Source organism: Lycium ferocissimum, chromosome 6 (assembly GCF_029784015.1).
Source record: "Lycium ferocissimum isolate CSIRO_LF1 chromosome 6, AGI_CSIRO_Lferr_CH_V1, whole genome shotgun sequence".
NCBI classification, from domain to species: domain Eukaryota; kingdom Viridiplantae; phylum Streptophyta; class Magnoliopsida; order Solanales; family Solanaceae; genus Lycium; species Lycium ferocissimum.
In genome coordinates this window covers 48,061,508-48,133,596 of record NC_081347.1, presented here as the reverse complement: position 1 = coordinate 48,133,596, position 72,089 = coordinate 48,061,508, and the positions used below count along the sequence as shown (strand labels likewise).

Here is a 72,089-nt window from a genome sequence, read left to right as displayed (position 1 = left end):
TCTTTTATTTGGCATATTCGCGATAATTGGTTTTGGTATGACAAGGTCAGCTAATTACATGAACAACCAAATCATTGTAAAACACGGTATTGATTTTGATTCCATGATCATATACAACTTACAACCTTCAATAAATTCCACAATCACAGCTGGATGCAATGTGACATTCAAGGTGACAAACAAGAGAGACGTAGAATATTTCTACGATAAGGGTATGATATGGGTATTTTTTGATGAGAAAGTTCTATGGACGTTACCTACTAGAGAATTTTATCAAGCAGTTAGCGAGAAAACGTTGTTGAACGTGTCAGCAGCCCCCTCGAAAATGGAGACGGATATATACGTGCCACGGGCACTTGTTAGCAGCCAGAAATTACATCGATCAGAGATGTTCAAGATTAGGTTTGACATATTTTATCGTGGAGGAGTTGGACATAATGGGTTCAATTTGGGTGGGTTGAAGTATTTTTGCGATGTTAATATGACTTTTCGAGATCAAAATACTCTTGTGAGCGGGCCAAACAAATGTGTTGGGAGATTTGAGGATTTCTCCACTTGTTCTTCTTTATTCTTTTGTACGTAGTCCATAAAATGGTGCGTTGATGATATTTTTACCATCGTTAGTTAGTATACCTTCATTCTATCTGCGTTATCGTTTTTGATGTTGATAGAGGTATTAGTAATGGATTTTTTTTTTTGCCGTACATTGTCGTTGGATTAGAAAACATTATTTTAGTTGTCTAAACATTATTTTAGTTGTCTTTGTTATTGTTCCTGTTTGGCGTTTTATTGTATTTCTGGAAGTATTTCAATTGGATTATAAGATAATTACTTCTTAGGTGGTGGATTTTGTGTTTAACAGATATATTTTGGACACAAACAAAATAACGGTACTGAGATTGGTTTGCTTGACCAAAATGGTATTAATTGTGTTTCCCCAACTTATTGCTTCAGATGTTGTTACTAGAGCCGTCAATATAGGATAGGCTGGTTCGGCCAATTCATCTCAATTCGTGATTTGATAGAATTGGGCTTAAATTTTTAAGCTCGTTTAAGAACAAGGCTTTTTAGTCCGGCCCAAGTAAGCCCGCCGGCCCATGGGCTTGAGCGAGGCGGGTTGGGCCGGTCCGTGGGCCAAATAAAAAATTGATTAAAAAATAAAAAGAAAATGAAGCACTAAAAATAACAAGAGGAGTCCAAACTCAAAGTATATTGGAAGTTTGGAACAAAACTAGGTTAATTTTCCTATTTATCTATTTGCATTGCTACTCATTAACTGTTTAGTTTGCTTATTAATAGCTCTATTTGATTTGAGTGATATCAGTTAATAATATGTTAACAATATCAAAAGTTATTCAGTTTCGCAGAAGCTTTATGTCCAATAAGATCGTTTTCTTGTGCAGTTGCACCAAAGATATTTGCATAGAATGATAAAGAATTCATATTGAAGTCACCCAACCAAGTCTTTACTTGAAGCCAAACTTAATAAGTATTATTAGAATATTTGTTTGCAAATTTGAGATTTCGTTAGCAAATAGTAACACCATGTAATATTGTCTTGTAAATATTCATGTTAGTATTTTTAAATTAGGATTTAATTAAAAGAATTATGAATTTTTTTATTTTTTTTTAAAAAAAGGCATGCTGGCCCTGCCAGACTCGCAACCCACATAGTGATGAGTTGGATTTGTTGTTTTGGCATCTATCAAATGTTGACACAAACCCTGCCCTAAGAAATTCCGGAGGGCCACATGGGGAGTTAGCTCGATAAGAGGCTAAAGTAATTTCATTTTGACAAATTTCCTAGTTGTCACCTTACGAATATAAGACCTGACGACAACTATTAATTCTACTAAAAACTAATTAAACATTAACGGCTATTAGTTTCTTTATTTCTCTATTTTTTGCAACGACGATTTCACTACTTTCTACAATCGATTCAATACGTAAGTTTGGATCGAAAGTTGGTTGTAATGATTTCTATAATTTCTAATTTACTTTCTTCTCCTATTAAGTTTATTTTTTCTATTATGGAGTAGTTTACCTTAGGTTTTTTTTGACGGACATGGTGTTTTAAATTGATGTATGGATTAACATTGTTCTTTTTCTAGAATTCTCGTATGGAGTTTATGTTATGTATATGTATCTATTACTTTAGTTTAGGAAGATAATTATTTTATTGAATATCTACGTGAGTATATTGTGGTTGAAGTGCAATTCTTTTTAATAATCGTAAGGGCTTCTTGAATTTGTTCTTGAATCGAGATAGAAAAATATTCGAGAGATGTTTTGCTTCTGTTAAATCCATTCGATTATTGCTTGCATATGTTCTTAAGTTTAATTAGTTTATTTTAAAGATATTAAGTTCATTCGAAAGAAGAGTGTGAGTATCACAATTAGACTAATCACTTGTTAAAATCGAAAGAGAACAGAACTTCGGAAAAAACCTTGAATGATTGTAAAATCCTGATCACTTCTCTTGCACCTATCTTGTCATTACGCCGTATCTTCTCCCATTGATAGTTAATCCGTGATTCACAACTCTGAGCTCTCATTACTATTTTGGTTTGAAAGTTAAAATTTGTTACTCGTGGTTTACATCATAACATTCTAAAGATTTGATTTCCTGAATAATACTTAATAAGGCTTTGTTTGAGTTATTAATTTCACAAATTCCTGTGGAAACGATCTAATATTACACTATTTTTGACTAACAAAGCGTTCAAAAAATATACTGTATTATGCACTAGTCACTGTTCGGCTAAAACTTGATAGCCAGTGTTCCTGACCAAATAACACAGTGTGAATCAATTTTAAATTAATTTTTTTTAGTAATCTAACTCTTTTATATTGTTAACATATTTAAGAATATTTTAGTTGTTTAAAAGAACAAGTATTTTTTTCAACAAACGCGTTGACTACTTATATTTAGCTCAAACATTTTTTTCACTTAACTTGCTTACTCATAAAATCAGTTCAAGCATTTATAAAAAGTACTTTGGTCATGAAAATTATTCACTTTTTCCTGAAATAATTTTTCGCTTTATTTCAAAATCTATTTTTGGTTATAAAATTTTCAAATTCAACTTAGAGTTGAATTTCAAATTCAGAAAAGTACTTCAAACTTATTTGCCAACTTCATCTTCATAAATTTCAAATAAAGTTCTCTCTTCTTTTCTTTAGAAAGCATATAACTCCAACTTCATAAATTTCAAATAAAGTGAAAAGTATTTGAAATATACGGTGAACGCCTACTTAAAACACATAAAATTACTTTTCATGAACTTAGTGTCCGTTTGACCATGGATAGTTTTCATTTTTTTCGGAGTATTATTTTCGAAAACTGTTTAAACATAGAATTGTTATAATTTTAAAAAAAAAAAAATCACAATTTCACTCTAATGTACTCACTAAAATTGAAAAGTAAATTCAATTTGTATTCGTTTTCCAACACATCTCCAATTTTCAAAAATTCACCTTTAAACCAAATACTACATTTTTCCGAATTTCACAACTCTTATGACCAAACGTGCACTTAACATCTCCTATGAACCATCAAAGGATGTAGTGCAGTGGATGGAGCTGCTCCTCCCTTAATTGTCTCGGGTTCGAATCTTGGGTATGAAAAAATCTTCGGTAGGGAGCGCTCCGCTCTCCAGAAATGGGCCCTATGCGGCATGAACCCTAATATAATCGAGTTCCAATGCGGATAGCGGACATTGGGTGGGAAACCCAAAAAAAGAAAACAAACATCTCCGTATGAGAAGCGAGTGTAGAGAATATACCATTCGCCAGAATCTAAGGGGGCATTCCCGTCATTTGCACACATCGGAAACTTGTCATGGGGGTTTTAATTATAGGTGACAAATGGGTTTTAAAATTGAGTTGGGGTAACTCTAGTTTTTTTAATTGAGTAAAGGTGATAAACTTTGGATTAGTGATTAGAGAAATTTGACTCACCCCAAAGTTATATTTTTAACATTTTAACCCCAAGCTTTATTTTTTACACTCTGCCCCCAAGTTTTATTTTTAACACTTTGACCCAACCCATATAACCCTACAGCCAAAATAACGCGCCAAATATTCGTTTGTCTCGCGCCGTTTCCACCATTTTGGGCTCTTCTTTTTTGCTTCGTTACGATCTTCTTCTTCTTGCTTCTTCTTCTTATTCTGATGCTCGTTTCTTCTTCTTCTTCTTCTTCTTCTTCTTCTTCTTCTTCTTCTTCTTCTTCTTCTTCTTCTTCTTCTTCTTCTTGACTGGATTTTGCTCAAGAAAGAAAAAAACAAGACCACTTGATTTTGCAATTTTTTGACCGGATTTCATTCTTGAAGCACCGAAATTACTTCATAACTCATTCCATTGTTTTGCTTTCTTCTTCTTCTTCTTCGTCCGCCATTGTTGCTCAAGAAAGAAAAACTCGTGACCACCCGATTTTTGCAATTTTTTGACTGAATTTTGTTGGTGTAGCACTGGCAATTACTTCATAAGTGTTTTCCGCTCATTTGGTAAGTACAACAACGTTGTTTTATTTCAATTTTTCACCTGGGTATAAATCTACTGATTTTTCAACAACTTACAGTAGCTGTTGTAGTTGTTGCAACATATAATGTGGTTGTTGAAACTTCTACAATGATTATGAAGTTGTTGTAATTGTTAAATAAATAACCAATAACCGAGTGAGTTGTTGCAACAGTATTCCACTTGTTGCAACAACCAACGATCCGTCAGAGTCGCCTTCGCTTTTTGTCCGAAATAACCCAAAAAACTCGAAGCCTTCAACAACATTATTGACTTGCCACAACAAGTTGTATAGTTGTTGCAACAGGTGTTCAACTTGTTGCAACAACTCAACTATCTATTGGAGTCAGCTTCAGTTTTTGTCTGAAACAGAACCCAAAAAAAGTAGCATTGCCTTCCAACATTATTGACTTGTCGCAACAATTTGTATAGTTGTTGCAACAGTGTTCCACTTGTTGTAACAACTCAACTATCTCTGGTTGGAGTCGGCCGCTTTTTGTCCGAAATGAACCCAAAAACCGAAGCCGCTTCCAACAGCATTATTGACTTGCCGCAACAAGTTGTATAGTTGTTGCAACAGCGTGTTCCACTTGTTGCAACAACTCAACTATCCGTCGGGAGTCGACCTTCGTTTTTGTCCGAAACAACCCAAAAAACCGAAGCCGCTTTCAACGCCATTATTGACTTGCCGCAACAAGTTGTATAGTTGTTGCAATGTGTGTTCCACTTGTTGCAACAACTCAACTATCGTCGGAGCCGCAATTTTTTTTTTTTGAAACAGAACCCAAAAAACTGAAGCTGACTCCAACAGATTAGTGACTTGTTGCAACAATTTTATTACTTGTTGCAACAAGTAGTCCACTTGTTCCAACAAGTCAATAATCATTGGAACAAGCGTCACAAATGTTTCATTTTGTTATAGATTGATATGTACTCTCATGACCAATTTTTTGTTAAACAAAATATCTTCAGGTACTTGGAACACCACTAATGGGGACTCAATAACAATAGAGGTTGATTGCCATGGTGAATGGATCGAGAAGAACAATTGATATATTTGGCGATGGAAGGGTAGTGACACATTAGAGACGATAATAGCGACGATCGTCCAAAGAGATGTTATGTTCGATGATTTTGTGAACCTAATCATCACCTATTGCGAATTAACTTCGTGAACCAAAAGATCTTGCCATCACTTACATGCACAGCCTTTTTTGAAAATCGAGGGTCTTGCCATTTAAGATAACCGATCGTGTTCGTTTGCGTGCTTATTTGAATGATGTAGCTAGGCCCATTTTAAGGGTATACGTTGTTGGAAGCCCGATGTAGAGAACCACAATTTATCTCAAGACCAACAAGATGTGTTAAATGATGAATTAGACGGGGTGGATGTGCATATCCCGTATAATGGAAGTGGGGGTCGACCCCCTATACCCGAAGTTGCGAGCAATACATTGGGCACTACACAATCAATACAATCTAGCCATGTTCAAGATGATGAAACGAAGTTTTTATAAAGGAATGTCATTCAAGAACAAGGAAGAACTAGCCACTTGTTGAAACTTGCTTGCTTGAAGAAAGATTTTAGAATCAAGAAGGTGATTAATTCGCGATCATCGCGTATTGCTTCGTACGTGTACATCCGGAGTGCAAGTGGTGGCTTAGGGTCGTGAAGCTTTTAAGTTCTAACCGATTTTGTATCGTAACTTACATAAAGCATCACACACGTGGTTCTCGAGCACATTACGAGCCATAATCCACACGCTATCGCGAAAGTCATTGGTGAATACTTAAAGATAAGTTTCCTTACGGTAAAGGCCCATCTACAAAAGATACGAGTCAATCAATCCGTACGCATTTGGGTTGTAAGGTAAGTTATTGGAAGGTCCGGAAGGTACGGAGATTGCAAAGGCTTCTGACAAGGGGGGTACACATGAGCACGGGTATGCAAAGGTTTCGACGCGTACCGTTATATGCTTCGTTCGCAAATCCGTGAAGTAAGACTCGCATTGAAAGTTGATGAAAATGGGAAGTTCAAGTACTTTTTGTAGCCTATAAGGCTTGGATGCTTGGTTTTGCGCAAATGAAAAAAGTCATACTCAATTCGATGGGACATTCTTGAGGAGCAAGTACGAAGGAGTGTTGTTGTCGCAGCTGCACAAGATGCGGAGAATCATATTTTTCCAAAGTGGCATTTTGTGTGGTGGACAAGGAGTGTGATGCTTCGTACAAATATTTTTTTGAACAAACGAGAAGCTATATAGAGGATACCCCCGAGTGTGCATAATTTCTGATAGACATCCAAGTATCAAAAAGGCGGTTTCAATTGTCTTCCCTACATGTCATTATGGTTTTTGCATGAGGCACCTAGGGGAAAATCTGAGAACCACCTTTCACAATGGGGCGGTCGTATCTCAATTTTATAAAGCAAAGAAAAGCGTACAATATTGATGTCTTCAATGACCATTTCAATCAAATCGAGATTTGGTTCCGGGGCCGCCGAACATCTTGAACGTGCCGGATTCCACAGATGGAGCAGGCATTCGCCCCGGAAATAGGTATTTTCACATTTTCGTTTCCAACAAGTAACGTATCCGCCGCAACTAATAGGTAACTTGTCGGCAGTATATTGTACTTGTTGTGATTTTTGACACAAACCGAGCCTCACCACATGTTCTAACACTAATATGTTTGTTTTGTCGTGTATGATTTTATGACGACAAACGCCGCCGAGTCGATAAACTCAATGTTCAATGTTGAAAGAGAATTTCCATTACTCGCTCTATTTGATTCCATAAACATGTGAGGTTTACCGAGAAATTTCACGAGAGGCGTATGGAGTTCATCGACTCACCAACCATCTTTGTTCCCTTAATGGAAAAAAAAATATCAAAATTTATCAACTTGGGTAATAAGTTATTGGCCCATCAAATTGCTAACTACAAGTTCAAATCGTCATCGGCCACGGTTCGGTCAAGCCGATCCGATCAAAGAAGATCTTGTACTTGTAGAGTTTTTGACTCCGGACAAAATACCTTGCCCACATGCTATGGCAGGCGACTTCGAGTCCAATATGGTGAAGATTTTGGAAGGCGGATTTATGACTACTCATCTCCATATTATAGGGTGGAGAATTACATAATTGCACCTTTGTGAGGAAATGAATCGTGCCTTCTGAAGAATCTTGGGAAGTTCCTATGGAGATTTTAGAGAGAGAAATACCTCCTCCACATGTTGATCCGAGCAAACCGGGAAGAAGACGGACAAAGAGGAGGCGTGGAATCGGGGAATCACTTGCAACGAGGAAAAACAAATGCTCCATATGTAAAACAACCGGCCATAAAAAAAATACATGCCCGAACCGAATTGTTCCCTAGTTGTTAAATTTGCAATGTCTTGTAATAATAATTACTATTTTTTGTGTTTGTGAAATTAGACTTTATGACATTTTTATGTCGTTTCTGTTAGTAAAATTGGTTTAAATGATATGTTGATCTTGCTCAAATCACCAATGTATATTCTGTGGTTTTGAAATTTCTGAACAGTTTTCACCAAGTAAAAATTCTGTTGCAATGTACGTGTAACTTGTTGGGATTTTGCTAACCGATTATGTACTTGTTGCGGCAACTAACTTAATTTGGTTTTCCAACAAGTGACATGACTTGTTCCAACAAGTGACATGACTTGTTACGATAGAATGAGTTGTTTCATCCAACAAGTGATATGACTTGTTCAACAAATGTTTATGTTACCCGGGCTGCAACAGATTATATACTTGTTGCAACAGGTTAAATAATTGCTGCAACAGATTATGTACTTGTTGCAACAGGTTATGCAACTGCTGCAACAGATTATGCAATTATTGCAGCAGATTATGTAATTGTTGCAACAGATTATGCAATTGTTGCAACAGATTATGTAATTGCTGCAACAGATCATGAAATTGCTGCAACAACTAGGATATAAGTCACATATGTTTAGTTATTAACAGAGGGAACCAATGATATTTAGTGTTAAACAAAGGGATTCAATGATATTTCGTGATCAATATATATATCTACTAACATCCTTAATGGATTAGACGGTAATTTCATTGATTTGATGGGAAATTCTAAGCGTATACTTCCCAAATCGAGCGATCGTTGGTGTAATTTGATAAGAACTACTTGATTCACCCATATTTAGGTGTAAACAACGAAAACCAATGATATTGATTGTTTACTAAATGTTCCTAACCAATTTGATGGTATCCTGAGTCGTGACATATGATCAACTAAGCGTATACTTCCCAAATCGAGCGATCGTTGGTGTAATTTGATGAGAACTACTTGATTCACCCATATTTAGGTGTAAACAACGAAAACCAATGATATTGATTGTTTACTAAATGTTCCTAACCAATTTGATGGTATCCTGAGTCAGGACATATGATCAACTAAGCGTATACTTCCCAAATCGAGCGATCGTTGGTGTAATTTGATGAGAACTAATTGATTCACTCATATTTAGGTGTAAACATCGAAAATCCAATGATATTTATTATTTATTAAATGTTCCTAACCAATTTGATGGTATTCTGAGTCAGGACATATGATCAACTAAGCGTATACTTCCCAAATCGAGCGATCGTTGGTGTAATTTGATGAGAACTACTTGATTCACCCATATTTAGGTGTAAACAACGAAAACCAATGATACTTATTGTTTACTAAATGTGAAACTTTTAAACAGGTTACTCATCCGTTACAACAGATAATGCACTTGTTGCAACATATTAGTAACTTGTTGCAACAACTAACCAATCTGTTGCAACATATTAGTAACTTGTTGCAACAACTAACAAATCTTAAAACAAGCATTAAAAACTTGTTGCAAAATGACTCATGGGTTAGTTGTTGCAATTTCTTCAACAATTGATAGATTTATTGCAACAATCGACTCATCCGTTGTAACCGACTCATCTTCAACATCGCTAGATTTGTCGCAACGATCACCCATATGTTGCAACAATCGAACCATCCGTTGCAACAATTTACAAACTTGTTGCAACAACTTACTCATCGTTGCAACAGATGACAAACTTGTTGCAAATGATTATCAACTTGTTGCAACTTCTTCAACATCGCTTAGATTTGTCGCAACGACTGACCCATATGTTGCAACAACTGAACCATCTGTTGCAACAATTTACAAACTTGTTGCAACAACTTACTCATCTGTTGCAACAGATGACAAACTTGTTGCAACAGCATTATCAACTTGTTGCAACTTCTTCAACATCGTTAGATCCGTTGCAATGGATAGGCCGCCGTTAGCCTTCTTCAAATGTACCGTTAGATTTTGTGACTTGTTTAAAACTACTGAAACCACTGAACATAATGTATTGAACACAACTTAAATAATGAACACCTAATATATACTTAACAAAATGTCTTAGAAAAGTACTGACCACCTAATATATACTTAAATTACACAATGTCATAAAAAAACTCCTAATATATACTTAAATTGTTCAATGTGCCACATTTTGGCTCCAAAAAATGCAAAATCAATGAATTGTTTAGCAACCCATCTTAGGGCTCCAACACCTTTTCAATGACACCTAATGCCCATCTCCATTGCATCCTCCCTACAGAGTTGTCGCTGATTAGACTTTCGGGTTTTGTCACAGTTGTGCCGGTAAGCAAAGCCTCCATAAAAGCAATTGACCACGAACCACATGCCCTACTAAAGGATATCATGGGGAGATTCTCGTAGCCTATTGAATTCCCAAGATTCATCGAGTAACTTTGCGGGCAAGTTGTGCGAACATTCCACTCGTTGCAATAACTTGGGCCACAATTCCATTACCGGCTCCATGAAACAAAAGAAATTAGATTCTTCATAGACAGAACGTCATAGCCATACACATTTACCACTCCCTCTTCAATCATGAACTCGAGAGTGACAAAATGTGTGGCATCAATATTCATCACCGTTAAAACCCTCTTTGCACCCCAAGAGGAAACCTCCGGTAGTGGTCCGACACCCCTACAATAATCGACCATATCATCATCCCACTTGAATTCAGCAAGTCTAACCTTGAGAGACACGCATTTGGAACCGTACTCTCTTTTGTCAATTCCGCGTACCTCTTCGGGACATGTTGTTATAAAAGTTCGAGGTCCAGGATTATGTCAAGAGAATCATAGTACTCGGGAAATTGATTTGCCTCATACGCATTAGAAAGGACTTCATCTACATACTAAAGTAAAAGTAGTAAAACAAGCTTAGTTATTTGGTGCAACAGATTCAATAAAATAAAGGAATCACAGAACAGCCTAGTTAACTTGTTGCAACAGATTATCTACTTGTTGCAACAACTAGTTAACTTGTTGCAACAGATTATCTACTTGTTGCAAAGCTAGTTAACTTGTTGCAACAGATTATCTACTTGTTGCACCAACTAGTTAACTTGGTGTATCAGATTCAACAAAATAAAGGAACAGATTATCTACTTTTTGCAACAACATACTGAATTAGATAGATATATACAAGTGTTGAAACTTACCCAATCCTCCCACCATATTTCCATGCTTGTCAGAGCCTTGAAGTCTGCTGCTCCAAATTCATGCATGAGTACATGGTTCTCCCACTCTTTTTGGACTTGATTGTTAGCCTCAACCTTTTTCTTTCTTTGGGCATGTACATGTGCTTGAAAATGTCCACCTTTTTTAGCACTTTTGGCCCAACATCAAGAAGAGGAGTCTCAATTGACTTACTAGGAGTAGCAATGCATCTTCTTGATCTAACCGATGCAAGTGCCTTGGCAATTGCTTTGCCCCTCCTCCGAGCATGAAATGTGAGTATAAGGCGAGGAAAGATTCTTTGACGGTTTGATACCCTCTTGGATATCAACCTCTCGCATAGAAGTGTTTGTGGCTTCGGGTCCGCACCAATTCCTCCACCTTTCTAATCAAATTATCCATCGTGTCCTCGCAAGTGGTGCACTCACAAGCACATGAAGCGGACCTTAGAAGTACCGACACCAACATCAACAAATCTTCTACCACTCAATCCACCACTACTAAAATTACCACCAAATCCGGAAAAATCACTCAATCCAGGAACTGGGGTAAATCCACCAATATTAGCATCATCATCTCTTAATTTTTCCCCAGCAATACTTGCTGGGACATCATCACTAAGTCCACCACCACCACCACCACCAACAACATCAACAGGCTGAACAACACCACCAACAGCATCAGCACCACCAACAGCAACATCACCACCAACACCAACAACAACATGACCACCACCACCAGCTACAACATCATCAACCCTAGTGATGGTCATCACTCAGCCCAATTCCCTTTGAACCCATCAATCAACTGCCAGTGCACGCATTCTTCGGGGCACAAAGGTGACAAGGCACGGCATCTCCAACTCTCTTATTGTTGGGACAAGCCACGGGTTCACAACCTCGCAACAAGAAAGTAGATATATCATAATGGTGCTAAATCATAAAAAACAAATCCTATTTAAAATAAATTATCAAAGTTGTTGCAAAAGGTTACACATCTTGGACAATTGGACAATGTCCAACAAATAGGTAACTTGTTAGTTAGGTATCTTATCTCATTGAAAATTTTCCAACGGATGGGTAACTTGTTGCAAAGAAAGTTGATCATCTCGTTGGATATTTTCCAATAGATGGGTAACTTGTTGCAAAGAAAGTTACTCATCCGTTGTAAAAAACTAGTTGCATGTTATAACATGATTCATCTATTGGGTAACTTGTTGCAACGAGTTAATTATACTGTTGGACAATGTCCAACGGATGGGTAACTTGTTGCAAAGCAGTTACTCATCCGTTGTAAAAAACTAGTTTCATGTTATAACATTCATCTGGGTAACTTGTTGCAACAGTTAATTATCCGTTGGACATTTTCCAAATGTACGGGTAACTTGTTAGCAAAGAAAGTTACTCATTTGTTGTAAAAAACTAGTTTCATGTTATAATGATTCATCCGTCTGGGTAACTTGTTGCAACAAAGTTAATTATCTCATTGGACATTTTCCAATGTATGGGTAACTTGTTCATGTTACAGTTACTCATCCGTTGTAAAAAACTTGTTTCATGTTATAACGCATTCATCCGTTGGGTAACTTGTCGCAACAGTTAATTATCTCCGGACATGTTCCAACAGACGGGTAACTTTTGCGCAAAGAAGGTTACTCACCTGTTGTAAAAAATTAGTTGCATGTTATAACAGATTTATCTGTTGGGTAACTTGTTGCAACAGGTTAATTATCTGTTGGACATTTTTCAACAGATAGGTAACTTGCTGCAACAGATGCATGTGTTGTTGCAGCAGATTATAAAAGCTGTTGCAACACCTAGTCATCTGTTGTGTTCTAATGCTTATGCCTTCCTTGTGGGGTTGAAAAGGTCAACACTCAATTTTGTGTTGTTCGGCAATGAGCCATCTAAGAATTCTTGGATAGGTAACTTCTTCTGAGTATTCCTTGACTTGATGCCGAGGCGAGGAATGGCTTCAAATGCCCAAGCCTAGAAAAAAAGATGCCATCAAAAATTAAAATAGTGATTGAAATAATTAAAAAAAAAAGGTAAAACGTTGAAGAAAATTTACCATGAAAGCCCAAGGGAAGCCATATAGGTTTTGTGTCTTCCCCGTTGGCTTCAAATGCTTTATCAAATATTCACAAATGCCAAGCTAAAGCTTTGAAAACCCTGCATAGTTGTTGAAGGCATCATAGTCCTCAAAGCAAGTTTAATCAATCCAAGCGGTATGTTGTAGTTTACGTCTCTTGCCCAAAGAACACCGTGCACAAACCAAACTAAGCACGTTGCCTCCTTGTGCTTTTTTGAGAATGTTTTGGACTCCAAATCTTGCAACAATTTCTTTTCGAGCGTAGCTCTTTCCCACTAAGTTTACCAAAGAGACATCATTCTTAGCTTTGGAACCCTTTGCTTTCGGGTCGCCTGGGTGTCCGGCCGGCTTGGTTAATACAACAAGAGGAAGAGGCTCACAAGGATAACATCTCAATCCGTAACTATGGCAAACTCCTTCATGCCAAAGCAACCCGCATGCCACAAGAATTGATCCAAATCTCATCCTTTCTATCACAAATAATCTTACGCTTCAAAAGCTCGTAAACCATTGTCATTTGAAATCGGCACCGTATCTTCAGCAAATCTAAATAGGGCCCAAAAAGCCTAGTCCTAAAGAAATTCTCCAACCCCGCCGCCGAGAATGCCCCCGAAGGTGTCAAAGCCCTTGCCCATGGTTGATCTAACCACAAAATCACCGTATAAATCCTTATTTCCATTCGGCGCATCGTCACGCCGTACTTTTCAATGCCGAAACTCTTGACGACCTCCTCAATCGAAGGTCTATTAGATCCGTGGCAATACTAAAAGACTCAACAAGATTGGCATCCATATTATGTTTCCTTTTTCTTCTTAACTCGCCAAGGTCCGATCTCGTTGATTCTTCTTCTTCATTATCATTTTCGCTTCTCGCATCTTCTTCACCTCCTTCATCCCCTTTAGCTCCTTCATCCCCTTCATCTCCTTCTTCTTCACCTACTTCTTCTTCATCTCCTTCTTCTTCATCTCCTTCGGCATTTTCTTCATTTTCTTCATCTCCTTGACAGATTTTTCATCATCTTTTTCACTTTCTTCTCTAGTTTCTTCACTTTGTTCATTTTTATCACTTTCTTCTTCATGCCCAACAGAGGTTTCGTGGGTTTCCTCTCTTTCTGAAGCCCCGCTTCACTAACTCTTTCCTCATTTGTTGATTGACAAATAGCAGTCACAAGTTTATCTAATGGTGTTTGCACCTTAGCTCTTTTACTACTATCTCCCTCAGTTGGTTTCTCTCCTTTTCTTTTAACTGGAGCCATTTTATCTACACACAGAGATAGAAAAACAGCTTTTAATTGGTTAGTGCAACATTCAAAGTAAAAAGGGAAAAGGAATATGTTGCAACAAGTAATAAGTTGTTGCAACATTAAGAATATGTTGCAACAACTTATTACTTGTTGCGGCTATAATCTTAATTTGTTGGAAATAGAAAAACAAGAGCAAATCATTAGCAATCGTTTTGATTTTTTACAACAACTTGTTAATATGCTACAACAATCGCTTCGCTTGCCGCAAAAACCTCAACAATTGTTTTGATTTTATCCAAGAAACCGTTGGATAAAATCAAACCTTTTCCTAAACCATAGCACGACAAAGAACAACAACAAAAAAACATCTAAATTTAACTACAAAACATCTACATTTCACTACAAATACACAACCATCACAAATCTCACTCACAACTTAAACAAAATACACCAAAACCATACAACCTCAAAAGAGATGTTTGCAGAATCGTCAAACAAGTGCCGAATTTGCCGCACAACAAGTAACCTCGCTTGTTGGAAAATATCAACAAAATTGCAAGCCTTTTTTTTTTCGAAATAACAAATAGAAAAAGAACAAAAACAAGCACCAAATATCATAATTTCACAACTACAAGCACTATTTACAAACTCACAAACCCCAACAAGTGCAACAAATACACGAAACTACAATAAAACAAACAACATTCAAGAAAAATCCATGCTCTTCTTCATCTTCTCTAACCAAAATCATCATTTTCATACTCTGATTTCAAAACCCTAACTTTTGAACCAAGTGAAAAAAAAAGTTTACTCGAGAATGAATAGACAAGCAACAACAATGGAAAGAGAGAAAAATGAGCAACAAGAAGAATGGAGAGAGAGAGGAACGAGCAACAACAATGGTGATCACCGGTTTTGGAACAAGAAGAACGGAGAGAGAGAGAGACGAGATGAACCGAAGAATGAATCGCTCTTTTTTTTTTTTTTGAAATAAAACGAAGTGGGTCGTGGGGGAAGTGGGTTGGGGTTGGAAGGAGTTTTTGTATAATGTGTGTGGGTTGGAAGAAGTTTTTGTATAATGTGTATGGGTTTTTGTGTATTTTGTAAAAGATTATAAGTTTTAAAAATTATAATTGAGTCCCAATTTAAGTTAATCACATTTTTAAGACAAGTTTGACCTTGGCTGGTCAAACTTGTCACCATTTCTAATTATCACACTTTTTTGTCACCACAACTTAAATCTTCCAACTTGTCATTCCCTTTATATATAATATAGCCTCTACTAGTCATCTGATTATTTTATATAATATATGTTAATCCTCTCGCGTTAATCTCAGGCTTAAATTTGCGCTTTCTCGTTCTTTCTTCCTTAGATCCCTCTTCTTAAAAGCACCTTTCAGGTAAAGCTTAATGTTTTTACATTCATAAATTCAAATTCGTCTTTGATTTCATATAAAAAAAAAAAAAGGTTATGTTATTAGAGTTTTGGCTACATTTGCCGTTTTCGGTGATTTTGCATTTGATTTGAGGTTATTAGCTGGCGATGCATTTTTTGTTTAATTTATGATTTGAATTTTGTGTTGTTGTGTTATGATATGAAGATCGAATCACATTAACCTTCGATCTATTGGATTTTATCGTACAGAGCTTTGAATTGTGAAATTTAAATCTCTAATAATTTTTCGCTTTCATTCAGATCCATTTCCTGGTATACTGTATTTTGAAACAAATGCACACGATTCATTCCGTTTTATATGAGGACATTTGACAGGACACAGAGTTTAAGATGTTATTTTGAGTTATATATTATGTCACTGATAATCGAAGAAAACTATTATAATCCCTGCGTTTCAATTTGTTTGTCTAATTTTGACTTGACACGGAGTTTAAGAAAGTAAAGAAAACTTTTGACTCTCGTGATCTTAAATTAAAGCTATGTAGAATGTACAAAAATGCCTTTTAATCTTGTGGTCTTAAACATGCCATCTGGATAGTTGGAATTAAAGAGTGGTCAAAGAAAGAAAGAGGCATTCTTTTTTAAACGGATTAAAAAAGAAAGTGAGGCAAACAAACTGAAACAGAGGGAGTATATATTATGTCAGTGATAATGGAAGAAGACTATTATAATAATAGTTGAAGATTTAGTTGTATTGAAGAACATCATATCAAAGTTTAAAGTATGAATATCAGACAGTGACTTTATCATGCTGGATGTGGAAGTTGTAAAGAATAGAATGTTGTTGAACATTTTAAAATATAAAGTTGTGATATAAATTGGGGAGGGAAGTATATACTTTTTTATCACTTGATTTTTTAATCAAATTATATATTTGTTAATATATTTGATTTAGGCTAGCACTATCTTATTCTTCAATTTTATTACTACTGTTGTTTCTTTTACTTTCGTTGTCTTTACTATATTTGCTATTAGTACTTTTCTTTATTCAATATTTTTATCATAGCTTTTTTACTCTTGCATTTCTTTCAAACATGTTGTGGGAACCGTTTTTCTTTAGCCGAGGGTCTTTCGGAAACAACCTCTCTACCCCACAAAGCTGCGTACACCCCACCCTCCCCAGACCCCACTTGTGGAACCACCTTTGGGTATGTTGTTGTTGTTTATATAATCTAGTGCTTTTTTAACGCAGGGATCATCAACAAGAAGGAGAAATGGGGCTGACATTCACCAAGCTTTTCAGTCGGCTTTTTGCCAAGAAAGAAATGCGAATTCTCATGGTTGGTCTCGACGCAGCTGGTAAGACCACCATATTGTACAAGCTCAAGCTGGGAGAGATTGTCACTACTATTCCTACCATTGGTATGTACTTCACTTACTTGTAGATCTGTGATTACAAAATTAACAGTTTAAATGTAGTGTATAACTTTCAAAAATTGCATCTACAGTACCTCTGCTGCATAAAGTATTGAAAGAATAACTTTACAAATTCTTAAATGTAAGCTATGGTTTGGTTTTTCTTTCCTCGAAAGAGAATCCGTTATAGGTGAACTAATGATTCTGCTGAAACTCCAGAATTTAGATAAAGAAGTGTATCAATTTTTTGAAGCTTAATTTGAATGTTAGCTCATTTATGACTTGTCACAAATGGCATTATAGAAGTCAAATTTGAATCAAAATTATTCGGCATTAGCATCTTTTATCATAATCTGTTGATGTATATCACAAAAGGCTATGTATGGGCATTTGGTGCATAGAGTAGGGGTATGCATTTAAGTTTATAGCCTAAAATTCTTTTGGGATCAATTCTACAGCTTGATTTTCTATGATTAAAAAACTAGAGAACACTTCATGCTCTGTTTGGAGCACTGACATACAACAACAACAACAACAACAACATACCCAGTGAATCCCACAACGTGGGGTCTGGGGAGGGTAGAGTGTACGCAGACCTTACCCCTACCTTAGGTAGGGAGGCTGTTTCCGGAAGACCCTCGGCTCAAGAAAAGGCATATGAAAGGTCAGATACGGGCAAACAAATCAAAGCAATTAAATCTGATGTTTGGAGCACTGACATGAAAGATTAAATCTGATTATGCTAATTAAGCTCTATTGTCTACAGGGTCAACATTTCATAATAGAATGAGATTTAATTTTGTGTGTTTTGGGGATAACTTAAAAGGAGGAAATTATTTATGCTTCTAGTACTTTCTTTCTTTCTTTTTTTTTTAAGATGAACAAATTGTTTGTTCTTAGATAAACTTTTCTGTAAATGCACCCAAAAGAGAGCCTTCTTTATGAACGAAAAACAGGAAGTATGTTCTGTTTCTTCTATGCTCTTGTTTTCACAACCTTGTTGAAAGTGTTGCTGTGAATGTATAATCAGCCCTGTTGTTAGCATAATCTAAACTCGTAATTGTATGCTTATAATAATACTGCTTGGACGTGCTATCAATAGTAATTGATAATTTGCAGGTTTCAACGTGGAGACTGTTGAGTACAAGAACATCAGCTTCACTGTTTGGGATGTGGGGGGTCAGGACAAGGTATAAATGTTTTTAGTGTCTAAAGAATCTAAGTTAACATAGAGTTTGCTAGTTGTTTGTAATGAACGGGGAGTAAGTATTATCTTTTCTTCGCTCTTCGTAGTCTTCCCTTTTTCCCGCCTTCTGTGTGTTAATCCTGGTAGTTCTCTTATGCCTTATAGACTGAGGCCTTTGATTCAACTGCTTAACCGCGTGGCCGCTGTCTTTTTCTTTTTCAGATTCGTCCATTGTGGAGGCACTATTTCCAGAACACTCAGGGTCTCATTTTTGTGGTTGATAGCAATGACAGAGACCGTGTTGTGGAGGCACGAGATGAGTTGCATAGGATGTTGAATGAGGTAATAATTCTCGCACCTTTTTTGGTTGCTATTGTTTCTTCCAGGAAACGAGACACAGCTTCTAAAGCTTTAAGCTGCATGGCAAACGATTCTATGTGCCTATTTGAAGTGAATAGTACTCAAATCTGCATTGTGTACTAATAATTAGCTCTTCAAAGCTGATGACCATACTCTTGGAACTACTACACAACTGCTGCACAAGCATTTGCAACAGTTATTTTCTTTAAGAGTGATTACAACTTGTGACACAGTATATATGTCTCCTAAACTCTATCTCCTGAGTTTGCATTCAAAACTTGACAGTTTTACATCGTTATATATGTCATCAAGATATTTAAGAAGAGATTTTCTTTGCTTTGCCACTTACCATTCTCCAGAAAAGAGAGTGGATTTTGCATTTTAGCATGATCTTGTTTCTAAGTAAAGATGATTTGGTGTCATCTGAATTTATGGGTTAGGTTATGAATTATAACTGACTGAAGCATATCAACATTAGGTACTTAAGGTGTATCACGATGTACAATGAAACAATATAATAGAATTTCTTAAGATAGATCCACAATTAGTTTTTTTATAAGGAGATCCAAAACCGATAGAAAGGTTTTTTTTTTTTTTTTTTTTATCAAGTAAAGTATTTCATTAATAATAACAAGGCCGAGATGGCCATATACAAGAGATATACCAAAAAAGGAGAAACCTACAAAATATGGTTCTCCAAAAGACACCCAATCCTCTATACAAACAGGAACTACATGGGTGCACCAAAAGAAAATAAGGGATCGGCTATACTTCTCAATTGAGCAAAGCTCATCTCCACCCCTTCCAAAGGTAGTTATGGTGACATGACTAAAATATTTGCACGGGATTCGGGTTGAACTAAATCTTTTTCTCTTTAATCTTGTTTTAATCAAAGCTTGAATTACAACAATTATTCAACCTGAGAAATGAACTCTTTTTTCTTTGTTTTCCCCCTTTTTATAAACTACTAAGTAATCAGCTCTTGATTTGCTGAAAATTAGTGAACATGGATTGAATAATAGATGAAAACTTGTGACTATGAATTACTCCCTCAGTTTCATTTTATATGACACTATTTTCTTATAAGTCCGTTCCAAAAAGAAGGGCACCTTTCCATAGTGTCAAACAATTTGTACTATAGACTTCGTATTGTACCCTTGATGACAAGCTTTTATAGGCACAAAATCTCACGGCATGTTTAAGAGCACAAGTTACAAAAGTCTCTCTTTCTTTCTTAAACTCCATGCCGAATCAAACTAACCCACATAAATTGAAACATTGGGATTACTTTTCCCCCCTCAATCTTGTTAGTTAAAGCTTGTTTATTATTGAAACTAAGAAATGTACTATTTTTCTTTTGGTTTTTCTTCTATTTATAAACTACAAAATGATATTTTTTAATTTGCCAGATTATCCCTGAACATGAGCTAATAATAGATCAAAACTAAGGATGAGAAAAACTAAATACTTGTCATCGCTGAGATTTATCTTTGATATAACATCATTTTCAAAAAATCTTGGATATAACTAATTTGATGCTATTCACAGTTCCTAAATGGAGCCTTGAGGATATTGATAAATTATGATTTTATGGATTCTGGCTAATATGTGGTAATTTACCTTCTTCACTATGATTAATCTCACTTCAAAATCTTAATTTGATAATTTTCTAATCTCATTTGCCTTAAGCTAAAGTAGTTTCAATTTAGAGGAGTTAATTGAGTTAGATATAAACTGTACTCTGATTCGCGTTTACAAAATATGTCAAAAATCTGATACTTCACGTGAATAGTCTGCATTATGTTATAAATTTCTATGACAAGGATGGAGGTACAGTATTAATGACGTCCCACCTTTAATGAAGATAAAAGAACTATGTATGGTCAAAAGTAAGAAAACTGGATAACTTATGACGGAATTGATTGCACCTAATCCAATTCAATTCGTGGAGCTTCAAGTCGAGCCAAAGATGCTGTTTCAGTGATTCTGAAGTGTCAACATTTCCTCTTGAACAGATGGAGTGGTGTTATATCACTAATTGCTCAAGCCTTTTGCCCGTCTGTCTTTGATATGCTATATTTAGAATGTTATTGTTAGTGAGATGAATCTCATAATTGAGACAGTTCATCAACTTTGATCCATTGTTGAATGTGACAGTTGATTATTGATTAACCATTAGTTGGTGAAGTATCTAGAGGAGTTTCGGGAGAATAGGTAAAAGAGGAGAGTTTTCCTTCTGTGCATCATCTAATCAAACAGGCAGAGAAGTTGCAATACTGCGCTTTATGTTTGCACCAGTCAATATCTCCTTTTATTTTTTCTTTGGAGAGAACACTGATAAAATATTGAAGGGTGACTAGGAGCAGGGAGAGATCTATGTGGAAGCCACAGCACTTAAAATGCTTTTGCTGCTTTTAGCTCATGCTTACTATGCTCGTAGCTGCATTCATTAATTAGTAAAACGACAAAGTGAAAGATACAGTGGGGATTCTGTACTTACGTTGGACTTTGCTGACTGACCTGTGGAGTTTAATAGTCATTACTCTCTGTCCCAGGATGAGCTTCGGGATGCAGTGCTTCTTGTTTTTGCTAACAAACAAGATCTTCCCAATGCAATGAATGCTGCCGAAATAACTGATAAGCTTGGGCTGCACTCTCTCAGGCAGCGTCACTGGTAGGCACCCTGCTAGCAGTTGTGACAGCTTCCTTTAATTCTCAAGGCACTAAATTTTGTCTCGGCTGCTTTCAGGTACATTCAGAGCACTTGTGCAACATCTGGAGAGGGGCTTTATGAGGGTCTTGATTGGCTTTCTAACAACATTGCTAACAAGGTATGTGTAGTGTACACGTCCTAATTGATTAAATTAGGCTTGGATCTTTTCCTTTTGGTGTTGGGATCACCTTTGTGCGCTAATTGTTTTCTTCCTTTTGCGTCCTCTATTTACAGTCCTAAGGCAACAGGAGAGTTCTTGCGGGTTGATCCTGGATGCAGGCAGGTTTTTATCTAGTTTCTTTTACCAAGTCAGTGTGGTTATGAGCATTGTCTTGAAAGGCATTTGCATCTTGTTAGGACTTAATGAAATGGCTTTGTTATACAACGGTTGGATATATGTAATGCTGTTTGTTTAGGTTTTGAGTATACTTCCATAAATTTGTAAACAAAGACTAGTTCTTTATGACGTTTTTGTTAATGGTTAATGATTGTACTTCCTCTTTTTGTCCCTAATGTAAACCTCTCTAATTATTGAAAGGCGTTTAATCTCTTAGGTTTTGAGTTGATATAAACCATGAATGTGTAGTTTCGATGTGCTTATAAGATCAATGATTTGCACTTCCAGTCTTGCTTTACTTTAAGCCTAGAGCTTCCATCATTTTGAGTTTTTTTGTCTCGTCCCTTGAGAGACATAGTCATCATCGGATCCTTGCTCTGACAAAAGTTGGTACTTGGTCTTGGTCTTTTGCCTTGATTGTTGCTCAACTGTCGGAAAGTTGATGCTCAACTTTCGGAAAGTTGATGCTCAACTTTTTAAACTTCCCAATCTTGCTCTTATTTTGTGTGCATGTTTTTTTTTTGAGGAATTCCAGTGGTTATAAGTTGTGAACAATTGACTATCTAACATGAAATGAATATAAGGTCGCAGAAGTTCACGATGTTCACAATAATCATAATAAGAAGATAATGATTGCACTGATATCCGTTCATAAGTGGATCTTTTGGAGCGCTTAACTTGAGAAACTCAGATTCTACCTCTTCTGCACTTCCTTTAGATAATGTTTTGATGGAGAAAATGTTATTCTTACTAGTTAAAGAGAGGACTTATGCCTCATTTGCATGGCACTTAATGCAAATTTGTATCTCATTCAGATATCAGTTATTGAGAAACTCCGTTTCTGTCTCTTGCACACTTCTTTTAGATAATGGTTTGATGGAGAAAATGCTGTTTTTATGAGTTAACTTAGGCCACATTTGCTTGCACTTAATGAAAGTTTGAATGTTAAATCATTTAGATTTCGGTTATTGAGAAACTCAGTTTCTATCTCTTGCACACTTCCATTAAGATAATGTTTTAATGGAGCAAATGTTGTTCTTACGAGTTAAAGAGAGGACTTGTGCCTTATTTTCACTGTTAAGTGCTATGTAGCATCACATGCTAACGTTCATTGCAGTTCTCTGATAAAAATAACCAAATCTTCCCTGAGCAACTTGCCATAGCAGTATGATGACCAAGTCTTCTCCAATATGTATCCAGTTCAAATGAATCTTGAAAAGGTTCCATCAGACCAATTAGACTTTATTGATTCCTCTAAGATTATTCACTCTCTCCAAAGCTTGCTGGGAATTGACTGACCTTATATTCCAAAAGGATTTTGTTCATCATTAATAATAATGTTTAGAGGTAGTCATCCTCCTAGATAATAGTCTGATGGCAGGAGTAGGCTTTATTGTCCTTCCCTCCTTGTGTTTGGCATTACTACCTAATGTTTTCCGCCTGGTCCTCACTTCCTATTCCCTTAGTATATGTCTCAATATGATTCACCTTTATTGGTTGTTATTGTTCTGGTTGTTTGATTCTCTGTTGTGATTGTTGTGCAGAGATTTCACTCCCATTCTGTTGTTTCTCCTTGTCAATATCTTCTAATCCTTGCACTTCCTCCCTGTTGTGTTGTGAATAACTATTTGAGTTTGTTGCTCTGATTTGTGTCCTGTCTCACTATCATTGTGATTTCCTCCATTTGCTGGTCTTAATTTGATGTTTCCAACTACTTTATCACTTGCCAAAATCGTCACTGGTGATTCTTCCCCTTTCTTGTCCTTATGTTCTTGTGAATCCCTCTTGGACAGGGTTTAACTTTGGGTTTTATGGATGACATTCCTGTTCATTGTGACCCTGTAATTGACATCTCTTGTAGTACCTGGGCATATAGTCGTATTTTATGTTTGTCTGAGTGGAAACAATTTCTCTAGTGCTAGCTTTCCTGATTCCCACATTGATACCCTTAGGAAAGTCACTCACTCAATATATCTAACGTAAAAATATGTTAGATATTTTGTTTTCTACGAGTTTCTTTAATTTTCTTAAACTTATCATGTACTTTCTACATTTTGTGTTATTATGCTACTTTATTAAAGTATAAATTGAAGAGTTAAAGATATATGGGTCGTACGCCCCATGTCTTGAGGCTCGCACTTCTATTCGTAGGGCTGTGCATAAATTACCAAAACCCGAATTACCGAACCGAACCGATTATTTCGGTAATTCGGTATTTAATAATTCGGGAGTAAAAATTTAAAATTACGGTATTCGGGATTGGGTTCGGTACGAGATATTAGTACCGTTTGGTATTCGGTATTTCCCGAATATCGAATTATTTAGTAATACTATGGGGTTTCTTCATCTTTTTCCTCCTATTCCTTGCTCTTCTTTACTTCTTTTTTCCCTTTGTTCTGCTTGTCCCAAAACTGTACTTCTTCAATTTAAATATGAAAGAGAGACATTTAGAATTATATGCATTTGCTTTTTCTGGAGCTATATATGAACCATAAATATTTCTCTCTATTCTTTTCTTTTTCGGAATTTTTTTTTTTTTTTTGCTTTCTAAGAAAATTATATCTAGCACACATAATGTTTAGCTGTCCAAATTTTTTGCAATTCCATTAGTTTGTCACCTAATTTCAAATACACAATAGGTGAAAGATGGGTTTGCATTCATGGCCTCTGAAGTAAATGATAATATCTTATTATTAATATTTGCTTTCTTGAATGGTAAATCCCGAATACCGTACCGGAATTTACCAAACCGAATCAAACTTTTTCGGTTCGGTATTTGGTATCTACTTTTAATTACCGATTATCGAATTACTGAATCCGAACTTTGAAAATATCGAACCGGATCCCGAATGCCCACCCCTATCTATTCGTATTAAGTAAAATGTATGGCCTCACGTCCCCGCCTTTTAAAACAGTCGTAGATAAATTTGTTGTTATCAGTTGATAATCTTTTGTAGGAGTTTAAGTACATGTCAGTTCAACCATTGCCTAGTTAACTGTACGTGGAAAAGAATTGTAGGTTTTATAGTATATATAGATTTTATACATCTAAATTCTAAGCCATAAAACATATAAGTAATCCGCAGCAAGCATGAGTTGGTAACATATAAATTATGGTACGTAATATGTCACTTGGATAAAACTACGTTAATATAAAATTCTGTAAACTGTTATTGCATACGTGAACTTGCCCAAAAAGAAGAATGAACTGAGCTTGCCAATGATAGACATGATTAGTTATACTAATAGAAACGTGAATAACTATTTGTAGTTCTGTTGTTGCGGAAGTGAATTCTGATGGCTGCTAAAAACGGTAGTCAAAGAAATACCAAGGGTCAGACGCTGTTCAGTTTTGACTGAATTATTTTAACAAAAGATATTCAGTTTGATTAATATAGCAGAGTTACAACTCATACTGCACTAAATCCCAAAACATCTACATATGTTAATCTCTCTCCGGGGCAGCTTGAACCTCCACTATCTCACCGAGTATCTGTTACTTATTATCACTACAGTTATATAACAGGTAATTTTGCTTGGGCTTAGACAGAATCACGGAATATTTTTTGTCACTGCTAAAAGTTTTAAACCCTAATATTAAAGATTTGTACCAATTCATTGACAAATAGGTATACACTTTTTCAATCATAATGAGCTCACCTCTATAATCCATCGTTTCAATGTGATGGAATCATGAGGAGCAGCTGCACATCACCTTTGACTCTCACTCCAAATGAAATGGTGTCACTTCATCCTACTCTCATAGAAATATGAATTAAGAAGCATGATGCAACATGGAATCACTATTATTTCCCAAGAAGAAAAATAAAATTTAAACAATTGCGAGATAAAGTAGGTGAGAATCTACGAGGAATTGTAACTATCAAAACATTATCTTCGTCCACACAACTAGGATGCAAATTGTAACAAAAAATTTAAAGACAGAGAAAAATAGGAAAAATTCAACCAAGCAGCCAGATTAATAGAAACTTGTATGCATCGTTATTTATATCAATCTGATAAACAAATGATGTGTGTGTATATATATATATATATCTTTTTTTATCATTAAGTCATATTAATTAATATACATTCTCATCTTAATTAATAAACTAACCATCGTAAATTAGTATAATTTGGTATAAACATGTTATATTGCAATTCAAAATTGTGATAATACGACTCATACTATTTAAACATGTTATATTGCAATTCAAATTATGGCATTTTGCCATTTTGGTCACCGAATTGTTCTTTTGGAACCCAATTGCGAGAACTTAAATGTACGTAATTGTAAATTAAAAACCAATAAGATGAGACATCTAATTACTTGTAGAATTTCAGATCTTAGTCACAATCAAAGAAATTGAGATTCAATTAATTGATGTTACCTGTCCTTCCACTTCTTCCAATTATCGAATGTACCAACATTTTGATCGTGCTAATTGGCCAACTCTTGACTAGTAAGATAAGAGGACAAAAAATCACTAAGATACTTACGGGCAGATGAATTCTTTTTGTTCAAGCTCCAAAAAATAGAGTGTCATGTCTCAAGGGAAAGAGTATGCTACCACTGTCTTTGTTCCAATTTATGTCACTTTTCATTTTTTGAGATTCAAAGTATATAAATTTGAGAAATTGTAAATAACCATCTAGCAAAATAATAGCCAGTAAATATATATATTTTTTTAATATTAATGTATAATATACATAAAATATACATTTTTTATACATAATAGTGTATATTTGGCTAGTTGAATGTAATTATTTTTGGCCGACTAGCCAAATATGTAACTTACGTTGACCAACATTTTAAATGGAGTACTTTTTATCATATTGACATGAGAAGAGTTACAATTTATACTACTTTTCATATAATTTTGAAAATATAAATTTAATTTTAAAAGTATTAAGTTGATCTAATTCAATTTAATTTAAAAAATTAATTAAACTAACTCTGATAAAATGAAAATACCACATAAATTGGGGATGGGAAAGTAATAGGTAGCTAAAGCCATTAATCAGCATACTTACTGTAGTTTTTACCGGTTGGGTGGTCCACATTGGTGGGTAGGTAGTCAGCTTGTACTTCATGTGTCCGCTGTCCATACGCAGACAAACTACTTCCCGCTAATATATCATTCTATTTTCTCTATCTTTCTTTATACATTATTTCCAATTATCCCATATTATAATCCACAGCAGCCATCTCTGAAACAACCCCATTAATATCACATCACAACTATAAATAGAATCAGTTGAGTCCCAGGATTTCAGCCTGTGTGTTATAAGTTGTAAGCCTTTCAGACATCACAACGATTCTTTGAATCAGCTTTTTAACGGTAAGGATTCCAACTTTCTTGAATTTGAAAAACATTGGTTTTTTGGGGGCTTTGTTGGTTTATGAGTTGTTGGATCTGTGGTATTTGTCAGGTGAAATCAAGAAAAGAAAATGGCCAGGAAGAAGATCAGAGAGTATGATTCAAAGAGATTGTTGAAAGAAAATTTCAAGAGACTTGCTGGTTATGATTTGGCCATCAAATCTGCACAGGTAACTCAATAATGACCTTGTGATTCCATTAACATTGGTTCACCTCAACCCCTTTTCCTAAAAGGGGTTAAAAATTAGGCCAACTAACTCAATTCTACACAATGTATTTGAGGATACAGATTTAAGTCTGTGAGTTAGAAATGGGGTAGATTTCTGAAACAGTCACTCAACTAATAGTTATTATCTCAGACACCTTGCTTCTTGATTCCAATTTTCTCCAACAAAAAAAATGACTTTCTGATATAATAACTCATTACTATTAGTTGAGTGATCATCCGAGTAATCAACTCATCAGAAATGTAGGGAATGGTTCTGTTCTGCATTTATTAGGACTAAAGATGGCGAATTGAAAATATAGTTGCAGTCTAGTAGTTGTAACTCTGTCTTGCATCACTTAGGTGCAGAATCTGACTCATATATGAAGATCTATTTTTGCCCATTGGGAGGAAACTCCTAGGTTGGTCCAAATAAGTTGCTAAAGCCCATAATAGTAGATCTGGTTGATGGTAGTGTATGTAAAATGTTGGATCATAGGCTCTGAGACAGCTACTAAAATGAAGAATGGTAGGAAATGGATCTTGCCTAACAGTGATCCTATTCAAGTGTTATTCACTGCATATTAAGAGTGGCAAACAGGCTGGCCGGATCGGATATATGGGCGGGTTGAAAACAGATAAAATATACGAGCCGCCCATAGTTAACACGGATAAAAATGGGTTAACCTATGGATAATATGGATATCCATATTATCCGTGGTTTCAGGAACAGTCAGGTGAGAACACAAGCTAAAAGCCAAAATAAACTTAGATTCTTAGAAAGCAAGAACTCATGAAAAATAACAAGCAGACAATATGGATATCCATTTTTTAGTGGATTATATCCATATTTGATCCATATTTAAAAAGCCAGTTATCCAACCCATGTCTAATGAGTTGTATTGGATGGTTACTTGTTTTCTTTTACCATTTTGCCAGCCCTACTGCATATATTCTTCAAGTCTTTCATTGTGTATCCTTTTGGTAGTATTCAGAGCCCTCAAAGCAATTAGCAAAATGAGTTTATTCTATGCTCCAGACACCATTCAACACTGTCTTAGATTCATTTCCTATTTCAGGTGGATGGGGCTGGGGAAACAATCTTTCGTGTTACTTGTGACAATTATAAATTGCATTTGACGATTTATTTTAGAGAATGTAAGAATGCGGAAATTTATTCCGCTGTGCATTATGATGATGGTATTTGTCCTTTCTGTGTCTTAGGTTACAGAGTCAACTGATTTGAATGAGCTTGTTGAGAAAGAGCCATGGCTTTCTTCAACCCAATTGGTGGTAAAGCCTGATATGTTATTCGGGAAGCGTGGAAAAAGTGGACTAGTTGCCTTGAATCTTGATTTGGCTCAAGTTGCTTCTTTTGTGAAGGAACGCTTAGGCAAAGAGGTGATTGAAATATTCCCGGACCATAAGTCTGGGGTGATATTGTTATAAGAGAACACATTATATACTTTATCCAGCAACACACATTATTTACGCTATTACTGATTCTGTGTTTGCATGTTCTTCACATTAACAGGTAGAGATGGGTGGATGCAAAGGGCCCATCACAACCTTCATCGTTGAGCCATTTGTACCCCACAATGAGGAGTTTTACCTTAATATTGTTTCAGAGAGACTTGGTTGTAGTGTTAGCTTTTCTGAATGTGGAGGAATAGATATTGAAGAGAACTGGGACAAGGTATGTGAAATGTGCCTGTTTTGTTACGTTAAATATGTTCAGTATTTTATACATGTATACTGATTTGACATGACAACCGTGTTAAATCCAGGTTAAGACAATCTTTCTGCCAACGGGGACATCTTTTACATCAGAAGTTTGTGCACCACTTGTTGCTACTCTACCACTAGAGGTAAATGTTTGAAAAAATCACAAATTAGGAAACTTTGCTCCGTGTTGCCACCCGTAATTTGAAAATTCATTGTCAAGTTGGAGCATTGAGTAATGATCCTCTTCTTAGAGAAAGGGAAAATAAGAAAAGGAAGATCAACTTTTAAGTACTGCTGTATACATCGAGTTTATTTGTAATCTGAAACGTACCCCTGATGTGAAACTCACTTGTATTGTACAGATCAAAGGTGTAATTGAGGAGTTCATCAAAGTGGTTTATACTTTGTTTCAAGGTATGCCCAAATTGTGTTATCACATAAGTTGTAGCCCTTGGATTTGGTTTAGCCTCTGAATATTTCTTTCTATTCAGATCTGGACTTTACTTTCCTGGAGATGAATCCTTTCACATTGGTCGAAGGAAAGCCTTATCCGCTTGATATGAGGGGAGAGCTTGATGACACTGCTGCTTTTAAGAACTTCAAAAAGTAATGTCTTGGCACACTTGCATTTACCCATTCTACTGTCTTCCGGATACATTAAGTAGAGTCTGCACGCATCATTAGTTTAAATATATATCTTTCATTCTGCAGGTGGGGAAATATTGAATTTCCATTGCCATTTGGAAGAGTGATGAGTGCTACAGAAAGCTTTATTCATGGGCTAGATGAAAAGGTACATCTTGACACTTTGGAATTTAATTAATAAAAGCATGGATATACCCCTCGTTACAAAAGTGGTGTATATATACTGGTTACAAAATGGTGCAAATAACCCTCTCCAAAATGGTCCCTTTTTGGAAGTAGTTTTTTTTTTAAAATCATTTGGTTATTTTTTAATTAAAAATATGCCACGTGACTTTAAAAAAAAGTCTCCAATTTTTTTAGTAGACATATTATTCTAAAGCCACATGGTAATTTTGTAAGGGATGTTTAAAAAAAACGGTGACTTTTAAAAAATGCTTTTTTTCCATAAAATATGTCTTAAAAGAAACTTTTTTCAAGTAATACAAATTAAAAAAGAACAAATGATTTTTAAAAAAAACTGATATCTTCTAGTATGGATGTATATATATCACTTTTGGCATGAAATATTGAGCATTACAATCTCAAAGTTGAAGTGTATATATGTCCAAATTAATAAAGGCATGGGGAATAAAAAACTCAGAATTGCCTACCCTCCCCACTCCCCAGAGGTAGAAAAAGATGTATCTGTGAACAACTGATAACATGCTAAAAGAGTTCAATTCATTGTTCTATCTCAGACAAGTGCGTCTTTGAAGTTCACGGTCTTGAACCCCAAGGGGCGAATATGGACAATGGTTGCTGGTGGAGGTGCCAGTGTCATCTATGCAGACACTGTATGTTTCTCTCCTTTCCTGATTACTTTGACTACCCTTCTGTTGCATTTCTCTAATTGCCATTTTGGGTTACCTTCAGGTTGGTGATCTTGGATATGCTTCTGAGCTTGGGAACTACGCAGAATACAGCGGTGCTCCAAATGAAGAAGAGGTCTTGCAGTATGCCAGAGTTGTAATTGATGTAAGCATAAAGTATTCGCATAAATTAACAGGATCCGACATGTTTTTGGAACCTACTATACCATCATAGTTGACTTGTTATGGCATATTCTTGGTTTATACGTCTAGAGAATGAAAACAGCATTCTTATTAGTAGAAAGATACTCATTTCATTCCCAATTTTGCAGTGTGCAACCGCAAATCCTGATGGTCGTAAGAGAGCCCTTGTGATAGGTGGTGGAATAGCCAACTTCACTGATGTTGCTGCTACTTTTAGTGGCATAATTCGAGCTCTAAAAGAGAAGGTATGAAACCATCATAAATCATAGGCATCTTTAATATGACTTGCAGTAATTTTGACACTCCTAACTCGGCGTTCTTGTAACAGGAATCAAAGCTTAAAGCTGCAAGAATGCACATATATGTAAGAAGAGGGGGTCCAAACTACCAAAAGGGTCTCGCTAAAATGCGGTCTCTTGGGGAGGAAATTGGCATCCCAATTGAGGTATGAACTGGTATCCAGCAATAACTAGTCTAAAACCATTTTTTCTTTTTCAATAGAATCAAGCAACTTCGACATCACAACTTAAGTATCGTTGTTAAATCTTTTCCCGTCCCTTAATTTATTGTTGTAGGTATATGGACCTGAGGCAACCATGACTGGCATCTGCAAACAGGCTATTGAGTGCATTACTGCAGCAGCATAAAGCAACCAACTCTGCATTCTCCAAGCTTAAATTGTTTTGGTTTTCTTTTTGGCTTTGTGTTGTTAGCATAATGTTGTTTGCCGAAGATAAAAAAGATTGATTTGGACTTGTGACATTTTATATAAATGAGCCATCAGCAAATGGGCTCTAGTAATGGATTTTGTTTATCATTTTCTTAAGTAAACATGAATTCTATAGAAAAAACGTTTTCCCATACCTAGACACAAAAGTGGGGTGATTTATGTCTTGTCAAATTTTGATCTCTTAAAAGTTTGCCTAACTCGAGTAACAACCTATTGAACTTAGGTACATGGAACTGATTCTCTTACTGTAAAATTAACTATGTAGAGAATATAATGTGGAAATAAATAAGACATACGATTTTACATATAAAAATCCTCCTTGCTCAAGTGAGTAAAACTATGACCCACATTTGTAGCATTTCAACTCAAACTCCACTAAAACAAATGAGCAAATTCAGGTCGAATTCTAAGGGACTTCCTTTAGCCCTTTCAATGTCTACAATCACTTGACTGTAGCAAAACTTTTAAGCTAACTCTAGCCTAAAAACAAAAAACAACTTTATGTAGAAAAGACTTCTTGAAAAAGTGAATTAGGTTACAACTCAAATTAGGTTACAATTCAAAACATCTACTATAATAACTAAACCAACAATAGAACGGAATGAAAAAGAACTTCAAACGTGGGTCTTGGTTCGTCAATTTGATCTTTCTAACACAACAAGATTGTTTCTTGTTTTTGCTCTCAAAACTCTCTCAATGTGTGTGTTCTTTTTTCTTTTTCTTTTTTGTTGAAAAGACGATTTTATTTTATTAATCTAAGTAGGATCATATATAGTAGAGGTACTTCCACTATTATTGATAGCGAGTACACTGGAATTTAAGAAAACAGCTAATGCAATATATAGACCAACATATGTTTTTATTAAATATAGTCAATTGAGCTTGGGTGTGCTTTATACCATCATACAGCAAAAGGGAGGAGGACTAGGCCTGACCTGAAAAGAGGATGAGGAAATCATCCTTCCAAAAAAAGGAAAGGATTGGTCATGCTATATACCTAAGTCCCAATCCTTCAATAGGCAATAACTGACAAAAAAATTAGTTTTATCAAATCTTATTCTAAAACTAAGGCAAATTGGCTTATCCAAATGAAAGGGCCCTTTGAATCTCTAGGAATATTCTGAAAGGCAAAATACATGGAAGAATCAATCACCCTTAACAGATGCACTTTTTGCCAAAATTTCAACTACCTGATTGACTTATAGCGGTGAATAAATTTAGCACTTGCTTGATTTAGAATTTGTGATGTGTCATTAATAATGTGTTTTAGTCTAAGGTTACTCAGATCAGCAGATGTGGTTTTGTAAGCGTATTTTTAATGATTAGCGAATCCAGCTCTAGAGTGAAATTTGTATACCCATTCTGTGAACTTATGGAAAGTCATAAAACATAAAATAAAGTGCAAATTCTCAAATCAAGGAATTGGTTTGTTATAATAATATTTTTCTTTAAGTAGACTAAAAGAAAAAATAACTAAAAGAAAAAATAAGACACATAAGTTGAAAAGAGATAGTCATACGAACCTTATACATTAAAAAAATTCAAGTAATGATTAAAAAGATAAATTATTTGCTCTCCAAAATAATGAAGTGTAATACCAAATGATACTCCCTCCGGTTTAAAAAGAGTGTCCAATTAGTCATTTACACCCCTTAAGAAAATACTACTAACTCTTAGGCAAAAATAGGTATTTTGACTAAACTACTCCTAATTAAATAGGTATTGAAATCTGGTCACTTAAAATTTAATAAGGACAAATCTGAAAAAATAAGATAAATTTTGTCTTGATTTGATAAGTCGACACTCCTTTTGAATCAAAAAAAATAAAAGCGAAGTAAACACTCTTTTTGAATAAGAGGGAGTATTGTGGGAACTTTGGTTTAAACTCTTAGGATAAGTTAGGTTAAAAGATATTTCATGTGAAATTTTGGTTCGCTAAACAGGGTAACATGGAAATTACTGGCCTCGATGAACTTAAAGTTAGATAGGAGTACTATTGTACTAATATATAGGTTAATGAATAAAGTTATAACCCAATCCATCATTAAACTGCTGAGTTGTTTGTGTCTCCGATTTAGTAGGCATTTGGTCATGCGATATGAAATTATAATTTTATATTTTGATTCTAAATCAATTTTTGTTTATGCTTTTCGTGTAAAATTTCCAACTTCAACTTCATATTATAATTTCAATTTCCAAATTCTCCAAAAAGGTATGATTTGGAATTTCAAATCATGACTTCAATTTTTTTTTAAATGTAAAAATTGACCCATAAGTTTATATTTTGTAAAAAAAGATCCATAAATTGGTGAATATATTTATCAACCATGTTTAACAACTCATGTTCAATTTTAAAAAGTAGTTATACTACAACTCATGTTTAATACCATGTGGAAGGATTATATTAAAGAGTAGTTATACTACAACTCATGTTTAATTTTTTTTTTATTGAACTAAAGTTCGATCAATAGATGTTGTATTTTTTAGAAAGGTCTTCTAGTAGCATATTAACTTTGTTATTAACTATGATTTGCTCATTTGGTAAAATACTAAAAGAATTAGGGAAGTTTTGATGGTTTTCACAACTTGAGAGGTTTTATGTTTATGAGAAAAAATAAAATTTAAGAAATCCAAATTGCATGTCCAAACAAAACTTCAACTTCTAATCATCTTAATTTCAAACCGATTTCATCTTGAAAAAAAATTAGTTGCTCATCAATTAAGGAATATCAATTAAAAAAAAAGAGGAACAAAAATAGGTGTAGTCACCATCTTGCTAGTTTTTCAAGACGGGCCTTAAACCTTTACATTTGGGAAAAAAAAATACTCAATCAAGTGTATCCTTAAAAGACAAATTTCATACTTAGAAAAGTAGAAGTATAATAACTTTTTTTGTTCCAATTTATATGTTAATATTATCATTCAGAGATCAATAAGTTGTTACAAATTTCACAAACATTTTCTAAATATTTCAATTTTAATAATAAGAAATTGTGATTTATAGTACTCTATCAATGTATATTGGGTTTACAAAAATAGCTAAAGGATTGATGTCTAAATTTATATGTTGACGGTAAAAGTACGTTTAGAGAAAATTTAAAAAAGAGAAATTAGGAAAAAAAAATAACGATTTATCACACTTTGAATCTTATTACGACGCTATCACAAATCTTATTATCCTTTTTTAGATGAAGAGAATATAAATAGACCTCGTGCTAATCAATTTGAATTAGCCAAGTCCCTTAAAAAAAAAAAAAGACACTAAGTAAAATCAAGACCAAATATAACTTCTATAATAAAAAATAATTATATTACTAAAAGATACTCTCTCCGTCCTAGTTTATGTGACATAGTTTGGTTTGAAAGATCTTTGAAAGGGTTCAAAAAAATCCATTTGTGTGCATTTAAATCATTTCATTAAAGGTAAAAGGAGAAGTTTCAAGTTAAATGATTTCTAAACATAAAAATATATCATTATTTTTTTTCCCCAGATTATTTTTTTTTCCTACCCATCTATGTTTAAAAAAAAAATCTAAAAAAGTGAAAGAAAAAAAAAATTATCCTTTTTGGGAAATAATATTTTTATATAGAGAGTCTTTAAAAAAATTATTATCCAACTTAATACGAAATAGTTCATTTGTCCCAATTTACGCGATACACTTTCCTTTTTACCCACCCCCTATGTAATAAAAAAAAAAAATGATAAATTTCCTTATTTTTATATAGAGAACAATATTATCCTTTAAACTTTACTTTTGATGATTTATTTGTCCACACAAATATCTTTAATTTGATAATTTTAGTTCACTTTACTTTTTAGATTTATAACAACACAAATATCTTTCTTGTTTTATGTATTTCTTAAACTTCGTGTCAGTCAAATTATATCACATAAACTGGGACGGAGGGAGTAATAGTTTGCATTTTATAAATTTAAGCCAACTCTTCCATTTCAATTTTAGTAAAACTTATCTCACCCTGTCTTTCTAATTTTCTCTTCCTCCAATAATTCTTCTGTATCTCTTTCTCCCTATCACACATCTCTCAATTTTTGTTCGTGAATTTGCTTTGATTATTGAATGTTCTTAATTTGAAATGCAGCTAGATCAAGGAAGAAGAGAAAAATTAAGAGAGTCTTGTTGGAAGAATTAGATGAATGGTAGGGGATCTAAAGGTTCTGAATACACTTGATGCAACTAGTATACAATGGTACCAAATTGGTGTTGCTTGATCTTGTTGGAAACATTTTGGAGGAGTTGATTATGAAGTTTGGTTTCATTTAGAACTGATTCGAATCGATTTTGATATATAAAAAGATTTTTGAAGTCGAATTTTGCAAAGGGAAAAATAAGACAATGGTGTATGTTACAATATATCATTGTATGTTACATGTATATTTATGTATATCCTACGTATGTCGTTTGTGTTATTATATACATAACATAAATATAATACACAATTGACATACGTGTCACATACATATGATATACAAGTGACATTCATGGGATTGTTCTTCAATCTCACAGTTCAATATGAAATTTGATTCAAAACCTCACAAAATCTAATATTAAATGGCTCAGACTTGAGATATTAGCTCCTCACTCAAGATGTTCTCAAACTTTTGGAACAACAGCCAATTGAGAATGATTCCGATTTTGCAAACTTTAATTTAGCTCGAAGCTTCAAAGTTTCATAGAAAATGACTGACTCCAGTTCTTCACATCTTAATCACCAAAGCAATAGTCAATCAAAATTTCAACTTTATTCAATAGTTTTCAGGAACTGTTTTTACAAGCGAACTCAATTTTCCAAAAAGAGAAAAAATCAATCATGATTTCAAACAAACATCCAGCCGTTTGGCTTCGAGAATAATATCGACCATAACCAACTCAAACAAGCAACAACTGTCCGCACAATTTGAAATTTCAAATCTTTTAACTTCCTAATATTATTGATTTTATTGGAGATTGTATATATTACGTAAACTTTTTGTTGTAATATTTTGAAAATAACAGTATTGTGAGTTAATTCTATTTTGCATATTTCTATAAAAATCACAAAAAAGAAACACCTAAGCCTGACCCAATCTTTTCCTCCCGGCCTGTTGCCTCAAAGTAGACAAGATTAGACTTCAATTTTTTCTTTAGGAAAATAAGTTATTTAAAAATAAAAAATAAAAACTTCACTTATTAATTATAAGTTAAGATTAGGAAAAACAAGTTGACATCAACAATCCATCTTTTTATAAATAAAAGATTTCAAAGAGTAGCAAGACCAACTTATCTAAAGCCCTTAGCAATCTCCTCCACTCTACCCCTGACCCCCGCACTCCCACCCTACCTTATCCCTTTAGTATTTTCCTAAATTATATATAAATACTCTCGAAATAATATTTATTTGCTTAATTATCAAACACTAGAATATAAATAAAAGATTCATATATTTTTCAGGATAACTTTTTCCTTCGTACCAAACACACCCTAAATTACTCAAAAGTCTTTTCCTAACAAACTGCATTATTTCATATTGCATTACATTCATAGTGTCCTCTCATAAACCTTTCGACCATCATAGCCAAAATAACAATTGTCCAGCTTTTTAAAAATGATCCTATGGTGTTTGCTTCAAAATTTGAAAAATCGAACCCTTTTTCTTGTTCCAACCGAACACCAAAAAAGTAAAAATTTCAGTTTTTGCAGAAATTAATATCTTTATTGCCTCTTCTTTGGGATTAGAAGGTTTTAAAAAAGTAGAGTCACATCAACGCAAGGCTGGTTTGCTTAATAATAACGTAATGTGAATATGGCATAGGTCCAATTAATTCATGACATGTTGAAGAAGAACAAAGATTTTCTTTTACATCAATCAACTTTATTTCCACTTTAACCTTTTTTTTTTTTTTTTTTTAACAATATTTCCTCTTTAACTATTGAGATTAGTACTATTTTTTGGTTAGGTGTTGATAATTGGGCTGGTGACCGAAATGGGCCCCATATTCTACTGTAATTGATGGGTATGGCATTTCATTTGATGTAAAGTTCACATGTCAATATTCTCGAAAAGAAATCCCAAAATGGATACGAATGATTTTTATTCAAAGATGGTGGCATCAAATTCATACAGGATCTCCATTTCCCTTTACTTCTTTTTTTTAAATCTTTCTTCTTTATATTTTTAATTAATTTGATTTGATTGTGCAATTGTAGTTTAATCTCTAAGTCATTAACTTAATCTCTCAAGTTATTAATCCCTTGAGATAAAAAGTTTTCACGCTTTAAAAGTAGCTCATTATAGGTCTAAGTAATTAGTATTTGTTCAGGTATTATTTTGAAGAAAAATCCATGTGCTTCGTATAAAGCAGAAAAAAAGTAATGTATGAAACTAGTTTGCAAGACTTTTTTTCTTTAAAATGATATTTCAACAATTGATTTGGTGTCACGTCAATGTGATAGTAGCACATATAAGGTACTAGTATCACACTTGGGATTTAAACTTGTGAACTTGAGTAATTTTTTAACTTCCTTTGCTACTAATCTATAATAGTATCTTTCCTTATGTCCTCCCTTCGCTACTATAATACTAGGGAGTAGTATTTTTCCTTCTCTCAAGGAGATCCAACATACCATACATAACTTACAAAATCATTTTTGCCCTAATTTGCATAATGCATTTTTTAATGAAGGGAATTCAATTGAACTTGGCCCTGTTCCTGCTTATGGCATTAAATGATGTAATATGATTTTCTTTTATGTCAATCTTTTAGAAAGGAAAAAAAAAGGAAGGTACATTATATCACCATTTTGCTTTAATCGTTCGAGAGGAGTTCACAAAAGTGCTAAATTTTCTACAATTGCATCTATACATGGAATAATTAACTCAATAGACTTTTTGGAACTTAGTCAGCTTACATACCTTGGTAGGTTATTAGTTGTTGAAAAGGGCTAATACTTAATAAACAAAAGGTCACGGGATTGAAATGCAAATGTATAATTAGCTATTTCAACCATCTCATTCTCCAAATCCAAGAAAAATACTTTGTGGCCATTACAAATGACATAAAGCGAACGAATAGTCTAGGGGTGTGGGACTGAAATTCTAATTTGCCTTTGGTAAAAGCAAAATTGATAGAGAAAGATTGATATAATATATTCATTATTAATTAATTAATTAAATTGAGGGGTTTGAAAACTAGTCATCAGCAAGTGTAGACTAGAGAATATTCAGCTTTCCCAAAGCGACAAAAATACCATTGAGCTTCGGGTTCCACGAGTTGAGCAAATTTATGCATTTTTAAAGTATTTTGAAATATAATTTTATACTACTTATATAATATTTTATTTGATTTTACAGTGTGACATGTTGGTGTGCAGTAATATTGTTTTGTTGGAAGTGATTTGTCCAAATACTTACTTGTGAGTTGTGACGTTCAATTATTCACGTGTTTCGTTAACATGAAGTCATAGATAAAGGAGTACATCTCAAACCTCTACCACACTACTCATTCTGACATGAATTAAGTAATGTTTAGGTGAACCAAATCTTAATCCTCATTTAACTTAAATTGCGGAATTTGAATTTAACTTCTGCATGAAAATGGAAATATGAAAATGATAGCAGTTTTTTTTTTCTTTTTTTGTGAAGAAACAAAAGATTTTATTGATAAACAATGCAGGTACAATTTTATTTATCCCTTGATTCTTCTCTCCTACATTTTTTTCATGATTCGAGGGCGTCAGTAGCGTATTTCTCGAACGTAGAATTATTTGGATTTGGATTTGGATGGGTGTGGACTTTCTTGGGATGTATTTGATCTCCATGAAAGGATATTGTGGATCTTCTCGAAGTATTTGTAGTCAAGAAATATCCAACCACATATTGATCTCTTTGTAAATATCCCGAGAAGTTTATGGGATTTCGAGATAGAAAAGAAAAATCGATTTTTCTTTTTGTGGATTGGATTTATAAGTTTGATTTGTGAGTTTCGTCTAAAGAAGAATCTTGGTAAGAACATAAAAGGTTGGATGGATGTACTTACTTGGGGCATTTAACTATAGGTGACCCTTAAGTCTTTTTATTGAGGGGAGGTAACTCAAGTTTTAATTATTGAGTGGAGGTGATGTTTTTTGATTAGTGATTAAGAGGTTTTGACCTTGCCCAAAAGTTTTTATTTTGATACTTTGACCCTCAACTTTATTTTTAATACTTTACCTCAAGTTTTATTTTTTAACACTTTGACCCTTACCAATATAAGCCCTAAAATACCAAAATGGGTCCAAAAAAAAAAAAAGGCGCCAATAGCCGCACCTGTTTTTGCTCTTTTCCCTCCAATGTTCTTCTTCTTCTTCCTCGGTTCGTTCTTCCTCCTTCTTCTTCTTCTTCTTCTTCTTTTCAATCCGCTTTCGTTCTCATTCTTTTTCTCTCTCCATTCTTCTTCCTCATCTTCCATTGCTTCCCGCTTCTTCTTCATCCATTTGCCGTGCCATTTTGAAGAATTTGCTCAACAAAAGAAAAAACTAAACCACGCATTTGCAATTTTTTTGGCCGGATTTCGTTAGTGTCTACGGGCATTACTTCATAAGTATTGCTGCTTCCCGCTCCTTCTTCTTCCATTGGTGCGGCATTTTGAAGAATTTGTCAACAAAGAAAAAAACGAAACCAAGCAGATTTTGCAATTTTTTTACGGGCATTACTTCGAAGTAATTTTCGCTCATTTGGTAAGTAAAATATTGTTGTTTTGTTTCAATTATTTATACGGGTTTTTTGCTGATTTTCCAACAATTTACAATAGCAATTGTACTTGTTGCAACAAGTGCTAAAGTTGTTGTATAAGAGCTTTTAAATTTTTGCAACAATTGTTGTAGTTTCTGCAGAAGCTGCTGTAGTTTATGCAACAACTATTGTAGTTGCTGCCACAATTACAACATTAAGTAGTTATTGCAACTTCTAGACTAATTGTTGTTAAATACGTAGTATGAATAAGTTGCAACAGATTTGTGAGTTGTTGCAAGTAGTGTACTACCTGTTGCAACAAGTATCTTACTTGTTGCAACAACTCACTGATCCGTTGGATTCAGCTTCAGTCCAATAGAACCCAAAAACTGGACCCAAAAAATCAGACTCCAGCCAGTTATGTAGTTCTTTGAACAAGTGTATTACCTGTTGTAACAAGTAATATACTTGTTGCAACAACTCACTAATCTGTTGGACATCTTCAACTGTCTTTGGATTAAACAGAACTCAAAAATCAAGCCGACTCCAACAATGATTAGTTAGCCGGTGCAACAAGGATAGTACTTGTTGCAACGGGTAATCCACTTGTTGCAACACCCGATTCATCCGTTCCAACAAGTCATTACGTTATTGTATTTTGTTACTATCTTTGTCATGACCTTTTTTTAAAAAAACAAAATATATTCAGGTAGCATTAATGGGGGACTCAATAACAATAGGTGTTGATTGTCACGGTGAATGGATCGAGAAGAACAATCGATATATTTGGCGATGGAAGGGTAGTCACATGTTAGAGACGATAGCGATGAGTGTCCAAAGAGATGTTGTGTTTGATGATTTTGTGAACTTAATCATCACCTATTGTGAATTAACTTGTGAACCGAAAGATCTTGCCATCACTTACATGCATAGCTCTTTTGAAAACCGAGAGGGTCTTGCCTTTTAAGATAACCGATCGGGATCGTTTGCGTACTTATTTGAATGATGTAGCTAGGCCCATTTTAAGGGTATACGTGGTTGGAAGCCGGTAGAGAACCATAATTTAGGTCAAGACCAACAAGATGTGTTAAATAATAAATTGGATGGGGTGGATACGGATATGGATATGGATATGGATATTCCGGATAATGGAAGTGGGGTGAGCCGATTCCTACACCGAAGTTGCGAGCAATACACCGTGTTCTACACAATCTTCACGGTGCGGCCATGTTCAAGATGATGAAACGAGGCTTTTTATAAAGGAATGTCATTCAAGAACAAGGAACAACTAGCAACTATGTTGAAACTTGCTTGCGTGAAGAAAGATTTCACACTCAAGAAGGTGATTAATTCGCGCATGCGTGTATTGCTTTAGATGTGTACATCCGGAGTGCAAGTGGTGGTGAGGGCTATGAAGCTTTTAAGTTACGACGATTTTGTATTACAACCTACGTAAAGTATCACACATGTGGTTCGAGCATATTACTAGCCATAATCCACACGCCACGGCGAAAGTCATTGGTGAATACTTCAAAGATAGGTTTCCGATGGTAAAGGCCCGTCTACAAAAGATATGAGCCAATCATTCCGCATTTAATTGGGTTGTAAGGTAAGTTATTGGAAGGTACGGAAGGGCATGGAGATTGCAAAATCTTTGACAAGGGGGACACGTGAGCACGGGTATGCGGTGCTTGATGCGTACCGTTATATGCTTCGTTCCACAAATCCGGGGAAGTAAGACGGCATTGAAGGTTGATGCTAATGGGAAGTTCAAATACTTTTTGTAGCCTACAAGGCTTGGATGCTTGGTTTTGTGCAAATAAGAAAAGTCATAGTTATCGATGAGACATTCTTGAAGAGCAAGTACGAAGGAGTGTTGTTGTCAGCCGTGGCACAAAATGCGGAGAATCATGTTTTTCCTATGGCATTTTGTGTAGTGGACAAGGAGTGTGATGCCTCATACAAATATTTTTTTGAACAAATGAGAAGCTTTGTAGATGATACCACAGAGTTGTGCATAATTTCTGATAGGCATCCAAGTATCAAAAAGGCGGTTTCAATTGTCTTCCCTTTATCTCATTATGGTTGTTGCATGAAGCACCTTGGGGAAAATCTCCGAACCACCTTTCACAATACGAAGGTCGTATCTCGATTTTATAAAGCGAAGAAAATCGTACAATATAGATGAGTTCAATGACCATTTCAATCAAATAAGAGATACCGTGCACAGGGGCCGCCGAACATCTTGAACGTGTTGGATTCCACGGATGGAGCGAGGGTATTCTTCCCCGGAAATAGGTATTCATACATTACTTTTTCCAACAAGTAACACATATGTTGGAACAACTACCTCACTTGTTGCAACAGGTAAGTTAGTTGTTCCAACAACTCACTTAGTTGTTGCATTTTGGTGTGACACCGAGACAATAACTGAAGCTCTCTCAAAGAAGTAACATATCCGTTGGAACAACTAACGCACTTGTTGCAACGGGTAAGTTAGTTGTTCCAACAACTCACTTAGTTGTTGCATTTTGGTGTGACACGGAGACAATAATCGAAGCTCTCTCCAACAAGTAACACATTGGAACAACTAACTCACTTGTTGCAACAGTAAGTTAGTTGTTCCAACAACTCACTTAGTTGTTGCATTTTGGTGTGACACCGAGACAATAACCGAAGCTCTCTCCAAAGAAGTAACACATCTGTTGGAACAACTAACTCACTTGTTGCAACAGTAAGTTAGTTGTTCCAACAACTCACTTAGTTGTTGCATTTTGGTGTGACACGAGAGACAATAATCGAAGCTCTCTCCAACAAGTAACACATCTGTTGGAACAACTAACTCACTTGTTGCAATGTGTAAGTTAGTTGTTCCAACAACTCACTTAGTTGTTGCATTTTGGTGTGACATCGAGACAATAACAAGCTCTCCAGCAAGTAACACATCCGTTGGAACAACTAACGCACTTGCTGCAATGTGTTAGTTGTTCCAACAACTCACTTAGTTGTTGCATTTTGGTGTGACACAGAGACAATAATCGAAGCTCTCTAAAGAAGTAACACATCCGTCGGGAACAACTAACGCACTTGTTGCAACAGTGTTAGTTGTTCCAACAACTCACTTAGTTGTTGCATTTGGTGTGACACAGACAATACCGAAGCTCTCTCCAACAAGTAACACATCCGTTTGATATATAACAACTTTTTGATATTTTCCAATGCCTATAATCGTTTGTACCTTAAGGATTACGTTATTGTTTATTTTCACAGTATAATCTTATGACGTCAAACATTGCCGAGTCGGTGAACTCAATGTTCAATGTTGAAAGAGAATTTCCCATTCTCGCTTTATTTGATGCCATAAACAGAGATTTAAAAAAATTTCATGAGAGGCGTATGGAGTTCATCGACTCACCAAACATCTTTGTTCCTTCGTTGAAATTTTTTTTTCAAAATTTGTCAACTCGGGGAACAAGTTATTAGCCCATCAAATTGCCAACTACAAGTTCGGCGTCATTGGTCACGGTGCGGTCTGCGACAATCGATCCGAAAGTAGATCTTGTACTTGTAGAGTTTTTGACCCGGACAAAATACCTTGTCCACACGCAATGGCGCCGCTTCGTGTCCAATATGGTGACGACTTTGGAAGGCGAATTTATGACTACTCATCTCCATATTATAAGGTGGAGAATTACATAATTGCATATTGTGAGGAAATTTGTCCTGTGCCTTTTGAAGAATCTTGGGAAGTTCCTTTGGAGATTTTAGAGAGAGAAATACCTCCTCCATATGTTGATCCAAGCAAACCCGGAAGAAGGCGGACAAAGAGGAGGCGTGGAATTGGGGAATCATTTCCAACGAGGAAAAACAAATGCTCCTTATGCAAAACACCTGGCCACAAAAAAACAACATGTCCAAGCCTAAATGCTCCATAGTTGTAAATAGCATTATGCTTTAATAATAGTTATCTCATTGAACTTTATGACATTTTAATGTTATTGTTTCTTAGCATGGTAATTTATGTTTAACTTGTTCAAATCACAAATGTGTGTATTTGTTAATAAATTATTGAATAGTTTCCGGCAAGTAATAAACCATTGCAACAACTAAGTTACATGTTGGGGTTTTTTCAACTAAGTTATGTGTTACAACTTGTGTTTTATCCAACAAGAGTAAGGATTTGTTCAACAACTTAATCACTTGTCATTTTACAACAAGATACTACAATTGTTGCAACAGATTCTACATGTACAAAAATGAGAGTGAGATCGTACTTGCCGCAACGGATACTACCACAGAATAGATACTACGGTTGTTGCAACAGATTCTTCGTGTCTTTGTTAGATACTACACTTCACGAATACTAACAGATACTATACTACAATTGTACGAATACTACTTGGTTCATCCATATTTAATGATCAACTACTCGATTCACCCATATTTAGTGATAAATAAAGGAAATCAACCATATTTAGTGATAAACAATGGAATACTTAATCAATTTGATGTATTTTGAGTCGAAAGAGATCTCCTAAGTCAGTATGAACTAAATCGAGTGATCATTAGAGTGAATTGATGTCAACTACTCGATTCACCCATATTTAGTGATAAACAATGGAAATCAACCATATTTAGTGATAAACAATGGAATACTTAATCAATTTGATGTGTTTTGAGTCAGGAAAGAGGATCTCGTAAGTAGTATGAACTAAATCGAGTGATCATTAGAGTGAATTGATGTCAACTACTCGATTCACCCATATTTAGTGATAAACAATGGAAATCAACCATATTTAGTGATAAACAATGGAATACTTAATCAATTTGATGTGTTTTGAGTCAGCAAAGAGGATCTCGTAAGTCAGTATGAACTAAATCGAGTGATCATTAGAGTGAATTGATGTCAACTACTCGATTCAACCATATTTAGTGATAAACAAAGGAAATCAACCATATTTAGTGATAAACAATGGAATACTTAATCAATTTGATGTGTTTTGAGTCAACAAAGAGGATCTCCTAAGTCAGTATGCACTAAATCGAGTGATCATTAGAGTGAATTGATGTCAACTACTCGATTCACCCATATTTAGTGATAAACAAAGGAATACTTAATCAATTTGATGTGTTTTGAGTCAAGAAAGAGGATCTCTAAGTCAGTATGAACTAAATCGAGTGATCATTAGAGTGAATTGATGTCAATTACTCGATTCACAATGCAAGTACATTGTTGCAACAACTAAGTAAGTTGTTGCAACAGAAGATCCATATGTTCCAACAGATTCCTTACTTGTTGCAACATCTAAGTAAGATTCGGATTATTTGCAAAGAAGATCCATATGTTCAATGATTCTTAATTGTTGTAAAGCAACTACGTAAGTTGTTGCAACAGAAGATCCATATGCTCCAACAGATTCCTTACTTGTTGCAACAACTAAGTAAATTGTTGCAACAGAAGATCCATATATTCCAACAGATTCCTTAATTGTTGCAGCAACTACGTAAGTTGTTGCAACAGAAGATCCATATGCTCCAACCGATTCTTACTTGTTGCAAAATCTTCACATTTGTTGCAATATTTGCACTAGTTATTTTATTTTTACCAACAATTTAGGTATTTGTTCCAACATATCTGTCACTTGCGTAAAACTACCGAAACAACTTAAACAATATATAAAGTACGAGCATAGAATATATATTTAACAAATTTACATAATGTGTTCATCCACCATAATTCAAATGCAATCAAAATATGAGAGAAATTGTTTAATGCAAACATAGTTTAAGAGAAATTGTTTGTCCCCACATTGTGGCTCCAACACCTTATCAATAATTCCACAAGCCCACCTCCATTGCATCCTCTCCACGAGTATTGTCACTCAATAAGGTATCGGGCTTGGTCATATTCGTGCGGGTAAGCAAAGCTTCAACAAAAGCAAGTGACCAGAAGCACATGCCTTATGGTCTCATTTCGGGGGGGATATCCTTCTTCCGATCATACTTCCATGGTTCATTCAAAGCAACTTTTCGGGTAAGTGTGAGAACATGCCACTCGCTTTTAGCAACTTGGGGAAAAGATCCAATAACGGTACATGTGGCGTAAGAAATCATCGTCGCATTACATGGGATGTTGCAATCATAAACATTTATGATACCTCCTCAATGATGATCTCAATAGTGACAAAATGGTTGTCGTTAATATTCGACGCCTATGATCCTTTTGGCACCAATCCACTCGCAGCCCACACGGGTAGGGCACAACACCTCCGGGAAAAGCGAGACCATCATCGTCCCACCTAAAGAGAGCAAGTCTTTGATCATGGGCACTCGACCCACATTTGTAGACTCGTTGGACAACCCTAAGTGCCCGTTGCGGCAGTTGATGGTAGAAGTTCGAGGTCCATGATTCTATCGGAGGAATCATAGTGCTCAGGGAAATTAATTTGCCTCATACGCATCGTCACAATAAGATTTCATCTACATTGAGTAAAAATATCAAAACAATTTTCACCAATTCTTCCGCAAGGTAGTTAGAGTTGTTGGAACAACTAGTGAGCCTAACAAGTTATTCACTTGTTGGAACAACTACTTAACAAGTTGCAACAAGTTAGTATCTTGTTGTAACAACTAGTTAACTTGTTGCAACAAGTTCATCGAATTACATGACTTGTTCAAACAAGATATCTTAATCATATACATATATATAAGTGTTGAAACTTACCCAATCCTCCCACCATTCGTGTATGTTTGTCATAACCTTGAAGTCTCTCTCGCCCCAAATTCATGCATTGAGTATAGTGCTCTCCCACCCTTTTTGGATTTGATCAAGGTTTCAACCTTCTTTCTTTTTGGGGGTTTACACGCTTGAAAATATCAACTTTTTTCAAAGACTTGGGCACAACTTCAAGCGGGAGGAGTAGCAATAGACTTACGTGGAGTACTTGTTTTCCTTGCTCTACAATCGCAAGTGCCTTGGAAATTGTTTTTGCCCTCTTGCGAATCCCATAGGAGTGTAGGGTGAGCTTAGCTTTTTGGATGGATGGCCGGACACCCCTCTTGGACATCAAACTCTTTATAGCCGAATTCGTTTTTTGTGCCTCAAGCAACTCTTCAACCTTATTTATCAAACCTTCCATTTTCGACCGCAAGCATCGCATTCACAAGCACAAGAATACACCTTGGAGGAACCGCACCAACCGAAGAATATCTACCCAACCTATAAGGGATATCTCGTGGTCCGCCCACCACCACCACTGGGGAGTATATCCACCAACTTCACCACCAACTCCATCACCACCACCATCATCATCTCTTCTTTATCAAGAAGACCTTCCACCATTTGTCTTGCAACATCGACAACAATATTCATATCAACAAGATCACCAAAAGACCAAGACCAAGACCATCACCAACAAGATTAACATCACCATCACCATCACCATCACCACCACCATCAACAACACCAAACTTACGATGGTTGTGGCTCAGCCCCAATTCTTCTTTTATCGATCAATCAATTCATCAGGCTTACGCATTCCCTATGCCCTAAACTAACAAGACATGGCATCCGACCTCTCGTTTTGTCGGGATAAGCCCTTGGGTGCACAACCTACAACAAACAAACAGATATATTCAACCAATAAGTGTGTCTGTTGGAACAACCCCAACATATGTTTCAACAACCTCAGGTTGTTGCAAAGATATTCTTTAGTTGTTGAAAAACCAAAACAAATGGGCCTGCAGCTTCCTTCGCAACTATTGTGATATTTTCCAACAGATTGTGAACCCGTTGCAACACCGAGTAAGTTGTTCCAACATCTTATGAGTTGTTGCAACATATTCACTATCCGTTGGAAAATATCGAAACGATTCTTTCAGAAGCTCGCTCAAAGAATCTGTTTTGATTTTTCCAACATATTTTAAGGTTGTTGCGAGCGAGATAAATGTATCCGTTGCAACAAGTAGTTACTTGTTATAAAACTATTCGAGGATATTTTCCAACGATTCGACTTGCTTCCTTGGGGGGTTAAAAGGATCAAGATTCATTTTTTTGTTCTTTGTTTTTGGTAGTCAACCATCCGAGGATCCTTGGAAAACAAACTTCTTCCGCATAGTCCCCGACTTGACTTCGTAGGCGAGGAATGGCTTCAAATGCCCAAGCCTAGAAAAATTATGCCACCAAAAATCAGAATAATCAATGAAGGAAAATAATTAAAAAGATAAAACATTGAAGAAAGAAAGTTTACCATGAAGGCCCAAGGAAGCCATAGATGTTGGAAGTCTTCACATTAGGGTTCAAAGCTTTGCACAAATATTCAACGATCCAACTTAAAACTTTTATGACCCCATGGATAGTTATTGAATGCCTCATGATCCTCCGAGAGTTTAATCAAACCAAGTTCTATATTATTCTTTACATCCCTTGCCCAAAGAATAGAATTCACAAACCAAACTAAGCACAATGACTCCTTGTGCTTTCTTGAGATAGTTTCTGACTTCAAGTCTGCTAGCAAATCCGCTGCTTTGTAGCTCTTTCCACAAACTTCCACTAAATCCAAATCATCATCAACCTTGGCTTTGCCTTTCTTGCCTTTCTTGGCTGCCTTGGATGACTTGGGTGTCTTGGCTCCCTTGGATGACTTGGGTGTCTTGGCTCCTTCTTTAATGTAAGTCGTAGGAAGAGGTGAGAAGGAGCATGACACCTCGGTCCGGTGATTATGGCAAACTCCTTGATGCCAAAACAAGGCGGCATGCCGCATGATAGTTTATCCATATCTCATCGGCTTTCTTGCAAATAATTCTTCGTTTGAGAAGACCATACACAATGGTCATTTGAAACCTTGCATTGTTGTCCTCGAGCAAATCTAGATACATGCCAAAACATGTGGCCCCGAAGAAATCCTCCAAGTCCTCCTCCGAAGTATCTTCCTAAAGTAATCAAAGGGCTTGCCCATGACTCGATTTTACAACAAGATCACCATTCAAATCACCTAGTTTATCCATTGGCATCGCACACGGAACTTCTCAATACTGCGAAAGTTTTGACAACTTCATCGATGGAAGGTCCGTCAATATCGATCCCGATAGAAGAATCAACAGCCCCGATCGCCGACCTTTCAAAAGATGCAGTTTTATCCTCTTCATTGTCATCATTATTTACATCATGTTCTTCTTCTTCTTCTTCTTCTTCATTGTTTTCTTCTTCTTCTTTATCTTCTTCTCTTTCTTCTTCTTCTTTATCTTCTTCTTTTTCTTCTTCTTCTTCTTCTTCTTCGGCTTCTTCTTCTTCTTCTTCTTCTTCTTCTTTTTCTTCTTCTTTTCTTCGCCTTCTTCTTCTCTTCTTCTTCTTCTTCTTCTTTTTCTTCTTGTTCTTCTTACTTGATCTTCTTTACTTTCTTGACGTTAAACTCTACTTGAGAGGTTTCTGTTCGGAATTTGTTGTAAAACATATAAAAATATTTCTTCGTTCAGAAGAAGATCATCTAATGATGCCCCCTTATATCTTTTACTATTCGTAGATGATTTCTCCTTTTCTTTTTTCGTGAAGACATTTTATCCGCACACGTGATATAAGCAAAAACACTTTCAATTGATTTGTGCACCATTTAAAGTAAACAAATAATGAATTTTTATAATTTAGAAGCATATGTTGCAACAAGTGTGTAATATATTGGAACAACTCCATCATACGTTCCAACAACTTAATAAGTTGTTGGAACAGATTATACAGGAATTAAGTTGTTATTGTTTTTGGAAAATATCAATACGATTGATTTGCATGCAGCTTCCACAGCAACTGTATTGATTATTTCCAACAGACGGATAATCTGTTGCAACAACTGGCAAAAGTTGTTGGAACATATGATTGAGTTGTTCCAACAGACTAATCTGTTGGAAACCATCAGAACAGTTGCTGCAGCTTCCTCAGCAACTGTTTTAACAATTTTCAACAGATTTTAAATCTGTTGCAATAACATATTCACTTGCTGCAACAACCTCAACAACTGTTTGGGTTTTTACCAATAGATTAGAAATCTGTTGCAACAGATACATTATAATGATTGTTGGGTGAAAAAAAAAAAAAAAAAAAAAAGGCAAGTGCCCTTTTTCCTAAGCCTTACAAGGACAACAACAAGACAACAACATCTATTTCAACGTCATATGTGGGGAATGGTGCAATCTCGGTGCATTACAACACACACAACAAAAAATTGAACAAAATACACAAAAAGTGCATAGACACACCCCGCCCATGTTCTTATCTTCTTCTTTAACCAAAATTAATCATTTTCGTACTTTTATTTCAAAACCTAACTTTTGAACCGAGAAAAAACATTTGTTTCAATACAAACACACAACCATCACAAGTTAAACAAAATAAACCAACCTCAACGTCAAACAAGTCTTTCAGCATTCTTGCAACAACTTACTCATTTGTTGGACCAAATCAAAAAAAAAATTCAACCCCTTTTTTCAAAACCCCAAGGAGAACAAGAACACAAACGGTACCAAAAACCATAATTTCACAACCACATACACTATTTAACAACACGAAACACCAACGAAAGTGGAACAAATAGAGCAAATACGGGTTTTGTAAGCCCAACAAGCCCTTTTTTTCGAACTCTAAGGAGAAAGAGAACACAAACAACACCAAAAACCAGAATTTCACAACCACATACACTATTTACAAACACACAAACCCCAACAACTCGAACAAATACGACCAAATAAGGGTTTCTCAAGGACCGAACAACAAAATAAATAACATTGCAGACAAACCCATGTTATTCTTCTTCAACCTTTTTTTCAAAACCTCGACCAAAATCATCATTTTCTCATTTTGATTTCAAAACCCTAACTTTAAAAGAAGAAAATATTGAGCGATTTTACGAGAGAAATGGAGAGCGACGATTCGTTGTTGAGTCGGCTTTGAAGAGGTTGATGACGGTTTGAAGAAGCACATTTAGCGGTTGAGATCGGTTCGTGGGTTTGAACTTGAAAGTTTGAAGGAGCGATTGAGATGATCGTGTGTTTTGAATGAAGTTCGTGTGGTTTGATATGGACCGATGTGGAGTTTGAAATAAATGGGGGGTTGGATTAAATGGTTTGGGGTCTTTTTTGTATTTTATAAAAGATTAACAAGTTTGGCAAAATACATTTTCAACCCCAATTTTCTTAATCCCAAATTTAATTGGGTTTTGACTTAATGTGGTCCCTACAAGTCACCTCTAGTAATTTCCAAACTTAAACGACACCTTCAGTTAATTCTTCCTACTTACTTTGTGTGACGTATTAGACCCCGTTTGAATTAGCTGAAAAAAAGTGGCTTTTAAGCATAAGTGTTTAAAGTATTTTTTTAAGTGCTGAAAGTTATTTTTATAAATAAGCAGTTACGTATTTGGATAAAAGTGCTTAAAGGATTTTTAGAAGTAAGGATAGTATTGAAATTAACAGAAAATATAAGGGATAAAAAGATAAAGTTGTTGGTCAAATCAAAATGGTTTTTAAGCCAAAAAAAGAAGAAGTTAGGATTGAGCAACTTTTTAGTTTTGACTTATTTTAAGCACTTTTTAACTTAATTTAAACTGTTTTCTATTTTTGCCAAACACTCAAATAAATTAAAAATGGCTTATAAGCTGGTTTGACCAACTTATAAGCCAATCCAAACGGGCTCTTAGTAGCCAATAACCTCGTACATCACAGATTAATGTGTAGTATCCTCTCAACTTAGGTGATAATTTGGTTAGCAAGAAACGATATATTTTTTTAAAGCAACTTATTGAGTGTTATGCATTATATTATATTATTAGAAAAATTGTGTGAGAATTCATCAAAAACTGAATATATTACACTGACCCTCAATTTTCCACAATTCTCTTAGGAGCCGTTTGGACATGATTTAAAATCATGATGTGAAATCAGTTATTTGAAATCATGATGATTTGAAGTTAAAGTTTTGTTTGATTATACAATTTGAATTTCTTAATTTGTATTTTTTTCTCACGACATAAAACTCCCACATATTGTGAAAACCATAAAAACTTTTTCAATTCTTATACAATCTTACCAAATAAGCAAATCATAGTTCATAACAAAATTAATACGCTACTAGAAGGTCTTTCTGAAAAATATAACACTAAGTGATTGAACTTTAGTTCAATAAACAGGATAATTGAACAAAGTTGTATAAGTAAATGCAGATGGTAAAAGTAAATTTGTTTTAGGGATAAGGCACCATTACCCTCCTGAACTATACCCGAATTTGCTACGACACACCTTACCTTTCCCTGGGCCCTATTACCCCCCTAAACTTATTTAAAACGGAATAATTACCCCTAAATGCCGATGTGGCAAAGAGAGTGTGTTTCACTTCTTTGAGAGAGTGAGAAAACATAAAAAAGGGGAAAACTTAATTTTTTTCTTAAAAATCTGCATTTTCTTAAAAATTTGAAAATAAATCTAGTCTTCCACATTTAGTTTTAAAAAACGGGTTTTCCACATGTTAAGAAAATAATTAATTTTTTCAAAATTTTATAAAAATTCAGTTTTTTTTCACATTTTGGCAAGAAAAACACTTTTCCGGATTTTATTTGAAAAATAAAAGTGTCCTAAGAAAATGAAATCATGAAAATCAAGATTTTTTAAGACATTTTAAAAAAATAATCAAGTTTTCCATATTTTTAACAAATCCATTTTTCCATATTTAAAAAAAAAAAATCATTTTTCAGTTTTTTTTTTCTTTTTCAAAAACGGGTTTAAAAAAAAAAAAAAACAAATTTTCAAATTTTTTTTAAAAGGGTTTTAAAAATCCTTTTTTTAAAAGAAAATTTAGTTTTTTAATCCATGTTTTTAGTTTTTTTTTTTTTTTAAATGGGTTTAAAAAAAATCAAATTTTCAAATTAAAAAAAAGACGGGTTTTAAAACTCATTTTTCTTTTTTTAATGAAAATTCAGTTTTTTATTTTTATTTTTAAAAAAATTGACACGTAAGCTGAAAAAATTTAAAAAAAGAAGAAGAAAACAAATAAATACACATGTGGCAAGGAGAGTGTATGTCACTCTCCCATATGAGAGTGGGCATCGGCGTTTAGGGGTAATTATTCGGTTTAAATAAGTTTAGGGGGGTAATAGGACCCTGGGAAAGGTAAGGTGTGTCGTAGCAAATTCGGGTATAGTTCAGGGGGGTAACGGTGCCTTATCCCTTTGTTTTAAATATACTACCAACTTATGAATTTTTTTCTACAAAATATAAACTTATGGGTCAAGTTTTACATGTAAAATAATTTGAAGTCATGATTTAGAATCCCAAATCATACCTTTTTGAAAAATTTGGGATTTGAAATTATGATACAAAGTTGAAGTTAAAATCTTGTGCAAATTGCATAAACAAACACTGATTTAAAACCAAAATATGAAATCATCATTTCATATCGCATGGCCAAACGCCTACTTACATTCAAATTTGAGAACAGTAATATAAACCAGTGCACACAAGCATTTGAAAAAAACTATCTTGATATTGATAAATCTGGGCTTACAAGCGCTAACCCATTTGTTTGCAACAATTTGTTATATGTCGAGAATAAACTGCAATCACAAACAAAAAATGAAGAAATGAGAATATTTTATTGATAAACAGTGCAGGTACAATTTTGTTTATGCCCTCGAGTCTTCTCTCCAAATTTTTCTACATGATTTGAGGGCCCTTAATAGCGTATCTCTAGAACGTTGAATGATCTGGGCCTCATTGCAATGTATTTGATCGCTGGGCAGGCTTTAAGAAAGACAATATTTGATGTCTTGATCTTGCGAATATTTTCGGTTTTTATGAGATATTCAGGATGTCTTTTCAAGGGAATGTATACCATTTTATATAAGCGAGAGCTAAGATTAAAAAAAAAAAAAAAACTAAGACTCTAAAATGAAATATACAATAATGATCCTTCAACTTCAAATTCCTATTTGAACAACTTTTAATTATTATTGATCCATTTGACTCATTACTAAACTAAAATAGTTGCATCGAAGAGTACCTATGCACTATGTTCCTATTCACTGATAAGGAAGATAGCATTGAGGTGAGGGTCTACGATGTGATACTAAAGTATGACCGGGGGAGATACATGCTAACTATGGATAGGAAGCAGGAACCATTATGTACAAAATTTCGGGGTTTTGTGATAGAGTATCCTTCAAGAAGCCTTAACAGACCTTAGAGTTTGAAGATAAATTGGACTTGTCTGAGGAGTCCTATTTTAAATCCGAAAAATTTAAATGTCTACATTTGTTCCCTACTTCAAGGCTTGTCGGAATATAGGCTTGACGAAATTCATAGACAAGACTTGAAGTACCAATAAAAATGGAGCTTCCATCTTTGTGGTTTTGTAGCATTGATGAAGGACCACTTGGATAGAGAACAAGAGACGTGTTGTGCCTAAATATGAATATTTGCTTTTCTTTGGTGTAAAGTACGTATTTTGCTTTATCGAATCCATTAAATCTGAGCTTTCTCCTTGTTATCGGGTCAACACAATCACATTCATTGGATGCAGCAGTATAGATAATTTTTTGCATGCAATGTTGTTGATCTTCCTCACGGTCTTCATTATAATTGACTCTATATTTTGCAAATACGCCTTGTGAGAGAAGAGATGAAGGGTAGAGCTGGTGCCTCCGGGCGTGCCAATTTATTTGTAACAAATTTTTTAATACGCAGAATAAACTGCAACCACAAACAAAATATGAAGAAAAAGAGATTTTATTGATGAATATTTGTGAGTACAACCCTGTTTATCCCTTGATTTTTTCACCGAATTTTTTCTATTATTCGGGGACCATTAGTAGCGTATTTCTCGAATGTAGGATGATTTGAACCTCCTTGCGATATATTTGATTCTTTGGGTAGGCTTTGAGAAAGACAATGTTTGATGTCTTGATCTCTTTGTGAATATTCGAGGAGCCAATGGGATATTCGAGATGTCTGTCAAGGAAATATGAGTCAATTTATATAGGTGTGAGCTAGTGTTTAGGGTAGAGTAGCCTTCAAGAAACCCCAAAGGACCTTGGAGTTTGAAGATGGATTGGACTCGTCTTGTAGAGTTCTTTTTTAACCGGTAAAATTTCGACATCTACAGATGCTCCCTACTTCAAGACTTTTCGGGGTATAGATTTGACGAAACTCAAAGATGAGTTGAAGATGGAGCTTCCATCCTTGCAGTTTTGTATCTCAGATTTTCCAGATATGGTTTGTGAGAGAAGATATGAAGGGAAGATTTGGTCCCACTGGGCGTGTCAATTTGTATGCAACAAATTTATATGTGGAGAATAAACTGCAACCTCAATCAAAATAAAAAGAAATAAGAATATTTTATTGATAAATAGTGCGGTTACAATTCTGTTTATTTTCTTGATTGTTCTCTCCAATTTTTTCTCCATGATCCGAGGGAAATTAATACCATATTTCTCCACCGTCTGTTGATCTGGGCCTGATTGCAATATATTTGATAATTGGGCAGGATTTGAGAAAGACTGTATTTGATGTCTTGATCTTTTTGTAAGTATTCCAGAAATTTAAAGGATATTTGAGATCTAATGTCTTGATCTCTTTGTGATACTCACAAATCTATGGGATATTCAAGATATAATTTCAAGAGAATATGTACCCCCTTTATATAGGCGTGAGCTAATGTTTAGGGCAAAGTAGCCTCCAAAAAACACTAACAGACTTTAGAGTTTGAAGATGGATTGGACTCGTCTTGTAAAGTCCTATTTTAAATTCGATAAAATTTCAATGTCTACATCGTTCATTGCTACTCCGATGTAACTATGTATTTATATTGTTAAGAAAATAATTAAATAAATAAAAATGTGTTCTCTCTAACAATTTAGAAGCTAGATTAGATAGTCAGACACTTCAACATAGTATCAAAGCAGGCAGAGATCATGAGTTTAAATCTTATAATTTTCTTTTTAAAAGATTACATGATCACATACTTCAATATATATCATAGATAGTCACACCGAGAAGGGAGTAAGGAAGATCTAATTAGTTAGGTATCTGAAAAATAAACTTGAAACGTTACTATATGAATTGTGCTTCTATACCAATAAATCATATCTCTTCAAACTTGTTTATCTTTTGTTTTATCATAATAGATTAATAGTAAAATCTCTAATATTGAGAAAATAATAAAGGAGTTGGCCCTACAATTAAGATAGTAGAAGAGAGAAGGATGCAAGTCAAGCAAGCATGTGGAATGCGTTTGCACCAGTTATCTGCGCCTTTTAGAAGAGATTCTATGTGTCACAAAGTCCAATGAAAGAATAAATCAAGGGAACAAAGATAACCTTGCTATTAACCTACTGGCAATGGCCCCATTAGGTTGTTAAATTCTGAGCGCTGCTTCTAGGAGTTCCAAATATTCCATTTTCTACTATATATATTAGCAGCCTATAAACATAATTGTTGGTTAACTCCACGTTTCCAATTATCTTTAGACAAGTGTTTTATTTTCCTTTTATTAATTTATTTGTGCAATTTGAAGGAAAAAATGAGTTTTTGGGTAAAAACACACCTAGGACCTGTTTGGCCATGAGAATTTTTTTTACTTTTTTCGAAAAATTATTTCGGTTTTTTTGAAAATCAATGTTTGGCTATGAAAATTTCAAATACAGCTTGAAATTATATTTGGAATTTGAAAAATACCTAATACCTTATTTTCACTTTTTTTTTTTTAAAATCTTTTTTCATTTTCAAACATTCAAACAACCAAATATTCTTTGCAAAAACTATAACCAAACACATTTCCATCTTCGACTCCAACTTCAAAATTCCAAATAAAGTGAAAAATATTTGATTTTCATGGCCAAACGCCTACCTAATTTATCATCTTTTCGCGAGTTTCATACCTTAACTATCTATTATTTCATTTACCTACCTAAACTCACTTTCTTTATTTTAAAACACATCTCGATGTTGAGTTAGCCTCCACGCGCTTGTAGTCGATTGATTTCGAATATTTGGCTAACTCAGCATTTAAGTGTGTTTCAATACAAAGAAAGTGATAGTTTAGTAGGTAAAGCAAACTGTGTATGTTTGAGGAATGAAACTCACAAATAAATAATAGTTTACTAAGTTTTTGACCATCAACTTCAAAAAAAAAAAAAAAGAAAAAAAAAAAGTAGTTTACCAACTATAGCTAGCAGATAATGACCATCAGTTCTTTTATCAAGGACTATCAGCTCTAGAATTGTTTTTCAGTTTTTCAATAATGATTGGGCATTAGTACATTTTTGTGATTTTGATGGTATACATTGAGAGTTCATGTATCTTTTGTCTCTTAATTCAGCATGAAAATCAGATTAGAATAAGCAAGAAAATATGGATGAATAAAAATGAGAAGTGTAGACTGTGAATTGAAAAAAAAAAAAAAGACATTAGCATATGTTTGATTATTAAAGATAAATTCTTTTTACAAAAATTAAGACATGGACAACTCAGCAATATTTCAATATATTAGCTGCGCGAAGCACAAGTAAATTTACTAATTTTTAATAATTTTCTTACTTATAATTCTATAAATGGTCTAATTATAAAATTATAGTAATAGTATTTCAATCAATTATATAACTTGCAATCTTGCATAGACAAACGAATTTGGCGCAAGCTAGCAATGTGGGCCATATCAACAAAAACTTTAACAGAAGAAAATGATTATAAAAATGTTTGATTCAAAAAGAAGTGAAAAAAGTCCAAAAGACAACCAAGACTAAGACAAGGCAAGCACGTGACCTGCCAAAAAGCTTCTTACGCTACAGTACTGCTAAATATTAGACATGCTCTTGTTCTCATCAATCCAATGCATCCCTTCACTCCAATCACTCACAATATAAATCAAATTTTGAATAACCCCATTTCTTTATTTGTACTTAATAAAATCTTTTTTTCTGCTTTTAAAAAATAAAGAAAACTGTCTACATCTCTGTATGTGTGAATTTTTGGCCTATGTTTTGGCTTTTTCTGTTGTGTTTGTATCTTTGTGGTATAATACTACTACTAAGAATGAATAATAATAGAGGGAGATAGTGATGAATGATGATGTTCTTCAATGGATATGGTAGAAGAGAGCTTCATTAAAGGAGAAAAAGCTTAATTAGCTCAAAACATAATATTACTAACAATATTATTCCCACATGGAATTTGTTGGGATCAGTTCCCAACCATAGAATTAACATTATCAGATCTCAAGGTTACCTTATTTTCCAGTTTACTCTCTTTTCTTTCTCAAGAAAATTCCTTTTTATTCCCATTTGGCTCAAAGACAGCATAATTGTGTAAAGATTGCAACTTTAGCATCTTGGTATTTGGCTTTTTTCAAGAATTATAGGATTTGTGGTTGCTATGGAGTGAAAAAGGAATATATCTTTCTTTTGGGAAAATTGGTGTGTGGCTTTCTTTAAAAGGTTCTTATTCTGACAGTGACCCTTTTGTGAGTTTTATGTAAAGAATGTATCTTTGTTCTCTTAATGTGTTTTGTTAGGCAAATAGTAATCCCTTTTCTTAGAAGGTAAAACTGTAGAAGACAGTAGTGGTAGAGAAATGGAGAGAAAATGGTGTATGTTGTGGCATGTGGGGCTTCTTGTTTTAGCATTGATGGAGAGTTCATTTGCTTCTCTTTCCCCTACTGGTATCAACTATGAAGGTAATATTTCTTTCCTGGATTTTCCTTCCTCTATTGTGCTAAGACTTGCTTTAATCAATTTCTTTACTAGCTTTAGTGGTTCTCTCTTTAGCTTTTATCACTATAATTTGTTCCCTCTGACCAGACTCTTATTTAGGGGTGAAAATCCTCTTCTTCTACTTTTAAAGCCAGTATAAATTGAAAAAATATGATATTATCCTTTGCAAATTTTGAACAAAAGAGAATAAATCATCCATTTTTCTACCACATATCCGGGTTTCACACCAAGCAATGAACCTCTTTCTTTAAAAGAATTTTCATAAATTCTTTTCTAATAAAAGTTTGTCATTAACCAAATTTTTTCACACACAAGATAAAGCTTATCTGATTTTTTCATTTGTTTTAGAATGTTTTCTTAAATATATCATGAATTTTCAATGATATTATTAAGGATCTCAACGAAAACTTACATCAGCTTGCCAAACAAAGGCTAAGCGAAAAAAGATCTTCAATTTTTTGACTTAATGACAGACTTATCAGGGAAAACAGTGGAAAACTGTGAGTGACTGTATTTTCATGTAATCATATGCAGTTGTTGCGTTGACGGAAATTAAGAAGGCATTACGTGATCCTTATAATGTTCTGGAGAATTGGGATGTGACTTCTGTTGATCCTTGCAGTTGGAGAATGGTCACTTGTTCCTCTGATGGCTATGTTTCTGCTATGTAAGTAGTTGAGCTTGAGTAGCTTAGTAGAGTTTTCACTCTAGATAATCATCAGGCCTAATCTTTTTTCCTTTATCAGTGGACTACCTAGTCAAAGTTTATCAGGTACCTTATCACCTGGAATTGGCAACCTCACTAAATTGCAATCTGTGTAAGTTCTTCACTCTATGCTTGTCTTAGGGTGTGTTAGGTATGAAGAAAAATGTTCTAGATTTTTTTTTTTCCCGAAAAAGAAGTGATTATGTTACATATTTTAATGTGTAGTAAGTGAGCAAAGAAGTATTATCCCAAGAGCATTCATATGTAATCTAACAAAACTCTATGGGCTGGGATAGGGTGGGGTGTGGGGAGTTCGGGGGTGGCGGGGGTTGGGATGGTCAAGGGGCAGGGGTTATGGGTGTTGGGTGGGTGGGAGGAAACAATGAACTTGGAATGTCACATTTTTTTTTTTTTTTTGATGAAGGAAGTTGTTTCATTGAACTTGGAATGTCACTTATGAAACTTGTTTTCTATGGTTCCATTAGGGAAGTCATTTTACTCATTTTTAAGGAACTTGTTTTCCTAACAAATATGTTTTTCAAAACATTTTGACCTACCAAACATGGGAAAATTGGAAAACTGGAAAATGTTTTCTTCCATACCAAACACACCCTTACTGTTTCCTTCTGTTATTTTATAGGCTAAATCCGATTCCCACATCATGTTCTTTCTTTGGGCATAAGAATTACCTAATGTGAAGCCGTTTTCTTATTCATATTGGATTTATTGACCTTTTCGTGTAGATTGCTGCAAAACAATGCTATTTATGGTCCTATTCCTGATGTGGTTGGTAATTTAGAAAAGCTTCAAACACTTGATCTGTCCAACAACAAATTTGACGGAGGAATACCCTATTCTTTCGGAGACCTGAAGAATTTGAATTATTTGTGAGTTCAGGAAATTTTGCTTATATTCACTGTTTCCGAACATTCTTATCAAAACTAAACTTGAAACTTATTGTGTATTTTCACTGTTGAGCAAGACAGGCGATTAAACAACAATAGCCTCACAGGATCCATTCCTCAATCTCTCTCTAACATTGGAGGCCTTGCTCTTGTGTAAGCCATCTTGCTTCGAAATTTGTTATGCATACCTTTAAAATACCCTAAATTACTCTAATGTTCTGTTTTTCCTTGTTCATTTAATTGATTTGGATTATCTTGCTTGTAGGGATGTTTCTTTTAATAATCTTAGTGGTCCATTGCCCAAAACATCAGCAAGAGCTTTCAAGTGAGTCGCCTTTTCTATTGTTTCAACACTAATGCTGCAGTTGAAGTAGTAACTCTCAACAATATTGAAATTGACTTGTTCATGTCTTGTCTTTTTTAATTTTCATTAACAATAATACAGTAGTTACTATATTGAATATAAGTTTCTCACCATGATTTTCAGAGTTGTTGGAAATCCTTTGATTTGTGGCCAAAATTCTGGGAACAATTGTTCAGCAGTCTATCCAGAACCACTGTCATTCCCGCCAGATAGTTTAGGAGGTCTGTATTACATCACTTCCATTCACCTCCTGTTCCTTTCATTTAAAAGTGGAAAATAATAAAACTTAAGAAATTGTGTTGTCTGTTTTCTTAAATTTCATAGATCAAAGAGCAGGAAGTAAAAGCCATCATGTGGCTGTTGCTTTTGGAGCAAGTTTTGGTGCTGCTTTCTTGGTTATAATAGTTATAGCACTCGTTCTTTGGTGGCGCTACCGGCATAATAAGCAGATCTTCTTTGATGTCAATGGTTAGCTTATTTTCTTTTGCTTTATATACATCTAAGATAATTCAACTTCTTTTCTTTTTAGTTTGTATTACTGATTCATTTGGTTATGCACGTATCTTCTTGGATGTAGTAGCTCCGTAGATTTGTCATCACTTAATTACTTTTTCAAGCATGGGCGTTTTAGTTTCTTAATATACATCTTTCAGATTAAACTGTAATGGAGAAGGTTTGCATTGACATTAGATTGTAAATTTATTAGTCTAGTATTTTGTAAGACCCAAATTTGCAAGTAGTAGATGTTTAACAGCACTTCTACATTTACCTAGGTCGAGAATATGTTGAAGGCCAGTTAATTCTCATATTTAGCAAATCACACAGCCCTCCCTACTGTGAAAATACTGGTCAATGTTTCTTCAAATTGGGACTTAGTACAATCCTTCTCTTTATTAGTTACTACCTGTCAATACCAAAAGATTGGGACTACAATCCTTATCTTTATGGGCACATTATAGTCCAAAAGTTTGATACATCTTTTCCCCAGTACTACTATTCTATTTCATCACTTTCCTTGAGCATTCATATTTTTCGCCCCTATCTCCAGCTATCCACTATAGCTGTATCTGAGCAATGATTTCTCAACTGCAGAACAATATGATCCAGAGGTATGCTTGGGTCACTTGAAAAGGTATGCCTTTAAGGAACTGCGGACTGCAACTGATCATTTCAACTCAAAAAATATTTTGGGGAGTGGAGGATTTGGAGTTGTGTACAAGGGCCGTTTAAATAATGGAACTATTGTGGCTGTCAAAAGATTGAAGGACTACAATGCTGTTGGTGGTGAAATCCAATTTCAGACAGAAGTCGAGTTGATTAGTTTGGCTGTCCATCGAAATCTTCTCCGTCTTTGGGGTTTTTGTTCAACTGAAAGTGAACGGCTTCTTGTTTACCCCTATATGCCAAATGGAAGTGTAGCTGCACGATTAAAAGGTCAGCTTCTTGGTCTGCATGTTTTGTTAGTGAATAATGGCTTTGCCTGCTAGCTTCAGATCATTACTCCAACATCTATGTTTTGTGAAGTTGGACATTCTTGGGAAGGTCTTTGTTTAATTAGTTTCAATTGTGGTTGCCATTCTTTTGCACTTTTAGGTGCTTGGTAACACCTCACTGATTCAGTTTGCTTGATTTCTGGACGTTAAACTGAAACTACTCTCTTAAAGCTGCACAATTTGCTATTAAAGAAAGTGAGCTTAACAGAATAAAGTATTATCTTATAAGAATGAATCTTGTGACTTCTTCTTCTTCAGCTACCACAGTGATGTAGTTTCTTTTTTTTTTCTTTATCTTCTTATTGCGCTAAAATTCCAACCTGTGCCCATTGTGCTTTTTCACAGAGCTATCAGCTTCTTTTTTTTTAGCTTTCTAAGTGGATTTTGCATCATTTTGAAGAAATGATGGCAGACATTGCCTTATATTAACCATGTCTTTTGTGGTTCCCAATTTTGCAGATCACATCCATGGAAGCCCAGTTTTGGACTGGTCAAAGCGGAAAGGAATAGCATTAGGTACAGCAAGAGGGCTAGTATATTTGCATGAGCAGTGTGACCCCAAAATTATCCATCGTGATGTCAAAGCAGCCAACATTCTGTTGGATGAGGAATTTGAAGCAGTTGTTGGAGATTTTGGGTTGGCGAAGCTCTTGGATCACCGTGATTCTCATGTAACGACTGCTGTTAGGGGCACAGTTGGCCACATTGCTCCAGAATATTTGTCAACCGGTCAATCGTCTGAGAAGACTGATGTGTTCGGGTTTGGAATCTTGCTTCTTGAACTAATTACAGGTCAGAAGGCTGTAGACTTTGGACGAGGGGCCAATCAGAAAGGTGTTATGCTTGATTGGGTGCGTTCCCTGTCTCTCTTGTATGTGTGCCAAAAAACGTACTGTGAAATCGAGCTCAGTCGGTCTTTTATTTTCCTGGTTCGTGGCTAAAAAAAAAAAAATGACCAAGCTCAGTCGGTTTTATTTTTTAAAAAAAAAAAAAAAAAATTGGGATCAAACCGACCGGCTAGGTTGGTTCAAAAGTTGGTCAATCTTTTTAGGTCAGTTTTTCTCGATGTTTTTTGGTTGTCATCGTTAGATTTTAAGTCTATTCTGTTAGTTGGAGCAAAGGTGTTCACTTTAACAAACTTAAAGGCCAAAAGATGCTCAAGGTTATATTTGAAGAACCAAAATAGACCTACTCCCCTAGATAAAGGACTTTTTGGCTAAAATCTTGCAGAATGCCATAAAAAGATTTTGTTGAAAGTGTAGCTACTGTAATACGGGCTATCATTTTAATTTTGTTTACTGGTTTGAACATTGAATCTTGTTGGTGCATTGCTAAGCATGCTGTTATTGGATTCCCTTTTTAAATTTACCGCTAATTTAATGCAGGTAAAGAAGCTTCATGTAGAGAAAAAGCTGAACCTTATGGTGGACAAAGATTTAAGGAACGACTTTGATCGGATTGAACTTGAAGAGATGGTTCAAGTTGCCCTTCTCTGTACCCAATTCAATCCAACTTATCGCCCAAAGATGTCCGAAGTATTAAGGATGTTGGAGGGCGATGGATTAGCTGAAAAATGGGAGGCTTCACAACAAAAAGTCGAGACTCCAAGGTATAGAACCTCTGAAAATACACCGAAAAGATATTCTGATTATATAGAAGAATCGTCACTAGTAGTTGAAGCAATGGAGCTTTCAGGACCTAGATGACATCTGGTCATCGTTCTTCTCTTACACGTTCTATCCTTATAGCTTCCTTGAGTATCTGATGTTGAAAATGAGGAATATGTGGTCGTTGATAGGTGTTGAATGCATGTATTGATCTGTAAAAAGAGCACAAAGGTCATGTATAATTCGGTTCTTTTAATCAACAGTTGAGTTCATAGTTCCTCTCCCTCAATTTTGAGAAAATGTGTCATTTCCATGTGTAACTAAGATCCCATTAGGTCTTTTTTTAGTATAAAGATCTTAAAATTTCCAGAGGATGGAGGCTTAAGTCTAGCCGCCCTCATGTACAGTGGTCTGATTGAATATTTGTTAAATCTATTAGTAGTATATGTATGCTATTCATTAGTCATTCTGCTTCTTAAGCCGTTTTAACGGGGTAAATATATGTAATTACAGCGAGTCCGCAACTTAAATGACCCAAAAAGTGGGTTTAGGAACCAAAATAACCCATAAAAAAAAGACTAAAGTACCTTTTGCGCACTAAATAGGACTAAACTGTAATGTTACAGTTTAGTCCTATTGCGCACTAAATTAGTGCGCAAAAGGTACTTATATATTTTTCCCAACACTTATGTAATTTCAAAGTTTTGAAATTTTGCTTTTTTTTTCATATTTTGAGTAAAGATTAATCATATTTTAAAATGTCGGAATATTAATATTTTACATAAAACCTGATATCTTTTTGTGCGAACAATAATATATGTTCAATACATCAAGTATACGTAAACATTTGGATCGTCGTTTGAGGGGTTGTAAAGTGTCTTGAAGTAAATTTTGTTTGTTTGGAAACTTGTTATAAGTTTTGTTTGTTTGGAAACTTATTATATTTAAGTTTAAGTGTTTTATTTTATAAGGTTTTGATTTAAGCGTTTTATTATTTAGTCAAGGCATTACATTATTAAGGATATGTCGATATTTTTTTCGAGTTTTTTTTTTTTTTGTGCCGTTATAATTCAAGACAATTCGAATACATCAAGAAGAATTAAAATACATTGATAATTCAAGACAATTCCTATACATCAAGAAGGATTTAAATACATTCATAATTCAAGACAATCTTCAACCACGAGAGGCTCTTTCACTACGAGAGGTTCTTCCACCACCAGAGGTACTTGCACCACCACGACCCCGTAGGTGACACAAACGCTTATCATGGACAAGCTACTTACACGTCGAGCACCTTCGAGAGTATGTCCTATCCGGAACATCCATTTGATTGGGAATTCGAGTTCGTGCGTTAAAATGAATTTTACGGATATACTCCTTGTTAGCAATCATTGAAAATGGCTCGTTTAACCAATAAGATTGATCACCAATTGGGTAGAAACCTCCGACATATGCTTTAAGATAACTTTCGATTTTGTATTCGGATGCCACATAAGTGGATATCGTTTTTCCCATTGCCTCGAAACACTTGATGGCATGAGAACACGACATGTGGTATGATTGCCACTTACCACAACTACACGTTCTCGTTCTCTCATAAACGGTATGAAGGTTTCCTCCCCGACCTTGGTAATAACCTGTCCGGACTTCATACACACGTTCAACATAGTTATACTCTACCATCTGGTATAGCTCACAATTTTTCCTATAATGCTCGAACATTTGTGCAGGTTTTGGCATCAATTTCCCACCATCTTCTAATATGGTTGTGGCATGTCTTGCTCTACAACTTGCAGCAAACCGCTCTACAACTTGCTTGAGAGTCATTCTCACCACTGCAGTAACGGGCGGTCCCCGAGCAGATTTTAGCAAATCATTGAATGACTCCGAGCGGTTTGTTGTTAGCATCCTCCATCTCCTGCCTCCATCTGCATGTAATGTCTATTTCTCAATGTCGATATCCTTCAACCAATTATATGCTATTGGATTCACTGTATTGATCATCTCCATCCGTACAAGAAACTTTTTTATTGATGCTCCATTGCAGCTGCCCACATCAATTTGTTTAGTGTGCCGTTTCTAAATTTTGTTTGGAAATTTGCCTTTATGTGCCTTGAACAAAAGTGATGGTAAGCAAAGGGAGGCTGCCACCCCGACAAATTAGACATATTGTGTAATATGCCTTGATGTCGATCAGATAGCACGCATATGCCCATACGATACTTAATAACATATTGCCTCAAATGTGTCAAAAATATCCCCTATGTGTCGTTGTATGAAGACCCAATCGGAGGGCCGCGACGGGCACCAGGAGCTGACCTACCGAGCACCTCCTAGCATCCATCTCATAATCATAACTAGGTGGGCCACATGGCTAACTCATAAATATTATAAACTTTAAGAGACACGAGTTCAATAAATATATGCGCGTAATATAATCACCATCAACTATGTCAATATGCACAAGCCGATAAGGCTGCCAAAATGATATACAAATATGACCCGATCAGGTTGTAGAGGATCTAACTATATACATTTGTCTACGAGCCTCTACATAGAGTGCATAACATCATAAAGATGGGACAGGACCCCGCCATGCCCATATATACACAAGAATAATACCAACTAAACCGTAGCTCCGAAATAAATGGAGCGCTCCTGTGCAATCGCTGATGAAGCAACCTGGGGGTCTGGTCCGTCTCCCTGTCTACCTGTGGGCATGAATGTAGCGTCCCCAAACAAAAGGACATCAGTACAAATAATGTACCGAGTATGTAAGGCATGAGTAACAAAACAGTAAAGATATGAAGATAGCATAAGATAAAGAGATCAATCTGTACCTCTGAATGCCTCTTAAGGCGGATGTCATGCATGCTTAGCCTTTAAAAAAATATTTTCATACATACATATATAATACCATGCCCGACCATACAGGCGCGGTGTTATCTTCATCATCCAGCGTTCGGGGCATCCTGCATCCGGGTAACATCATAACGTACCCACTGCAATGTTGTGCACATCTACGTGCTGTATCCGGCCGACTATAGTATGGCTCGGTGTGAGAAAATAGCTACATACATATATAAAGCGTGCATGAGAGCCCAAATAAAACGTGACAACTCTATAGGAGTGACGTAAGGTCGGTAAACCTTTAATTTTCATTATGGAATCATCATCATCATCATCGCTATATTTCTCTTTGAAGGAACAACTACCATAAGATGATATCAACGTCAATGAATAAAATAAATAATCATATGAGAAGGATCAATAAATTATGGGACAACTATCAACAATATCATATGAACCTCAAGAACCACAAGCTTTAGCATTTCTAGAAATAGAGTCATCATACAGGACATTGTATGTATGTTCGTATCGAAGTGATCATGCCATAAGAAGGAAAGGGTTAGCCTTAACATAACTTTTTGTCTCCTTGACTACTTAACGTTATCCTCCCAAGATCGCAAATCTACATTCAAGAGGATTCGTTCTAGAGTTAAGTCTTGAAAACACTCTTAAGTTCGAACTAGAGTAATTAGTAAGCTAGCGGAATTTGGGCAGCACTTCCCCTATATTGTCTACTTCCACCAATTTCCAAAACAACTACCAAACAACCTTAACAATACCAACATGCAATAGTCAAGGAATTATATTCAAATTAATCTTAAATCAATCCAAAATCCCCTTTCAAATTCAACTCATAGCCGTCAACTTCAATTTACTTTGTGACTTTTCTACTATGATTCTTTCCTCTCCAAGAATTGCTAAACCTTTAAACCAACTCAATCATATAAATAAGATTAAGAACATACCTTGTAGTAGAATAACTTCACCTCACTCAACTCCTTCCAAGACCAAGTTCATCACAACATTGAGTAGAAGCAAGGATAATTGCCTTCCATGAATTATCTTGGGTTTTTGATGTTTGATCTTCTCTTTTGATGGTGTGGAAGGTTTTGGAATGTTGTAGAACATTTAAGAACTCTCTAATAATGTGGGGAGATAAGTGTGGGAGGTTTATATGAAAAATGGGATCTTTTGGACATTAAAAAACGTTGAAAACTGCCCCACTGCTCCGTGTTGCAGGGAGTATGCGGCACCACAAACTTGATATGCGGCTGCATACTCCCTTCACAACATGGGGGTGATGTTGGGTAGTGAGAGCAGCCAAAATGGCAAGTTTGTGGCTAGTTTTCTGCACAGGAAACTCAGTTTGCGGCCGCATACTGGTCTACAAACTCCAATTTTCGCGAAAAAGCGTTCTGTTCAATTCGTTTGACCTCCAATCCTTATGAAACCTTCTTGGCACTTATATAAAACTTCATTAACCATACAAGGAGCCCTATAACTCCCCCTCATGGTAATGCTAAGCAATGTATAGCTCAAATGACATGAAATCTTCCCAAAAACATGACACCAATCCTAACCTTCAACGAACTTACTTCCTCTGATTTATTTAACTCCGAAACCTTAAGGTACATACTTAAAATTGTTGGATATCCTCCTTAACGTCATATCCACTTTAGGCTTCCGTTAGTTTACTTATAATGCAAGTGAAGCGAAATTTTACATGGTGTAACATCCTTCCCGCTTAAAAACATTCGTCCTCGAATGTTAGACTCTTAGGGGTTCTACAAAAATTTCGGCAGAGTTTCCCCTGTAAATATGCCACTACCATCCTGTCACAACAACCCAAAGTACATAACTCCTCACAGGGCCATAACAACAAAAACAATAATGGTCCCACACGACCAAGAAATCATAAAAAGAAAGCATTACGCACCTGAAAACAATGGTGTCTCTGTCTGAACCTCCCCTGGGAGTGGAAACAAATGTGGATACCTGGACTTCATATCTTCTTCAGATTTCCAAGTCATTTATTCTTTATTACTGTTTCTCCATAAAACATTGACCGAAACTACATCCGTAGTCCTCAATCTCTGAACCTGCCTATCTAGGATAGCAATGGGAACCTCTTCATAAGATAATTGCTCGGTAAACTGGACATCATCAATGGGTATAACTCTGGAAGGATCTCCAATACACTTGCGAAGCATTGATACATGGAAAATAGGAGGGACTGACTCCAAGTCTGAAGGTAGGTCTAACTCATAAGCTACCTGGCCCACTTTGCGTACAACCTTGTAAGGCCCAATGTGCCGAGGACTAAGTTTACCCTTTTTACCAAATCTCATGACGCCTTTCATCAGTGACACCTTCAAGAATACCTAGTCATCAAGTTAGAATTCTAGGTCTCGTCGGCGATTGTCTGCATAAGACTTTTGACGACTCTGGGCTGTCAATAATCGATCCTGAATAAGCTTGACCATCTCCACCGCTTGCTGGATCAAATATGGTCCTATTAGTTTGGTCTCCCCTACTTTGAACCATCCAATTGGTGATCTATACATTCGCCCATATAAAGCCTCATACGGGGCCATCTAGATACTGAAATGATAACTATTGTTATAGGAAAACTCAATAAGCGGTCAGTGATCATCCCAACTAACTCCAAAGTCTAACACATATGCCCGTAGCTATTCTCGAGAGTCTGAATGGTGTGTTCAGCTTGTCCATCAGTTTGGGGGTGAAATACTGTGCTAAGACTCACCAGAGTCCCCAACCCTATTGAAAGGACTTCCAGAAGTTAGGTGTAAACTGTGCACCTCTGTTGGAGATAATGGCTACCGGAACACCATGGAGTCGTACTATCTCCTTGGTATAAAGCTTTGCACAATCTTCAGCTGAGTACGTAATTCTAACAGGTAGAAAATGAGCTGATTTTGTAAGTCTATCCACAAGTACCCATATGGATCATACTTACACTGAGAATGAGGCAAGCCTGTAATGAAATCCATATTAATTACTTCCCATTTCCAAGTCGGAATCTCTATAGCTTGTAACAATCCACCAAGCTTCTAATGCTCGATCTTTACCTGCTGACAGTTAGGACATTGAGCTACGAACTCTGCTATGTCTTTCTTCATTCCATCCTACCAATAAATTGACTTAATATCATGATATATCTTTGCCGCTCCCGGATGAACAGAATAACGGGAACAATAGGCTTCCCTAAAATTTGGAGACGTAACCCGGCAACATTAGAAACACATAGTCTGCCTCGGTATCTAAGAACTCCATCTGTAGATCTCAAATGGTGACTTTTTCTTCTGAGGGGATGTATCTCTATAATGAACTAACATGGGATCCTCATACTGGCGCTCTTTCACCTCAACTACTAAAGACGAAATAGTTGAATTCTTAATAGTAACTCCCATAATGCCAGAGTCTAATAATCGAATTCCTAGGCTAGCTAACTGTTGAAGCTCACAAGCTAACTCCCTCTTCTTTGGCTGAACATCACATGAGCTACCTATGGATATACGGCTAAGAGCATCGGGTACGACGTTCGCCTTCCCCGTATGATACAAGATGCTAACATTATAATCTTTCAATAGTTTCAACCATCGCCTTTGCCGCAAGTTCAACTCCTTCTGCTTGAAAATATACTGAAGACTCTTATGGTCTGTATAAATATCGACATGAACGCCATACAAATAGTGCCTCCATATCTTCAATGCATGAATCACTATAGCTAACTCTAAATCATGGGTTGGATAGTTTTTCTCGTGTTTCCACAACTGCCTCGAAGCATAAGCAATAACTTTACCGTGTTGCATCAATACACAACCTACTCCAACACCGCCAAAAATAAATAAAAAGCATCACAATAAATAACATAGCCTTCGGATCCTTCTGGAAGTGTCAGAATCGGGGCCGAAGTCAATCTGTTCTTCAACTCCTGAAAACTGTGCTCACAAAACATCCGTCCATTGAAATTTAGCTGATTTCTGAGTCAGCTTCGTCAGTGGTGCAGATATAGAAGAAAAACCTTATACAAATCTCTTGTAATAACCTGCCAACCCAGAAAACTACGAACTTCATTAGGTGTTGTATGTCTCGGCTAAGTCTTTACAGCTTCAATCTTCTAGGTATCCACCCGAATACCATCAGCTGAAATAATATGCCCCAAAAAAGTCACAGAATTCAACTAGAACTCACATTTAGAGAACTTTGCATATAACTTTCGAGCCTGAAGATTTCTAAGGACAACACGTAAATGATATGCATGCTCTGCCTAGGATCGAGAATATACCAGAATATCCTCGATAAAATAATCACGAATGAATCTAGAAAAGGCCTGAATACACTCTTCATCAAATCCATAAATACCGCTGGTGCATTAGTCAATCCGAACGACGTTACCCAAAACTCGAAATGGCCATATCTGGTTCTAAATGCCGTCTTCGGAATTTCCTTCTCTCTAACCCTCACCTGGTGGTACCGTGATCTTAGATCTATTTTCGAAAACCATTTAGGACCCTGCAACTGGTCAAATAAGTCATTAATCCTTGGAAGTGGATACTTGTTCTTTATTGTCACCTTATTCAGCTGTTTGTAGTCAATACAAATCCGTAACGAACTGTCTTTATTTCTTTAAAACAACACAGGTGCTCCCCATGGCGCCGAACTAGGCCTAATAAAGCCTTTCTCGAGCAAATCGTTCAGTTGATCCTTCAACTCTTTCGATATATATATATATATATATATATATATATATATATATATATATTATCGTGAAGATAAATAGTAATTAATATATAGAAGCCATTCTATAAGCATGAATAGATATTGTCTTAGTATTTGGTAACACATCAATGGTGAAATCAATCTCCCGTTCTGGTGGAAGGCCTAGAAGCTCGTCCGGGAATACATCCGAAAATTCATTAACTACGAAAGACGTACCTGATGTTGGAAGAGATATAAGGAGGGCGACTTTTGCTTCTGTATCTTGAACCCGGACTAAATGATAAATACAACCTTTGGTAATCATCTTCCTTGCCTTGAGATAGGAAATAAACCTACCCCTCTGAACTCACTAACAACACCTAAGGATCTAGCCCTCTTACTATAACCCTTATCATAATCAC

At 35.3% G+C, this 72,089-nt stretch overlaps 3 protein-coding genes across 3 annotated transcripts; all 3 read left to right on the top strand.

The window, feature by feature from the left end:
• Window positions 1–15,672: 15,672 nt before the first annotated feature.
• LOC132059738 (ADP-ribosylation factor 2-like) lies at window positions 15,673–22,003 on the top strand. Its single transcript, XM_059452483.1, has 7 exons — window positions 15,673–15,819; window positions 17,068–17,237; window positions 18,351–18,421; window positions 18,640–18,759; window positions 21,333–21,451; window positions 21,527–21,608; window positions 21,725–22,003. The coding sequence occupies exons 2-7, from the start codon at window positions 17,090–17,092 to the stop codon at window positions 21,728–21,730; spliced, it is 546 nt and encodes a 181-aa protein (XP_059308466.1). The 5' UTR covers window positions 15,673–15,819; window positions 17,068–17,089; the 3' UTR covers window positions 21,731–22,003.
• A 4,972-nt stretch (window positions 22,004–26,975) lies between these two features.
• On the top strand, window positions 26,976–31,638 carry LOC132059737 (ATP-citrate synthase alpha chain protein 2). Its single transcript, XM_059452482.1, has 13 exons — window positions 26,976–27,169; window positions 27,261–27,378; window positions 28,638–28,814; window positions 28,948–29,109; window positions 29,201–29,281; window positions 29,501–29,552; window positions 29,630–29,744; window positions 29,850–29,931; window positions 30,521–30,616; window positions 30,696–30,797; window positions 30,964–31,080; window positions 31,164–31,280; window positions 31,411–31,638. Exons 2-13 carry the CDS (start codon window positions 27,280–27,282, stop codon window positions 31,480–31,482), a joined length of 1,272 nt encoding a protein of 423 aa, XP_059308465.1. The 5' UTR covers window positions 26,976–27,169; window positions 27,261–27,279; the 3' UTR covers window positions 31,483–31,638.
• A 26,506-nt stretch (window positions 31,639–58,144) lies between these two features.
• LOC132059735 (protein NSP-INTERACTING KINASE 3) lies at window positions 58,145–64,547 on the top strand. Its single transcript, XM_059452478.1, has 11 exons — window positions 58,145–58,980; window positions 59,552–59,684; window positions 59,764–59,835; window positions 60,467–60,610; window positions 60,710–60,781; window positions 60,894–60,953; window positions 61,116–61,213; window positions 61,317–61,460; window positions 62,085–62,426; window positions 62,945–63,336; window positions 63,871–64,547. The coding sequence occupies exons 1-11, from the start codon at window positions 58,878–58,880 to the stop codon at window positions 64,189–64,191; spliced, it is 1,881 nt and encodes a 626-aa protein (XP_059308461.1). The 5' UTR covers window positions 58,145–58,877; the 3' UTR covers window positions 64,192–64,547.
• Window positions 64,548–72,089: the final 7,542 nt, after the last annotated feature.

Bases quoted from the DNA above. Each gene is read 5' to 3' on its own strand.
- LOC132059738 (XM_059452483.1), top strand. From the start codon at position 17,090: ATGGGGCTGACATTCACCAAGCTTTTCAGTCGGCTTTTTGCCAAGAAA. The intron at 17,238-18,350 runs GTATGTACTTCA...GATAATTTGCAG, and splicing joins CACTACTATTCCTACCATTG to GTTTCAACGTGGAGACTGTT. The intron at 21,452-21,526 runs GTAGGCACCCTG...GGCTGCTTTCAG, and splicing joins TCTCTCAGGCAGCGTCACTG to GTACATTCAGAGCACTTGTG.
- LOC132059737 (XM_059452482.1), top strand. From the start codon at position 27,280: ATGGCCAGGAAGAAGATCAGAGAGTATGATTCAAAGAGATTGTTGAAA. The intron at 29,282-29,500 runs GTAAATGTTTGA...TGTATTGTACAG, and splicing joins TTGCTACTCTACCACTAGAG to ATCAAAGGTGTAATTGAGGA. The intron at 29,553-29,629 runs GTATGCCCAAAT...CTTTCTATTCAG, and splicing joins GGTTTATACTTTGTTTCAAG to ATCTGGACTTTACTTTCCTG.
- LOC132059735 (XM_059452478.1), top strand. From the start codon at position 58,878: ATGGAGAGAAAATGGTGTATGTTGTGGCATGTGGGGCTTCTTGTTTTA. The intron at 60,954-61,115 runs GTGAGTCGCCTT...CATGATTTTCAG, and splicing joins ACATCAGCAAGAGCTTTCAA to AGTTGTTGGAAATCCTTTGA. The intron at 63,337-63,870 runs GTGCGTTCCCTG...AATTTAATGCAG, and splicing joins AAGGTGTTATGCTTGATTGG to GTAAAGAAGCTTCATGTAGA.